At 35.0% G+C, this 72,089-nt stretch overlaps 1 pseudogene; it reads right to left on the reverse strand.

The window, feature by feature from the left end:
• Positions 1-10,536: 10,536 nt before the first annotated feature.
• LOC130848426 (Fanconi anemia core complex-associated protein 24-like) lies at positions 10,537-19,711 on the reverse strand (annotated as a pseudogene).
• Between the last annotated feature and the right edge of the window lie 52,378 nt (positions 19,712-72,089).

Below are 72,089 nucleotides of genomic sequence, written 5' to 3' on the forward strand. Positions count from 1 at the left end.
ATATGTCAATTATATCGGAATAGAAAATCTTCATATGTATTAACAAAGTAGAATTGAAAATAAAGTCTGCTCTTCTTCCTTTGTTTTGTTTGTTTTTCTGAGTGGTCTGAATCTTATAGAACTCCTGTTTTATACAACTAAATTGGAATGGTATGTCATTCATAAGACCAACGAGAGTGAGATTTGATAGTTTTTTGTTTTGTTTTGGAAGGAAGGATCTTTCAGAGATAAATCTGTGAAATGTCCTTAATTGATATGAAAGAATATAAATAGATATAAGTATTGGCTTTAACCATTAAAGTTAAAGCACTGAACATAATTACTTTTAAATACCATGATGATTCCATTTATTCATTAACTTTAAATGTTATGAATTTTGAAGGCTGATAAAATAATAGTTGCCACAAATTAAATAAATGAGCCACTATCTCATTTATAAATAGAACACAAAATATATATCATGCATTTTACACATATTATCTCATTACCAACTCTCAAAATCCACTAATAAGATACTGTATCCCTTATTCATGGATTAAAATACCAAATACACTCATGCAAACCTATACCATCTTGATAAATATGGTCATATAGCTAATGTGATTCTACTACAACTAATGAAAAAAATAATGTCTTGAACAATTAACATATTTTAGGAATTGTGCTAAGCTTTTCTACTCACACCTACCCAACAAATATTAATAAAACATAAAATAACAAAACAGCATTATAAATCCATGGTTTTCTTATTTTAGAGTTCATGACCTCAGCAACTATGCTGCTATATACCAGAGATGGAATTAGGCCCCACTCCTTTGACTGTAAAGCCAATACTTTTTTTCAGAATATGGAATTCTATGAACATCCCTTCCCTGATCTCACACTTATGTGTCATGCATGAAATCTAGAAGGGCAGCTGAGATTATGAATATTTCATGTTCTATACTCATTTATATACAACAATCATTTTTAAAATATCTATATCAAGAGGGTATTCACATTAACAATGATTGAGAACTAGATGTTAACTCTGGTCTAAATAAATTAGATTATCAACTGTATGTTTCTCTTATTTAAAATTTGTTTTGGGGAAAATCATCATGCTTTTTTCCAAAAATACTTATTTTTGAGGTTTTTTGTTCAGGTTGAATAACACTAACGGGATAAAAGTGAACTTTACTAGTGAAAGATTCTATTCTCTTGTTTTACTTTAAATGAAAATTTCACAAACATTTCTGCTTAGGATAATGAAATTAATTACTCCTACACTTATTTGGAAATTTAAGATCATCACAGAAGTGTAAAAATTTTAGAGCTCATGAAAAAGCTTTAAATTTGCTTTAACTTTATTGTTTCTTTAAAAAATCAATTTATTTTCATTGCTATTCAAGTTAACATTATTGTAGGTTTCCTTGACTCACAATGAGATATTTACTTTTTATTCACATTTATCTGCCTCCTTGACTTTTTTTTTTTAACACTTTAACAAGAAAACCTGAAGATATTGCTCAAGTCAACTTCTTTGAAAATTTCTTGAATATTCCTTTGTGTATGAGGATGTGCTCTTTGTAGTTCTTTTATCTATGCCAATTTGTTCTCAGTTTAGAATTTAGACAGCTTTTTGTGGCAAAAAATCATCTGGCAAAATTCAGATTCACCATTTAAAACACAGAAGAACAAAGTTGCATGTTTTCCTTGGAAAAATACAATTTTCACAACTGAAATCAAAACTCAATTCATCTTGGCAATTTGTCCAGTGGTGAGGTCCAATCAAAGATATGAGGAAGGAGGAAGAACACTCAAAGTACTACTTTAACACTGTACATAAATTTGAGGAAAAAGGTACTAGACATATCCATAACTATGGTAAACTGTGGGTTTACCATTTTATTGTAAGAATGCCCTAAAGGCAGCTGGAAGTATGGAAAGAAAATAATACAAGAAAAGACAAAGGAAGCCTGTTTTTCAATTGGAAAATCTGTCTCTCTACAAATATCTATTGAAGTCCTCATAAATGAAAGATACTAAACTAGGCATAAATGCATCCCTGTATATGCCCTGAAATTTAGCCCATGTAGATTTTCACAGTCAAGAATTATGGAGAAAATGCTTAGCTTATTTGCTGATCCCTATTTCTTTTTTCTTTTTTTCTCCATAAACAGTCCTAATGTGAAATAAGCATCCTAGTGAAAAGGGCACTGAGATTGGAGTGTGTGGGCTTGAAATATATTCCTACATATCTGAGATATGACTATATGTACACATAAAAGAGAAATATTAGCCTCTTTGTTTATATTTCCTCATTTCTCTTAAACCACCCTAGTTCCAGGCTTTAGTACAGTTAAAACAACTACAACAACAAAATGAAATGGACATTTTACAAAGTGGTATTGGTATATATAAAAATTTGTTATAATGAAAGAACTTCACCCTGGTTCCTACTGTCTGCTTAGTAGTGACTAACATGGTGGGCTTTGAATATGCCATGCCATTTTACCTTTAGGCATCTCACACTTTCCATTTCTGAAATTAGGAATTTGGAAAAAATTTTGATGCTCAAGCAGCAATGAAAAATCACAAAGTTTTTCAAAATGCTGTCTCCTCCCTTGCCCCTCCATATTTACAGAGGTTATTTTAATTAATTTGGATTGGGTGGGTTTCAGACATATGCACTTGGAAAAATTCCCCCAGGTGATTAAGATATGTCCACTGGGACTGTCAACCTTTGGAAGGCCCATTCCAGTTTCCTATAGTCTATAATGCCATGACATCCAAATAGATTATAGAAAATATAACAACTTCATCCCATAGGAAAGCTCAAGAATATTTATAGGAACACTCAAATATGCACCACACAGCAAGGTAAAATTTACATTGTCTGTTATTCACCCAAACCTTTAGGCATACAAAGAAGCAATAAAATACAAACTATAATGAGGATAAAAAACAGTTGAAACCAACCAACCCAGAAATAGCATAGATGATAGCATTTATAGAATAGACAAGGACACCAAATGACATAGCTATTTCATATGTTTAAGAAACTACAAGAAAGACAAGTATGCTAAGCAAAAACATCAAAGGCATATAAAAGAACAAAAAATCAATTTCTAGAGATATAAACTGTAATTTCTACAATGAAAAAACTGAACGAGATAGACTATTAGATACTGAAAAATAAAAGATTAATAAACTAGAAGACATAGTATGGTAGGTTAATTATGGCCCCAAATATGACAAGAATCTTTCAAAATGTGATTAAGTTAATTAGGGAGTGAGATTATCATGGTTAATCTAGGCACAATCAATGTAATAACAGGAAAGTATAAAAAGATGGCAGGAGGATAAGAGAGTAAGCAGGAAAGAGAGAGAGAAATAGAGAAAGAGAAATTGGAATATGCTATACTGCTGGCTTTGAAGATACAGAATGAGGACAAGAAGTCAAGGGATGCAGGAAGTTTCTAGAAGCTAGAAAAGACAAGGATACAAATTCTGAGCCTCCAGAAGGAATGCAGACCTTCAATTTTAGAACTTTAACAATTTAACAATAATTATTTGGCCAAAAAATTAAATACTTAGGCATAAATTTAACAATATATACAAAATTTATATGAAAAAAACTATATAATTCTGCTGAATGAAATCAAAGAACTAAATAAATGGAAAGAGAGTTCAGTGTTCATGAATAGGAAGATTCAATATTTTCAAGATGTTAGTTCTTCCCAACTTGACTTATAGATCCAATGCAATCCCAAACAAATTCAAAATAGGTTATTTTGTGGACATTAACAAACTGATTCCAAAGTTTATTCAGAGAAAAAAAAAGCCCAGAATAGCCAACAAAACACTGAAGGATAATAATAAAACTGGAGGATTGATGCTATGCAAATTCAAGACCTACTATAAAGCTATAGTAATAAAGATGTGTAGTATTGGCAAAAGAAGAGATAAATAGATCAATGTAACAAAATAGAAAGCCAAGAAATAATATATATAAATACAGTCAATTGATCTTTGACAGAGGAGCAAAGGCAATACAATGGAGCAAAGATAGTCTTTTCAACAAATTGTTCTGATATTACTGGATATACACATGCAAAAACAATGAATTTAGACATAGACCTTACACCCTTCCCAAAAATTAACTCAAGATGGATCACAGACCTAAATGTAAAATGCAAAACTACAAAACTCCTAGAAGACAACATAGGAGAAAACCTAGATGACCATGGATATGGGGGTGATACTTTTAAAATACAACACAAAGGCACAATCCATGAAAGAAATAATAAACTGGACTTTATTAAAATTAAAAGAACTTCTGCTCTGCAAAAGGGAATGTCAAGAAAATTAGAAGACAAGCCAGGGACTGGGAGAAATTATTTGCAAAAGACACATCTCATAAAGAACTGTTATGCATATTTATCATTACTGCATATTTATCTTTACCAATAAGATTTTTCATTTCATAAGTTTTATGTTTGCAGTTGTGGTCTTTTCTTTTTTGCTTAAAGAAGTCCCTTTAACATTTCTTGCAAAGCTGGTTTAGTGGTGCTAAACTCTTTTAGCTTTTGCTCATCTCTCATACTTCTGATCTCTCCATCAAATATGAATGAAAGTCTTGCCAGGTACTATATTCTTGGTTGTATGTTTTCCTTTTCATCACTTTAAATATATTGTGTCATTCCCTGCTGGCCTGCAGAGTTTCTGTTGAAGTCAGCTTATGGCCTTCTACGGGTGTTCTTATACATAATATGTTGCATTTCCCTTGCTACTTTTAATGTTCTTGATCTTTATTTTTGCCATTTTAATTAAAATGTGTCTTGATGTAGTCCTCTTTGGGTTGATCCTGTTTGAGACTCTGTGCTTCCTGAACCTGGATGTCTGTCTCCTTTCCCAAGAGGGAAGATTTCGGCCATTATGTCTTCAAATATGTACTCTGTTCACTTTTCTCCCTCTTCTCCTTATGGGACTCCTATAATGTAAAATTTAATATGCTTGATGTTGTCCCCGAGGTCTCTTATACTGTCCACATTTCTAAATTAATTTTTTCTTTTTTCTGTTCAGCTTCAGTGATTCCTACTCCTCTCTCTTCCAGCTCACTGATCCATCCCTCTGTGTTATTTTATCTACTCTTCATTCCTTTTAGTGTATTTTTCACATGAGTTATTATGTTCTTCATCTCTGTTTGATTGTTCTTTAAATTTTGTAACTCTTTATTAAAAAATTCTTCCTTCTCACTCAGTTCGCCCAATCTTCTCCCAAGTTCTTTGGACATCTTTACTATCATTACCTTGAAGTATTTATCTCATAGATTCCCTATCTCCACTTAGTTCTTCTTCTGTGGTTTTATCTTGTTCCTTTGTTTGGTACATATTCCTTTGTTGACTCTTTTGCCTAATTTGCTGTTTATTTCTATGTATTTGGTAGGTTGGTTACATTTCTTGACCTTGGATAAATGTACTTCTATAGAAGATGTCCTTTGCAACCCAGCAGTGCATTCCCCTCTGGTCACCAGAGCTATATGCTCAAGGGGTACCACCTATGTGGGCTGCATAGGTCCTCCTGTTGTGGCAGTTTGACCACTGTGAGTGGTCTGGTAGGTGTGCCTGGCCCCTAGTCTTGTTAGTTGCCAGGCACTGCCTTCTGCAGAGGATGCCAGCCAGTGGTCAGCAGAGCTGGGTCATGAGGTGGCTGGCTGTGAAGCCCCAGGTGGGTTGCATATCTAGTGCTGGCCCACTGGCAAGTGGAACTGAGTTCTGGGTTAGGTGTCCTGGATCTTCAGTGACCTGCTGGTAGACAGGGATCTTTCCTGACTTGGCTGACTTTGGAGTCCAGGGTGTCTCAAAGCTGATGTAGGCCTGCTGGTGACTATGGCTGGATCCTAGGGCAGCTGGTTGAGGGCTTCAAGGTGTTTCAGATCTCACGTTGGCCTGCTGGTGGGTGTAGTTAGGTACTAGGTGTTCCCAGGGCAAATGCTGTCTCACTAGTGAGCAGAGACTGGTTTGCAGGCCTCTAGCTGTGGGACCCTGGGTGTCCTGGAGTTAGTTTCAGCCTGCTATTGGGTGGGACTGCTTCCTGACAAGGCTAGCTGTGGGTCTGAGGTGTCCTGGAACTGGTGCCAGCCCACTGGTGGGCAGGGCTGAGGCCCAAAGTATCCCTGGGCTAGTGCTGGCTCATTGGTGGGTGAAGCTGGGCAACAATGTCTCTCTGAAGAGCCCAGGGGTAAAGAATACTCCTGTCTCTATGTGAACCAGTTGCTGGGCCAACTATCAGATATAATCGAATTTCAAAGTTAAAAGTTTATTTATGAACCTACCTTCCATGTATATCTATTACCTTTACAAATTCTTGGTTGGCTTTCATTGACAAAGTTGGAAACTTTTTGAAAATGTGTTTAAAATTTTTAATTTATCACATTATCTCCCCTGCAAGTTTATATAATTGAATTATCTTTTTAAAATGCCTTTTAAAAATTAGAAATGTATATATATATATCTCTTAAAGAAAATATAAACTACACACAAAGACATAAAGATATTTTTAAATTTATATTCCATCACCTGGATGGAATCACTGTTAATATGTTAGAAAAACCTATACATAGTAGCATTGACATATATCCACTACCAAATGTAAAATAGATAGCTAGTGAGAAGTTGCTGTATAACATAGGGAGATCAACTCGATGATGGGTGATGACTTAGAGGGCTGGGATAGGCAGGGTGGGAGGGAGTCCTGGGAGGGAGGGGATATGGGGATATATGTATAAATACAGCTCATCTACTTTGGTGTACAGCAAAAACTGGCACAGCAGTGTAAAGCAATTATATTCCAATAAAGAGCTTAAAAAATACAATATTTTCTCACAGAAATAGTATAATATAGACCTTTATATAAACTTCTTCTTTTACATAAAATTGTCTATAAATTTTTATCACTTTGTATAATATACAAAATGCATGTAATATTTAACATTATATACAATATGCAATATACAAAGAACATAAATTTATATATATATATATATATATATAAAATGAGAGCAAGAGAAAGAAATCTATATCATTTACTATTTTCACATCTAGACTCAGGATTTTACAAAGGCTTAATGTTACCAGCTGTATCTCAAGTCCAAATTCCTCCACTTAGCTTTTAAATTCTTCTGTAGTGTGAATTTTTATGTGTTTGTATTATGCCCACTTTATAAGCTACAGCATGTGTCCAAAATTCTTGGTAGTTCCATATATTGAAGAATCCTTGCATCCCTAGGATAAATCCCACTTGATCATGGTGTCTGATCCTTTTAATGTGTTGTTGGATTCTTTTTGCTAGTATCTTGTTGAGGATTTTTGCGTCTATGTTCATCAGGGATACTGGCCTGTAATTTTCTTTTTTGTGGTATGTTTGTCTAGTTTTGATATCAGGATGACAAAGGAGGCAAGAATATACAATGGAGAAACTACAGTCTCTTCAATAAGTGATGCTGGGAAAACTGGACAGCTACATGTAAAAGAATGAAATTAGAATACTCCCTAACACCATACACAAAAATAAACCCCAAATGGATTAAAGGCCTAAATGTAAGGCTGGATACTATAAAACTCTTAGAGGAAAACATACGCAGACACTCTTACATAAATTGCAGCAAGACCTTTTTTGATCCACCTCCTAATGTAATGATAATAAAAACAAAAATAAACAAATATGACCTAATTTAACTTAAAAGCTTTTACACCACAAAAGAAACCATAAACAAAACAAAAAGACAACCCTCAGAATGGGAAGAAATACTTGTAAATGAAGCGACCAACAAGGGATTAATCTCCAAAATATACAAACATCCTATGCAGCTCAATAACAAAAAAAAAACAACCCAATCAGAAAATGGGTAGAAGATCTAAATAGACATTTCTTCAAAGAAGATATACAGATTGCCAACATGAAAAAAAAGAATGCTGAACATCACTATTAGTAGAGAAATGCAAATCAAAACTGCCATGAGGTAACACCTCACACCAGTCAGATTGGCCATCATCAAAAAATCTATGAACAATAAATACTGGAGAAGGTGTGCAGTAAAGGGAACCCTCCTACACTGCTGGTGGGAATGTAAAATGATACAACCACCATGGAGAATAGTATGGTGGTTCCTTCAAGCTACCATATGGTCCAGCAATCCCACTCCTAGGCATATACTTGGAGAAAACCATAATTTAAAAAGATACATGCACCCCAGTGTCCACTGCAGCACTATTTACAGTAGTCAGGAAGTGGAAGCAACCGAAATGTCCATCAACAGAGGAGTGGATAAAAAAGATATGGTACATATATACAATAGAATATTACTTAGCCATAAATAAGAATGAAATAATGCCATTTGCAGCAACATGGATGGATCTAGAGATTGCCATACTGAGTAAGTCACATAGAGGACAGATGATATGGTTTATATGTGGAATCTAAAAAAATGGTACACATTAACTTATCTACAAAGCAGAAATAGAGTCACAGATGTAGAAAACAATCTATGGTTACCAGGGAGGAGAGGGTGTGAGGGGTAAATTGGGAGACTGGCATTGACATATACACACTACTATATATAAAATAGATAACTAATAAGGACCTACTATATAGCACAGGGAACTCTACTCAGTACTCTGTAATGACCTATGTGGGAAAAGAATCTAAAAAAAAATTGATATATGTATATGTATAACTGATTCACATTGCTGTACAGCAGAAAGTAACACAATTGTAAATTAACCATATGCCTATAAAAGTTAAAAAAAAATAAAGTTATAACTTGAGTTACCGAAAACATTCTTGGTAGTTCCAGCTTAGCTGTGGTCACAAGAGATATTTTGTGGATAATTTGGAAGTTTGAAGTAAAGCTGCAAACTTAGATGGGTATTATTACTTATTTACTGCCACCTTGGCTGGTATGGGCAGCAGTTGGGACCATACCTCTTTCTATTTCCCAGGAACTTCTTTCAGCTTCTTTAGCAACTAGGCCATGTGAATATTTAACTCCATAACAAATGGTGCTGGCTTCTCCCACAGAACTGTTCACCATACAAGTTGGAGGCTTGGTTTGAAGGTATTGAAAGATCACCCTCTTGAGTTCAGAGTCAGCCTTGCAGTGTCCAGATTATCCTCACCTTCCCTAATTTCTCTGTATCTTCCTTTCTCAAATGTCTGCTCTGAGGACTAGTATCAGACAGAAACAACAGCTTCACAGAGACTATTTGACCAATATTCAAATTAATTAGGATCAAATCCTAGTGGTTGTGTTTCTCTGATTGAAAGCTGAAAGATATGCAATTATTGCACATCATCCCTTTAGATAAAAGGTCTGCTCCAGTGATAAAGTTATAAAGGATACTCTACATTCATTACATTAAGTTTGCCCTCACAGCACTCACAGGCTGGATTGTTTACAGGGAATCAACTCATTCCCCTTCATATAAAGAAATCCACTTTACCTTTCAAAGAACAATTTAACCCTCTTCCTTGAAACTACATTATAAGAGCAATTGTTTTATTTTTCTATATAATAAACCTGATATTCAGTTTAAACTATATGAGATGATTTAGACACCTTTACATAGTTTATCCTGTTTTCCAAATGTGGTTGAAAGATGGGAAAGAAAAACTTTTCTGCACAAAATGTTTTTATTATATTTAATTTTTTTTAAATTACTAATATTTCACCAAATAGGACCTAAAGAGCTTTCAAGTTATCTTAGTATCCCTGAAAACATATGCCTCTTTAATTTTATTTATTTTTTGAATGAGCAATTGTACATTTTGGTCCCCAGCCCCAGGCTCTCCTCTCTGGATGCGGCTGCCCCTGCCATTTCCCCCCGTCTCTTCCCATTGTTGGGCTATACACCTACAAACACATTCTTTCCCTCCCTCACACATGTTGGTTTTTTATCTTAAAATGGGAACTCCAGACTCCAGGCTTTCTGTGTTCAGAAGACATGCTCAGTGATTATAAACAAACTGTGCAGCTACCAGGAAAGAAAGGATGAAGGGAGGAAAGGAAGGCAGGCAGTACAATTGTTTGTTTACACTGGCAGCCACCCTCAAAGCACAGGAGTGTTAAGACCAGACCTAAAGAACAGTGGCTTTGCCAGCAGGAACAAGGGGCTTATGGTACGCAGTGCTTTACTCACAGTAGGTTTGTTTCCTTTAGACGACCACATCCACCATCTTCTATGATAGATACAGGTCAAGGTCACACAATAAAATCTTCCCAAGCTGGCTCTTTGCTGAATATGAGTCCCTGTTTAAACTGACTCCCTTAGGAAGGTGTCTACCAGCCTCTTCATACTAGCAGGATGAGGGCAGTGCTGTCTGGGACTCACTATCTGAAGTAATTGCCTGAGCCCAGGGAGCAGGGCAGGACAACTGGCAGGTTCCATTCAGGCCTCCCCTCATCTTATGCTAAGTGCTGTGAGACCAGACCTTTTCTTAATGTGAAAAGATCCTGTGGTTAGTGGTGTAAAGGAGACGCTGTGAGATGAGCCGTCACCTGGACTGGGTGAAGAACGCGTAAATGTGCTGGGCCAGTGCTTGTCCAACCACTGTCTCCAGTTCTTGGAGGGAAGCATTACTTAGTTGCAGGATAATTGGAAATGTCTGAAGCAGGAGGAGAGCTTTGACTTTCCCAACTCCTGGGATCTGTTGCACAGTTCAAAGGAGGGCAGGCTCAGAGATCGGAGCCCGTTTCTTCCTGAGAAGAGGGTTCTTTACTGGGCTCTTTGGTTTGCTCTTGAACTAACTGGATAATGAGGCAGGACACTTCCATCTGGTTGACCACTAGAAGCAACACCATCCCAATATCCAGCACAGTAAACTTCTGTATGGCTGGAAAGTACTGTTCACTCATCTGTGTTTTTTCCACTACTACAATCCCGTGAAGTTTAATTTCTAACCCGAACTAGTCTCTGTAGCCATTTCCTGCCACCAACTCAGCTTCGGTGATATAAAGAATGCAGGATCTGCTAGAAAGCAAAAAATCTACTGATGTCAGGCCATCCTCAAAAACGAGTTTAATTTTCCCTTGCATTCCCTGTGCCAGCTGTGACCCGCACCATTTCTCACTGGCCACAATATGCCCAAATGGCATGTTCATGGGGCCTGTGCCATCGGGGGGTTGCCTTCCATCAGCAGCCCAGATCTAATGAGGGGAATGCAAGACGGCACTTGAGCAGGCTCTCCGGCACACGGCCCCACATTCCACTCCAAGCCCGGGCCTCTTGGGCAGGAGCCCATCTGCAGAGTATTCTTTAAAAGACTGGATTATTGGCCAAAGTCTAAGAACCAGGAGATTCCTATCCTGGAAGCCATGTCCCTCATTTCCGTCACTGATCTGGCGCCTGACATAGCCCCTTGGTCTGTGCCATGGCTCGGGCCAAGCCGGCCAGGGCCCCACCTCAGACAAAAAAAAAACTTTTATATTATTTTATTTCTGCAAAACTGCTAGACACATAGTATGTAAGTCAAACTCTTTTGAGGATCAATGCATAAAACATGCATTTCTTGCAACTTAAAAGAAATCCATTTCCTATACCAAAAAAAAAAAAATTGTCTTTAAATATACGTATTCATAAACTTCAATTCTAAAGGTTAATGAAGAAAAATTTAGTATTCCTTAATAGTAGACATCATATTAATTCAATCAGGTCTTCTTTCTTTACAAAAAGATTTATACAAATTTCTACATACTGGTACAATCATGCACTGAGAGCCTGAGAATAAGAAACATGTTCTCAGACAGTCTTATGTATATAATTCATTACACAGTTCTCTGAAAATATCTGACATATTTATTAATTCATTCATCATTAATTTACAAAAAGTAACACAAAATAATGGCTATGCCTTGAGAGTAAAGAAAAAAGAGAAGACATAGAATTCAGTACAGAAAAATAAGAATTCAAAATAGAAATTTAGAGATTATACATGAGCTAAAACACAAAAATAAATGTAATATCACTGGCACTTATCTCTTCTACGCCTGAAATATCTTAACTACCTATATATTTATTTTTCATTTTAGGTGTTGAGTTCAGATTTATGTTATTGGATTGATTGTTAAGCGGAGTCAACATTCTCTTTCAAATCATACAGGTGGCAGAAATTCACCAATAGGTTATACATTAATTAACGTCTTTATTTTAATGTATCCTTCAAAGTCACTTCCCTAGACCAGAGTTAGAAATTACATACTTTTGTCAATTCAAATTGATGACAACATGAAGCTTAAAACAAATTAATAAATGATTGACAAGTTAGTTTTTTATTTTAAGTCAACCTAAGGTAAATACCTAAAAGACTAAATGTGTAAAAGGAGCTAAATTAGAAAAATGAAACAAGGGAATAAAAAGAGCTTTTTAAAATGTGTGTTAAAAGATAAAAATAAACTATAATGATCATAAGATATCACCACATCTTCCCTAGACCATGTCAACCACCTCCTAACTAATCCTCTAAAATCTACTCTTATCTTTAAAAAAAAAAATCAATTCATGCACTAAGTTTTAGTGCAAATTTAATTATATCACTCTCTTGCTTAAAATCATTCAATGGCTTCTCTTTGCTCTTCGGATAAATTCCCAAATACTTAATATGAGTGGTAGGTCCCTGAAGATCTAGGCTCAGTTATTCCTCATCACTCTTCCTTCAGTTACAAACTGTTCTTATGATTATTGAACTTTTCCCTGTCTTAGAGTCTTCACAAAGGATTTCTGCTATAGAATGTTCCCACCACCTTCTATCCTGGCCATGTAGAAAATTTATTCCTTGGCTCTAGCTTAAACCTCACCTCAGAAGCAGCCTCCTCTACTTCTCAGACTTCATTAGAACACTGGTTACATGCCCTCAAGTCATGCTGTTTTTTTTTCCTCTAAAATAATGTTTTGTTTTCCACTATAATTGATATCTATTTTTTTACCATTACATTTCTAATATTTAATATAGAGCATGCAACAGAATATGATCAATAAATATGTATTGAATATATAAATGATATTAGACTATTTGCTACTTGTTATAAAATTTATGTTCTACTTTAAGTTGTGATAAACATTTCTTTACAAATGGCTAGTAAAATACTCTTTATTTGAAGCCCTTATTAATCACAGGTAGATGGCTATATAAAGCTATTGTTTTAGATACAGTCCTTTGTCGGAAACATATAAAGATTACCAACAAACTTATACCTTGAACCAGGACACAATGTATTTCCTCTGTGGCTGACTAGTGTTTTGCATTAATTAGCAGGCAAAATTCTGAAAAAGTTTCTGTTTATAAACTTCTATTAGCCATTGGCAGCTGACTATCTTCCCAAATCTCCAGTTTTTTCTCTAGTAATTCCTCAGTGTCCCATCTAAGGTGATGCACACACACACACACTAGCTTGCTCTCTCTCTCTCCCCCTACCCTCCCTAGCTCCCTCCTTCTCTCTCTGCCTCTTATCTATCAATCTATCATCTATCTACCTCTTCATCATCTATCTGAACCAACCAACCATCAACCAGTAGCTAGCAACCTTCATCAGCTAAGCTTTCTAAATCTGTTTTGTCTTGGCTCTTGCTGCATTCCCTGACAGCCAACTTCTGACCTAAAGGGAGAAATAGACAGCAATATAACAACAGTAAGGGACTTTAATACCCCACTTGCATCAATGGATAGACTGTCCAGGAAGAAAATTAGTAAGGAAACATAGGCTGGCTTTAAATGACACATTAGACCCTATGCATTTAATAGATATATACAAAGTATTCCATCCGAAAACAACAGATATGCATTCTTTACAAGTGCACATGGAACATTCAGCAGGATGTGTTAAGACACAAAATAAGTCTTAATAAATTTAAGATTGAAATAACATCAAGCATCTTTTCCAACCACAATGGTATGAAACTAGAAATCAATTACAGGAAGAAAAACTGGAAAATCCACAAATATGTGGAAATTAAACAACATGCTACTGAACAACAATTGGGTCAAAGAAGAATTATAAGAGAAATCAAAAAATACCCTGAGGCAAGTTAAAATGGAAATACAAAGTATCAAAACTTATAGGATTTAGCAAAAGCAGTTTTAGGAGAGAAGTTCATAACACTTAATGTCTACCTCAAGAAATAAGAAAATCTAAAATAAACTGAACTTTACAATTCAAATAACTAGAAGAACAAATGAAGCCCAGTATTAGTAGAAGGAAGGATATAACAAAGATCAGACTGGAAATAAATGAAATAGAGATGGAAATAATCAATGAAACTAAGAGTTGTCTCTTTGAAACAAAAGTGACAAACATTTAGTCAGATTCACCAAGAAAAAAAGAGAGTACTCAAAATCAGAAGTAAAAGACATGTTACAACAAATGCCATAGAAATACAAAGGATTATAAAAGAATACCATAAACAACTGCATGACAACAAATATGACAACCTAAAAGAAACAAATTCCTAGAAACATATAACCTACCAAGAAATAGAAAATCTGAGCAGACCAATTACTTGTAAGGATACTGATCAGTAGTCAAAAACTTCGAAAAACAAAAGTCCAGGAACAGGTAGCTTTAGGGTAAATTCTACCAAACATTTGAAAGAACTAATACCAATCCTCATACTTTGTCACAACAGAAAAGGAAGGAACACTTGTAAACACATCTTACAAGTCCAGCATTATCCTAATACCAAGACCAGATAAGAAGAAAAATAAAATTACAGGCCAATGTCAATGTTGAACATAGATGCAAATATCTTCATTTAATGTATTAGCAAACAAATTCAACAATACATTAAATGGATCACACAACATGGTCCAGTAGGATTTATTCCATGGATGCAAGAATGGACCAATAGCTGCAAAAAAAAAAAATCAATGAGATACACATTAGCAAAAAAAAGGATAAAAATCAAATGATTATCTCAATAGATGCCGATAAAGCATTTGATACAATTCAACATCCATTCATGATAAAAATTCTCAATAAAGTGGGTATGGAAGGAACATATCTTAACATAATAAAAGGCCATATATGACAAGACCACAGCTAACATCATATTAAATGATGAAAAGCTGAAAGCTTTTCTTCTATGATCTGGAAGAAGACACTCTCACAACTTTTATTCAACATAGCATTGAAATTCCTAGCCAGAGCAATTAAACAAGAAAAATAAATAAAAGGCATCTATATTGGCAAGAAAGAGGTAAAACTGTCACTATCTGCAGATGACATGGTATAATATATAGAAAGCCCTAACGCCACCAAAACAACTGTTAGAACTAATCAATGAAGTCAGCAAAGTTGAAAGATATGGAATTAAGACACAAAAACCTATTGAATATCTATACCTTAATAATGAACTATCAGAAAGAAAAATTAAGAAAACAATCCCATTTACAATTGCTTCAAAAACAATAAAATACCTAGGAATAAATTTAACCAGGGAGGTGAAAGACCTGTATATAGAAAATTACAAGATATTAATGAAAGAAATTGAATACACAAATAAATGGAAGCTATTCCATGTTCATGGATTGGAAGAATCAATATTGTTAAAATGTCCATACTACTGAAAGCAATATATAAGTTCAGTGCAATCCCTATCAAAATTCCAATGGCATTTTTCACAGAAATGCAACAAACAATCATAAAATTTCTATACAATCATAAAAGACCTTGACTAACAAAAGCAATCTTGAGGGAAAAAAAAAAAAAAAAAACATAGCTGGAGACATCATATGCCCTGATTTCAAAGTATATTACAAAACTATAATAATTTTAAAAGTGTGGTATTGGCATAAAAACAGACAAATAGATCAATGGAATAGAATAGAGAACCCAGAAATAAACCGACACATATACAGTCAACTAATTTATGACAAAGGAGATAAAGAATATGCAGTGGAGAAAAAAGAATCTCTTTTATAAATGGTGTTTGGAAACCTGGACAGCCATATGGAAAGTAATGAAATTGGACCATTATCATCCACCATACACAAAAATTAACACATTTTGGGTTAAAGACTTCAATGTAAGACATGAAACCATGAAATTCCTGAAGATAACATAGGCAAAACACTTTTTGACATAAATCATAGCAGTATTTTCTTGGATCTGTTCCTCAAGGCAAAAGAAACAAAAGGAAAATTAAGCCAATGTGACCTAATTAAACTTAAGAGCTTTTGCACAGCAAAGGAAACCATCAACAAAATGAAAAAAACAACCTGTGGAATAGGGGAAAATATTTGCAAATAATGCAATAAGCAAGAGGTTAACAATCAAAATATACAAACAGCTCATACAACTCAATATCAAAAAAAAAAAAAACCCCAAAAAACCAACAACAATCAAAAAATGGGCAGGAGGCTTGAATAGACATTTTTCCAAAGAAACCATACAGATGGCTAACAGGCATATGCTCAGCATCATTAATCATTAGAGAAATGAAAATGAAAACCACAATGAGGTATCACCTCACCCCTGTCATTATAGTTATCATCAAAAAGTCTACAAACGACAAATGTTGGAGAGGATGCAAAAACAGGGAAACCTGGTACACTGTTTATGGGAATGTAAACTGGTTCAGCCAGTATGGACAACAGAAAAAAAAGAGAAAACAACAACATCAACAAACAAACTAGTAATAGAACCACCATACCATCCAGAAATTTCACTCCTATATATCTGGAAAAACAAAAACTCTAGTTCACAAAGAGACATTCACCCCAATGTTCATAACAGCACTATTTACAATAGCCAAAACATGGAAGCAATCCCAGTGCCCATCAACAGATAATTGGATTAAGATGTGGTATATACATACACAGACACACACACAAAATGGAATATCACTCACCCACAAAAAGAATGAAATATTGCCATTTGTAGCAATGTGGATGGACCTAGAGAGTATTTTGTGAAATAAATCAAGTACCATATATCACTTATATGTGGAATCCAAAAAATAATACAAATGTATATACAAAATGTATATACAAAACAGAAACAGACTCACAGAGACAGAAAACAAACTTGTGGTTACCAATAGAAAAAGGGAAGAGGGAAGGTCTAATTAGGGGTAAGGGATTAGAAGATACAACTACTATATATAAAATAGATAAGCAATAAGGCTATACTGTATAGCAGGGGAAGTATGCCCATTATCTTATAATAACCTACAATTGAATATAATCTGAAAAAATACTGAGTCACTATGCTGTATACCTGAACCTAACACAATATTGTTAAGCAACTATACTTCAATTTAAAAAAGAAGTTTAATTAATAGAAACTTCTCTATTTGTACTCCTGTCACTGTTGGGTGCACATCTGAAGATTTTCTTATGCAGCTTAACTGGTAAGTACTCCCTAAATATAATGCTTAGAGGGATGCAGATGTCAACAATAATAGGTACTTTTATTTGTTTGCAAGCAAGAGAATGGTGAAGCTTGGATTAAATTTAATAAAATATATTGATATGTGCCAATTGATAGATCTGTAATAAAGGCAATGTTTTAATACACAATGGATTTTTAAAGAAAATTGAGCATAATGAGTTTGAGGCAAAAATAAATAAGTACAGCTTTCCTTAAAATATATTTTTTTCTCTCATCTTAGCACATCTAGATAAGTCATAGTTTTGCAATTATTTAATACAATAAATGTTGAATGTCATGTTATCTAAAACTCCATTTCTAATAAGCAGCATTTCCATCATATAACGTAAACTTATGACTCTATTTATTTAACACAAATTAAATTTGGTTTCTGTGCATGACATTTAGCATAAATCTTTGTGCCCAGAACTTGATGCTTTTTCCCTAAAATACAAAGCACTGCCAAATATTATCACTTCACTTGCCACAACGGCATAGAACCTTTCTCTTCCACCTTCTACTAAGCAATAATTATCTCAGAGAAACTATAACACTATTTTCACTCTGCCTCTTTTTCCTGTTTATTCTACATCTGATCCAATATATTGCTACTGATACTATTATTTACTTTTCCTAAGATCATGTTACTTAATTCATTGAAATTTAAAAAATAACATTAGTGTATGTAAGATTCAAATTGTAGTATTAGTTTAAAAGCATGGAGGAAGCATTTATGGAACTATGGCAGGAAGGAATGGTTCTTTATCTTTCATGTGGAACTGGTTTCATTTAACTTTTACTTTCAGAAATTTCAGGTAAATTATTTTCTCTGTAAAATAGCTTGGGCCTGAGTCTATTTCCTGAGGATGATATAGTCCATTATACATATTTTGGAGAATGTTCTCATAAGATTTTCCTTTCACTGGCTTCAGGCGGAAGCTATTGCAGTGAGGCATATGCCTGTACTAGATCACAGGACTTTTTTTTTTTTTTTTGGCCTCAGGTAAATATAAGATGGGTTATGCCTGGGAAACCCAGAAGAAGAGCAAAGAAAGGATTCTCTTGCTTATGTATTAGGAGATTATATATATATATATACACATAAACCCACATACACATTATAGTTTTTTTCTCATGTGCTTTCTCTCTCATCTATTTTTGAAACTTTCCAGGAATATAGGAATGAAATAGGCAATTGTGATTTGTTGTGTTTCGTTGAAAGCTTGTCATTCTATTTTCAATCATACAGACTTTCCTTCAACTTCAACATACTCAGAAAGTAAATTCATCTTATAGTCACAGTCTCGGTGAAAAGTAGTCTAACAGTTTAAACGTTTCTCTGGTTTTTGAGTGGTTATTGAAAAGCTAAAATTGTTCTAGTATGTTGCCTTCTATTTTATTGGTTAGCTTTTCCATTTTTAGAACACTCAACACATCAAAGATTGGTTTGACTTTTCCACAACTGTGGATTAATTTACATTTGACTACCTTGGGACTCATATTCTCCTAAAATGTAATGAATCATGTTACTCATTAGCAGATGAAACCAAAAGTATTCGTGCTAAACTTTCATCTTATTGTTGACTCTTTCACTGTGACTATGGCTTTTCAAAAACAGTCATAATAGTTGCTAGTCATTATTTAACCTTATAATCAAATATGCAGTATCTCTCAGAAATCTTTCAGTACTGTAGTGAAATAGGTCAAAGCAATTGCAATCAATTCATTTATTTTCCAAATGATAAAATTGGTTTGAAGAGTTTGGCTCCTGGTTAAAAACCTCTTTGTGGTTTTTCAGATCTGATATAACATGCAATTACAAAGGCTTTATCTGACAGGCCTCATGGAGGGAAAGCTGCCCTTCCCACACTAGACTCAGGCACAGCCAATGCCTTGCAGGCTCTGAGGGCAGTTGCCGTCAAGGTCTCAGGCTCTGCGGGCTGGTCATAAGCTTTGCATTATTTACATTTTCAGCCTGCATACTTTCATTCATAGGTCTCTTTATCTGAGGCCTTTAGCCACATTCTTGTTCAGCTGCCTCTGCCAAGGATTCCTTAAGGAAGGCTTGAGAGTACTCTTCCCCACTCTGACTCAGTACCCAGTACTTTCTCACACCTAACCGTACTCCTTTGCACCCCTGCCCCCACCCCTCCACCCCAGAGTTCAGTACCCCAGAGTCCATAAAACTACCAGACCTTTTGTCAGGGAGACCTCAACAGTGAAACAGCTCACATCTGTGCTGATCCACCAGGCCCTCCACCGATGGGTCTTTCCTTGGGGGAAAATGCATCGAGGAGAGTCAGCCATTCCTCCGGCTTTAGGCGCTAGCTTGTATCACCGCAGTTAAGTGATTAAACGCCTCTTTCGTTTTTGGTTTGTCGCTTTAACTGCTCCTCCCACACCTGGCAACTCAGCTGAGCTCCGGGCACTGGCGTATAAAGATATGAGCTCCAATTTCCTGGGATAGGCCTAAGACTAAAGTAATTTGAACAACTCAGAAATTTCTTAGAGGAGGTGAATTTAACTTCTCTTAACCTTCTTAATTTGGCATTCCTAACAGTAGACCGTCTATAGAGCTTCTACTAACAAAGAGGGTAATACAATTTTCACCTCTAATGCACGATACCTCTTCATCAAAGCACAATAGAGTTAGTCCCCTCAGAATACCAAAAATATAACCAAAAAACCCATAGATTGAGTGACTTAAAAACAAGAGAAATTTATTTCTCACTGTTCTGGAGGATGGGAAGTCCAAAATCGGGGTGCCAGCATGATAGGGTTCTGGTGAGAGCCATCTTCCACTTTCAGGGTTTCAGGCTGCTGACTCCAAGTATACTCACAAGGCGAGAGAGACTGGAAGCAAAGGCTCACCTGACTCTTATAAGGGCATGAATCCCATTCAGGAGGGCTCCACCCCATGACATAATCTAATCCCAATTACCTGCCAAAGACCTCAGCTCCTAACAGCATCACATTTGGGGGCATAATTTTGATTTATGAATTCAGTTCATAACAGAGCCTAATAAAATTCCCTCTAAATAAATTCACTTAGCCTAATGCATCTTCCTTACCCCTACCACTCCCCTACAACACTTATCTTAGTCCCCTATTTTTTAGGAAGGAAGAAAGCAAAGCAAATACTTTGAAGGCCAATTTTATTTGTCTTTCTTAATATTGCACTGCAAAAATATGTACTTTGGCTAAAAGTACATTTTATTCCTCTTTCTTAATGTCTAAATCTTTCTCTTTTCCTCTAGCACAATTTACCAATGAGCACTCATTCGAAATTAGAAACTATAACAACTGATATATGGGTTAGTCTTCTTTCCAGTATGTTCCGCTGACTCCATGACAGATTTTATTATTTAAAACTAAACATCTTTATTGATCTCTGACTCTCCTCAAGAGCCTTAAAAATATTCGGGACCAAACCAAAGGTAGTTTTTTAGTAGAGATAGAAAGATATTCAATTTGTAAAGGCTTAAATTAGGACTCAGAAAGTAACTGCTTATCTAGGTTGGAAGTCCTTTCAAGAATCAGTCATTCATGTATTAATGCTTTGCTTGTATTCATAACATTAAGGGGCTTACTTAAGGCACATTGCAGCTGGAGCTTTCTTGCCTTGGGATGCTCAGATCCTTAATTCAGATCTATGTCTATAAACGTTTTGCAAACTTAAACTTTCCTGAAGCATTGAGGTTGGGAAATGTATTATATCTCATGAATTCAACTTTCTATCATCTCACTTTTGTTCTCCTTTGTCACTATTTTGTTCAATTGTATGAGGAATTTAAAAATATTCAACTTTTGTTTGGTCAAAAGCTGGCCCCACATGCGTACCCCCAGTCCACTCCACATACGTGGAATATTGGAACTAGACCCTTAGAATGGTGTTGTAAAATCTTCCTTCCTTTGAATTATTAGATATTTTCAATGTTACAAATTTCATCTGCTATCAGTGTGGCAACAGAAGTTTGAGGGCAAAAGAAAACATCTCATGTGTGGCTGCTTAAGTTAGGTTACACTCAAGTGATTTAAATGATTTAAATCAGGACGTGCCTGATTCCTGATTGATTCCATGCTTAATGGAATCCAAAGAAGCCTAATATTTTAACTCTTTAAAGAAGGTTTGGGGGAGGGCAAGAGAGGAGAGTAAAGATATCAACAGTGTCACATATCCAGATTGTAGCTAAAATTAGTTTCATTTTATAATCCAATTTATGCTCTGTTTAGGGAATACTAGTTTGCTCTAAGGGCTGGTGAAAAAAGTGAAAACTTTTGTCTTTTGAGTAGAAAAGTTGAATACAACTTAACATGATTTTCAACATTAAAAAATATACAGCTCAATATCTATGGAATGAAAAATCCTTAAACTAAATCCTCTATGGTATCTTTGTTTGATCTAGTGTTTTTCACCTGGTTTGGTGAAATTACTGCATATCCTAAGACATGGTTCATCAGCTTCCACAGGTCTCAAAGTGCTTTTTTAAAAGTTGTTTTGGAAACTATTGTAATTTTACAGAGCCATTTCCTATGGTTGCTTAGCTTGGAAAATCCAGAGGCAGGTGTTTTATTGGATCCATCTTTCAAACATGCATAATACAGTCCATTTTTCTATGACTCATTTTGTATTGCTTTAAGATACTCTTCTTTTTTTTCCTCATTCAACTTAGAGTATGTAATATTTTGTTTATAATTTATACTGCTTATTTTATTTCAATACTGTCTCAGGTCACTGCTTGCATTACTGATCTTTGTGGTTATTTGTATTTAAACATATGTATCTCTTGGGGAGTCAACTCTGTTATTAGCCACTAGAGGAAGAATCAGTCCTGATTCTATTGGTTACTACTATGAGAATCTCACAGTGCTGAGAGATTATGATTGGTAGCTATGTATAAAATTGAAAAATAATATCATTTAATTCTGTTTGGAAATAATTTTTCCAAATAAAGCACTTCATTAGTATAACTTTACGATCAATCTTTTTCCAAGTGTACTAAAAAATGCCATATTCTCTCTATATATGACAAATTGCTTTAACAAAGAAATATTTACCTATATCCCAAAAGAAAAATTGAAGTAGTAAATTCCAGAAAAAATATGATTCCCTTATTTGCACTTGTTGTAGATTACGATCTTTACTTGTGTATTTTGTAAGGAACTAATGTATTTTTTCCAGACCTTACTACTTCTCTTTTTCGTTTTAATGATAGGTAAGCATTGATATATATTTCCATTCTTACATTCCTAACACTCGTATGACAAGAGGTGTTTGACAGTACTTATTCCCACTGCTGTGAATTGAATGTTTGCATCCTCCCAAAATTCATGTTGAGACCTAATAACTGATGCAATCCTATTAGGAAGTGGGGCCATTGGGAAGTGCTAGGTCATGAGGGTGGAGCTCTCCTTAATGATCCCACAGAGCTCCCAGCCTCTTCTGCATGTGAGGTAACAGTAAGAAGAAAGCCAAAATGCAGAAACAGGCTCTTGTAAGACATGGATTCTGCTGCTGCCACAATCTTGGCCTCACCAGACTCCAGAACCGTGAGAAATAAATATTAGCTGTTTGTAAGTCTCCTATAGATGGTATTTTTGTTATAGTAGCTAGAATGAACTGACACTCACATCTTCAAAAACAAGGTACATTGTTATTCATGTAATCTTTGCCAATCTGAAAAATCAAAATATTTCATTGCTATTTAAATTACTTTGATTTCACTGATATTTGAGTTTTTCATATTTTTATATATTTTTTCTTTTCTGAATTTATGCTTTTTATACAATTTTCTGTCAGGGAACTAATCTGAACTGATTTAAAATAAGCTTTAAGCAAATATCGACATTTTTTACCTTGTAAGTAGAAAATTTCCAAACTGTTCATTTCCTTCTATTTTTATGCTTTATTTTCATATGCTGTTTATTATTTAATGTTATACTTTAAGATTTATAGCTTTGGGATTGTGTTTGAAATCTCAGAGTTCCATTATAATCTTACTCTATTCCAAAATTGTACAAAGTTCACTTAAAATTGAATAGTACATTAACCATCCATTTCATTTTCATTCTTAAATCTCTCTCCAGTTCTTTGGAGTTACAATTTATCTCATCCCTGCACCTCATCCTGCCTCTTTCATTATTTTTAATACATCTCAATCTGTTTATAGTCTATACCAATAACTATTTTTTCCTATTAGAGAATGCCAATCTATCCTTTTTTAAATCCATTCTTCTCTTAGTTTCTTGCCTAATATTTTTAATGAAACAATTGTATTAATTTCCAGTTGCTGAAACAGTTTAAGGAAAAGTAAAATACTCACTGTGTATCAGGTCCTATAATAGTTGAGCACATAGTGAGTGGTAAGCTTAGGAAACATTCCTGGGCCATGCAGTGCCTCTTTGACACTGTTCCTCATTTTATCAATTTCACAAATCTAATATATATACATATATCTCTTCCCCAGCGTATGTTCCATGCTGAATTTATTAAAAGAGATAATTTAGTTACCTCAGATTGCTTTTTAATGTAACATAAAAATGCAATCCATAAAAGTGTTTAATATCTTTTAAAATCATTAAGGGCATACAAAGACTGAGCTTATTGTTAAATATGGCAAAATAAAATGTATTATGTACACTATCAATGCATATATGGGAAAATGTAACTCAATATTTATATTGGAAAGTATTGCCACCTTTTATATTTTAGGAGTTAGCATAGAAATATTATTGTATATTTGGATCTTTTTATTCTTACTAGATTTTTTTCTCCACTTATTTCACCTTCAGTCACTGAGAGAAGGATTTGAAATCTCTAACTATAATTGTGGATTTGCTATTTCTCCCTACAATTTGTCAGGTTTTTTTTTTTGCTTCTTGTATTTTGATTTTCTGTTAATGAGTACATACCCACAACGTTCATATGTCTTCTTGATGAATGTTTCCTTTATCATCATAAAATTATCTCTCTGTTCATACTCTTTTCCCTTAGCTCAACTGTGTCTAATATCAATATATACACTCTTTCTCATGATTAGTGTTTGTATGGCATAACTTTTCAATTTTTTGAAAAACTCTTTGCAACTTTGTATGTTATGTGCATGTTTTGTAAATAACAGGTACTTGGGTCTTACTTTTTAATCCAGTATGATAATTATTACTTTTAAGAAGAATATTTATTCCTTTTACATTTATAGTCATTATTTATACAGATAGAATTAATTTTACCATCATAATCTTTGTTTTATTATTTCCCTATTCTGTTCTTTCCCCTCTCCTTTCTGTTTCATTTGGATCAGTTGTTTACATTTTAGTATTCCACTATATCTCCTCTATTGTTAGCAACTATATATTTTTTGTAAATGTATATATGGCAACTCTAGAGTTTATAAAATCTTTAGCTTATCATTATTTACCTTCAGAAGGTATTATCACACTTCACATATAATCTAAGAAACTGACAAAAGAGAATTAAATGAATCAATGAAGGTCTCTCCAGTAGCTTGGAGGGCGATGAAGACTAAATCTCCAGATTTATGACCTCCTCCTTAGTCTAACAACATGCCATTACCTAGGCTGCATCTAGACGAACAAAACAAAGCACTTACTGGTCACTAGGTCTCTATTATATAGATGATCGACCTGCCTAGGCTAAGAAACATGCAAAGTATTTGGGGAACATTCTTTGTTTTAAGACAGGCCTGGTTTCAAAACTTGCCTATGATAATTGCTTGTTATTAGTAATTAACTTGCAAAGTTTATCTCTGACTTTCATTTTTCCCACCAAGAATCAGAGACAAGAGAACCCATTTCATGTAAAATTATAGAAGAAATATAAGGAACAATATATAGGTACATAATAAATATTCATTCCATTCCTGGACTTGTGATTCTTTTCTGCCAGAGGATTTAAAATAGAAAAGAAGGAAAAGCAATTTTGCAAGTTTTTTTCCCATATTTACTTGTAACTTGTTTTGGGGAAGATTTTATAAAAACAATGCTTAAATCTCCTTCCTGAAAGGTGGAAATTAACTTGTATATGCATTATAATTATATTTTTGCATGATAAATAGTTAAAAATTGACTATTGTTAGAAGTAGGTATCTAATCTGGGTTGATTTATATTTAGCATTATCATATTAAGATAAACAGGTATTGAATTAGAATGCCTCTATCCCACTGAAATGTTTGTGAATATTTTAAAATAGCAGGGAATCCAATAACAAATCCATATTTTTTTTAGTCAGAAACTTTGCAATATCATAAACAACTAACACCAGCTATATGTCACTTTTTTTTTGCAAGTAATTTTATATTTTCTCTTTAAATTTCATTAGACCAAAGCCTTCTCAAAGAACTTAAGCTCTAGCCAGTCCCTTAGTTAATTGTTTATCAGCTCCATCCATCTTTTGAACATCCACATTCTTCACCTGAATTAAAAGTAGAGGTTCTTCAAATCATTTATGGATTTTCTGGCAATGAGCTAACAGAGGATATACTGACTAATTGACTCTGCTTAATATTACTTTGTGCATACTGTTGTCTGCTTTTCATTCCAAATGGATAATTTTCTCACCAGACAGGGTCCAGTCCATGGATAGAGCCAATCATCTAGCACTCAACCTTAGAAATATGTGTCTGGAGAGGATGTGGAGAAAAGGGAACCCTCCTACACTGTTGTTGGGAATGTAAATTGCTGCAGCCACTGTAGAAAACAGTATGGAGGTTCCTCAGAAAACTAAAAATAGAACTACCATATGATCCAGCAATCCCACTCCTAGGTATATATCCAGACAAAACTAATTCAAAAAGATACACTCACCCCTATGTCCATAGTGCACTATTCACAATAACCAAGACATGGAAGCAACCTAAACGTCCATCAACAGATGAATGGATAAAGATGTGGTACATATACACAATGGAATACTACTCAGCCATTAAAAAGAATGAAATAATGCCATTTGCAGAAACATGGATACAATTATAGATTATCATACAGTAAATAAGAAAGAGAAAGACAAATACCATATGATGTTATTTATATGTGGAATCTAAAATGTGACACACATGAACCTATCTATGAAACAGAAACAGAATCATGAAAATAGAGAACAGGCTGGTGGTTGCCAAGGGGGAGAGGGTTGTGGAGGGATGGAGTGGGAGGTTGGAGTTAGCAGATGTAAGGTTTTATATATAAAATGAATAAACAACAAGTCCTACTTTATAATACAGAGAACTATATTCAATATCCTATGATAAACCATAATGGAAAAGAATATAAATAAGAGCATGTATATATTTGTATAACTGAATCATTTTGCTGTACAGCAGCAATTAACACAACATTGTAAATCAACTATACATCAATAAAAGTACTAAAAAAAAAGAAAATGTTAATGGTTTAGTATGTAATTTTAATTCTATCAGAAGCTTTATTAGAATGCTATAGAAATGTTAGAGGATTACAGATAACTTTTCAAATTGTTTCTCAAACATTTTGTGATACATTTTTACTTGAATTACTAAACAATCTGCTCATTTGCTGAATAGTTTAAAAGTAGTTCTTTTAGTTATAAATATAAAATTCAATACTTAAAAGAAGCATGTGCATCTACGAGCATCTTATATGGAAACCAAGTTATTGGAAGTGTCTCTTCTTAATTCACCTTAGCTCATTAAGGCCACCAGGTCAGCAGTGACGTGCTCTGTATACTACTCCAGGTATATGTGATATAAAGAAAATTTTACAAAACAAATTGACTGCATTTCAAGGAACTGAAGTTTTACCCTCGTCTATTCTCCCAAGTCTCTACCCACAATTAGACCAATTCAGGAAGAAAGGGAAAGTTGCAAGGAGCAGCTTTACTGCAGAATACTGTTTGCAGTGAATTGCTGCAGTGATACTTCCATTTTTCACTCATAAAACAAACAAATGAAGTATTTGCACATAATGATACCCCAGGGATCAGGGTTAAAGCATGCATCCTAGGCAGTCAGTCATTCAATGCCATTGATTCCACAAAAATAAATCAAGTTCCCCGGTTAAAAGGGAGAGTCAAGTGTGATGTTGGATGAAGAGAATGATTCTCTAGGGAAAAAGTGAGAAATTAATTTCCCTCAAATATAAGAGGCAGAGACAAAGTAAATGAGATCAATTAATATGGAGGCAAATAAATTACTTCAGAAGAAAAACTAAATCTAAAGATGGAAGAAGTAGCTCTTTACATGAAATATTTATTGAATACAAAGAGATAGAGATAAAACTGTAGAATGACAGATTTTACTTTCATTTTATAATAGGTTTACTTTTGCTTGTATTTTGAAATCTGTTTTATTTTGCATTTTTAATATTTAGGCACACATTAATAAACCCTACACTATTATAAAATGTAAAATGGATAATATGGAAATATACCGAACAAGCTTCTTGGTATACAGGCATTTGGTTAAGATGAGAATTTGGCCAGGTTCTTCTTTAGGGTGAATTAAAGCTGAATTTTTATCTTAAATACTTATAACTCATACCTCTTCTCTTAGTACTTTATGTCATTTTAATAAATATATTAATAGCTTTGTTATTTTCTTTTTATTTACCAGGACTTCATGTAATTTTAAATGTATTACTATATGCTTATAGTTTCTAAGAACCTCCAGACTTACAAAAATTTCTCTATGAAAATATCTATAACATGGAAATGAAAGGAGCGAGAAACACATGAACATACTTTTTAAATTTTTTATTTCACCACCTGAGGACTCATAAAGATAATATTTTCTAACATTTCATACATGCGTTCCTCTAATTTTCTTGATTTCATTGTCTGGTTCCAAAAAAAAAAAAAAGGCTATAATGTTACTTGATTACATAAAGACACCACATAGCGCATGAAAATCTGGATCAAAAGAACAAGATCAGTGTCATTTTTCACAAGACTGCTGTAACTATTGTTAGAGTAATTGTTGAAAACATTATGATTTATTTTATTTGATAGAAGTATGTTTCTACTTCACTATGACATTTTCATTTTGGCAGCTATCAAAAATTTAGATGAAATGGATATATGTTTTCAATGTAAGTATACAAATTACATTAACCTGATAAGTTTTAAAGAAGATCTTAAAAAAAAAAATCCTGACATTAAATATGATTATAGATTTAGAGCACAGAAGATGGAAGCATTCGTATTTCAGGGAGTGTATTCAAATTTAAGGTTCAAGTTGGAACTTGTAGCTTCTAGACTTACTCTTTTTTCTTTTTTTTTTCCACAACTAAATATTGAATACTGGGAAATCATGCCAGCCAGCACTAAAACTTCTGTAATATGTCTGAAAATAAAATGAAATCTATCTTCTCAATATGTGAGGATGAATATATATGAAGTATGGATGAATATGAAGCTAATGATTAAATCTTTGCCTTTGCATGTTTGGCTCTGTGCCACATGGAGCCAATTTAGGCTGTTTTTGTAAATAAAGTTTTATTGAAAGACAGCCATGTTCATTTGTTGACATACTGTCAATAGCTTTTTTTTTTTTTTTTTTTTTTACTATTAACAGCAGAGTTTAGTACTTATTCTATGTAGTTACAGATTTTATGGCCTGCAAAGACAAATTTACTATCTGTCTTTTAAGAGAAAGTTTGTAGACTGAATAGGTCTTGAATTGTTTGGTCTTGTTTTAAACTTAAGTAATTGACTCCATGTTTAGTACTAGTATAATAAATAAATAAGTATAATAATAAAATACAATGGGGGCCAAATGTAGATTAAAAAGCATATACATTCATCAGAGATTTTTCAGATGAAGAAAACCCAACTGTTTTTATGAGTTCATGCTTAACTAGTATTGCATTAAAAATGAGTACTTCATTGATTACATTGGGTTGGCTGTTTGAAAAGAATTATTAGACTCCATGGTATACATCCACATGTGTCTTTAATAAAGTTAAGAGATGCAGTAAGGGAAAGAAAGCCCAGGCAGCCGTGGGAACCCACCAGACATCTAGGCGAGTTCCTTAGGATCTTTGCTTGATTACCCAGCATGTGCTTGTTGGAAAGAATTTGATAATTTAGACAAGCAACTTAATGCTTTCTCTCAGATGAACGAAAGATAAAGTTACAACTTCTTTCAAACACCTACAGAAAGTACATTTGTAAGAGATTTTCATTATAAAATAATTTAAAGCTCCAGAGATCAAAACCCATAGCTGCAAGTTCACTATGTGGCACAAGAGACTTTCAATTCTAAGTAAATAAATAAATAAATAAATAATTCAGGGCAATATAAGACTCTTGGCTGTTTAATCTTGGTGAAAATCCAACAGCAATTCAAGCAGTGATAGTAATACGTAGAGTTGTGACCTAGAGGAATGAATTAATTTAAATCATCTAAGAATTTCATAATCTCTATGAAAGCCTTAAGAGTGCTTCTGGTTTTCGAAGTTAGTTTGATCTTTAAAAAAAATTACTCATTTTTAGGTGTGTGTGTGTGTTTACAGAAGCATTATTGTGTTTTTAAATGCACATCTGTGAGGGGTATCCATTAGTTGCTACCTTGGTGCTTTATTGTTGCTAGTCCTTGATGATAATTAAAATTTGAGTCCTTTTATGGAAACAATATCTATGACAGGTCTCTCAAAAACACATTACAGAAACAATATATTACTGTTTTGGGACACTGTATTAGGTGTAAAAGACTACTGGCTTTCTGCTCTGACCAGTAAGTGTTTCCTCCTATGAATGTTTTAAAAGTCTAACTAGATCAATTCAGCTGTATCAGGGGAATTAAAAACACAAATCCAGGAATAGTTCTTTTTTTTCTCCTTCACCTTACTATTAGCATCATTTTTGTTGGTATTATCTCACGGGAACAATCATTTCCAAATACATGGAGTAGCATGTTTGCTTTCTTTGAAACATGAATCAGAGATATCTGAGTTCCTTATTTTTTTTTATGCTTTACCACATCACTTCTCTAAATCCAAGAAGCATCTCTGACAACTTACAGAGATGAAAGATTCACACATTTGTGAGAACTCTGTTTATTAAGCATATCCCTATTTCTTGTTTTCCGATATGATGGGAAAAATACAACACTACATTGCAAAAATATTTAATTTTTCTCTGTTTATAGATATTATTTTAATGGCTAACTCTCCAGGCCAAATCAATTGTTTCATAATACCAGATATCTTTCCATTTAGTGGGTACTTTCAAAATGATTACCTTGTTCCCATATCTTCGACTTAAAATTTACTAAGTATCTGAGTATGACAAATCTTTAATAGCCATTCGTTTGATCTCCTTGATTTGAAAAATAAATATACTTTGCTATATAAAGCTAATATATTTTTTAAGCTCTTTATTGGAAAATAATTGCTTTACATTCTTGTACCAGCTTTTGAGGTACACCAAAGTGAATCAGCTGTATTTATACATATATCATATCCCCAGATCCACTCCCTCCCGCATCTCCCTCCCACCCTCCCTGACCTGGCCCTCTGAAGCATCACCCATCATCGAGTTGATCTCCCTTTGTTATACAGCAACTTCCCACTAGCTATTTTACAGTTGGTAGTGTATCTATGTCTATGCTACTCTCTCACTTTGTCCCAGCTTTTCCTTCACCACCCACCCCCCCACCCCAGCCCTGTGTCCTCAAGTCCATTCTCTACATCTGCATCTCCACTCTTGCCCTGTCACTGGGTTCATCACTGCCATTTCTTCAGATTCCATATACATGAGTTAGCATACGGTATTTGTTTTTCTCTTTCTGGCTTACTTCGCTCTGTATGACAGACTCTAGGTCTATCAAACTCATTACATATAGTTCAACTTCATTCCTTTTTATGGCTGAGTAATATTCCATTGTATATATGTGCCACATCTTCTTTATCCATTCATCTGTTGTTGAGCATTTAGGTTGCTTCCATGTCCTGGCTATTGTAAATAGTGCTGCAATGAACATTATGGTACATCTTTCTTTTTGGATTATGGCTTTCTCTGGGTATATGCCCAGTACTGGGATTACTAGGTCATATAGTAGTTCCATTTCTAGTTTTTTAAGGAACCTCCAAACTGTTTTCCATAGTGGCTGTACCAGCTTACATTCTCACCAACAGTGCAAGAGGGTTCCCTTCTCTCCACACCCTCTCCAACATTTATTTTTTCTAGATTTTTTGATGATGGCTATTCTGACCAGTATGAGGTGATACCTCATTGTGGCTTTGCCTTGCATTTCTCTAATGATTAGTGATGTTGAGCATCTTCTCATATGTTTGTTAGTCATCTGCATGTCTTCTTTGCAGAAATGTCTATTTAGGTCTTCCACCCATTTGTGGATTGGGTTATTTGCTTTTTTGGTATTAAGCTGCATGAGCTGCCTGTATATTGTGGAGATTAATCCTTTGTCAATTGCTTCATTGGCAAGTATTTTCTCCCATTCTGAGGGTTGTCTTCTTGTCTTGTTTGTGGTTTCTTTCAATGTGCAAAAGCTTTTAAGTTTTATGAGGTTCCATTTGTTTATTCTTGATTTTATTTCCATGATTCTAGGAGGTGGGTCAAAGGATCTTGCTTTGATGTATGTCATAGATTATTCTGCCTATGTTTTCCTCTAGGAGTTTTATAGTGTCTGGCCTTACATGTAGGTCTTTAATCCATTTGGAGTTTATTTTTGTGTATGGTGTTAGGATGTGTTCTAATTTCATTCTTTTACATGTTGCTGTCCAATTTTCCCAGCACCACTTATTAAAGAGGCTGTCTTTTTTCCATTGTATATTCTTGCCTCCCTTGTGAAAGATAAGGTGCCCATATGTGCATGGGTTTACCTCTGGGTTCTCTATTCTGTTCCATTGATCTACCTTTCTATTTTTGTGCCAGTACCATACTTTCTTGACTGTGGTCTTGTAGTATAGTTTGAAGTCAGGAAGCCTAATTCCACCAACTCTGTCTTTCCTTCACAAGATTGCTTTGGCTATTCATGGTCTTTTGCATTTCCATACAAATCGTAAGATTTCTTGTTCTAGTTCTGTGAAAAATGCCATTAGTAATTTGATAGGGATTGCACTGAATCTGTAAATTGCTTTGGGTAAGATAGTCATTTTCACAATGTTGATTCTTCCAATCCATCCATATGTCCCTCCAACTGCTTGTATCATCATTGATTTCTTTCATCAGTGTCTTATAGTTTTCTGTATACAGGTCTTTTGCCTCCTTAGGCAGGTTTATTCCTAAGTATTTTATTCTTTTTGTTGCAAAGGTAAATGGGAGAGTTTCCTTAATTTCTCTTTCTGCTCTTTCATTGTTAGTATATAGGATTGCAAGAGATTTCTGTGCATTAATTTTATATCCTGCTACTTTACTAAATTCATCAATTAGTGCTAGCAGTTTTCTGGTAGAGTCTTTCAGGTTTTCTATGTATAATATTATGTCATCTGCAAAGAGTGACAATTTTAATTCTTCTTTTCCAGTTTGGATTCCTTTTATTTCATTTTCTTCTCTGATTGCTGTGGCTAAAGCTTCCAAAACTATGTTGAATAATAATGGTGAGAGTGGGCACCCTTGTCTTGTTCCTGTTCTTAGAGGGAATGCTTTCAGTTTTTCACCATTTAGAACAATGTTGGCTTTTGGTTTCTTATATATGGCTTTTATTATGTTGAGGTAATTTCCTTCTATGCCCATTTTCTGGAGAGGTATTATCATAATGGATGTTGAACTTTGTCAAAAGCTTTTTCTGCATCTATTGAGATGATCATATGGTTTTTATACTTCAGTTTGTTAATATGATGTATCACATTGATTGATTTGAGTATAATGAAGAATCCTTGCATCCCAGGGATAAACCCCACTCGATTATGGTGTATGACCTTTTTAATGTGCTGTTGGATTCTGTTAGCTGGTATTTTGTTGAGGATTTTTGCATCTATATTCATCAGGGATATTGGCCTGTGATGTTCTTTTTTTGTGACATCTTTGCCTGGTTTTGGTATCAGGGTGATGGTGGCCTTATAGAATGAGTTTGGGAGTTAGGAAATGGGCAGAGCCTAGGCTTAGAAAAGGCCCTGGGGGTGGTGGGAATGGGGCTTAGGCCCAGTGAGGCAGAGAGGCCCAGGAACGCCTCTGGTCCTTGGGACAAAGGACCAGGTTGAGAGTCCTCCCATCAGGAAGTATCCACAAACCTCCTAGATAGCTTCCTCCACAAGAGGGCAGACAGCAGGATCAAGCAGTATCAGCAGTATTTTGTCTTGTGGAACTGAAAACCACAGCCACAGAAAGATAGAGAAAATGAAAAAGCAAAGGACTTTGTACCAGAGGAAGGGACTGGATAAAACACCAGAAAAACAACTAAATGATAAGAAGATAGGCACCCTTCCAGAAAAAGAATTCAGAATAATGATGGTGAAGATGACCCAGGACTTTGAAAAAAGACTGGGTGCAAAGATCAAAAAGTTTACCAAAGACCTAGAAGAATTAAAGAGCAAACAAACAGACATATGCAACACAATAACTGAAATGAAAAATGCACCAGAAGGAACTAATAGCAGATTAACTGAGGCAAAAGGGTGAATAAGTGACCTGGAAGACAGAGTGGTGATAATCACTGATGTGGAAAAGAATAAAGAAAAAAGAAAGAAAAGAACTGAAGACAGTCCTCTGGGACAATGTTAAATGTGCCAACATTCGCATTATAGGGGTTCCAGAAGGAGAAGAGAGAGAGAGAAAGGACCTGAGAAAATATTGGAAGAGATTATAGTTGAAAAGTTCCCTAACATGGGAAAGGAAATAGCTACCCAAGTCCTGGAAGCACAGAGAGTCCCAGGCAGGATAAACCCAAGGAGAAACACGCCAAGACACATAGTAGTCAAATTGACAAAAATTAAAGACAGAGAAATGTTATTAAAAGCAACAAGGGAAAAACAACAAATAACATACAAGGAAACTCCCATAAGGTTAACAGCTGATTTCTCAGCAGAAACTCTGCAAGCCAGAAGGGAGTGGCAGGACATATTTCAAGGGATGAAAGGGAAGAATCTACAACCAAAAATACTCTACCCAGCAAGGATCTCATTCAGATCTGATGGAAAAATCAAAAGCTTTACAGACAAGCAACAGCTAAGAGAATTCAGCATCACCAAACCAGCCCTACAACAAATGCTAAAGGAACTTCTCTAGGCGGGAAACATAAAAGAAGAAAAGGACCTACAAAAACAAAAAGAAAACAATTAAGAAAATGGTAATAGGAACATACATATCCATAATTACCTTGAATATAAATGGACTAAATGCACCAACCAGAAGACACAGACTGGCTGAATGGATACAAAAACAAGACCCATATATATGCTGTCTAGAAGAGACCCACTTCAGACCTAGGGACACATACAGACGGAAGGTGAGGGGATGGAGAAAGATATTCCATGCAAATGAAAATCAAAAGAAAGCTGGAGTAGCAATAGTCACATCAGATAAAATAGACTTTAAAATAAAAAATGTTACAGGAGACAAGAAAGGATATTACATAAAGATCAAGGGATCCATCCAAGAAGAGGAGGTAACAATTGTAAATATATATGCACCCAATATAGGAGCACCTGAATACACAAGGCAAATTCTAACAACTATGAAGGAGGAAATGCAAGGCAGAAATAGAGACATAGATGTAGAGAACAAACACATGGACACCAAGTGGGGTAAGTGGGGAGGGTTCGGGGGGGATGAATTGGGAGATTGGGATACCAAATTGTACACTCTAAATATATGCTGTTTATTGCCTGTTAACTGTATCTCAATAAAAGTTCTTAAAAAAAAAAAGTAAGCTAAGTTTGAGAGAGTTGCCTACAGACATCATAATGCTCATCAGTGGAAGAGTCAGAACTTGAACCCAAGGGTAGTCCAACTCCAAAACTCATTTCTTTCTATTAAACCAATGCCATCTCCTCTCCAATGTAACAATGGCATTATTATGATAATGACAGAGGAAAAAAACAGTTTTAACAGCCTTGTCCTTAGTAACTTCCTGCTTTCCTGCCTTCCTCTATCTCTCATCTCTTCCTCCCTCCCTCTCTTTCCCTGTTGTCACCCCCTTCCTCCCACTACTTGCTCCTTCTTTCTCTCTGAAACAACTTTTCCTTTCTTTTCTTCATTCCACCTATTTTTCCACTCCTCTTTTCCATTTTTTACTACCTAAGCTGAGTCCTGCCAATGCCCTTGGAGAATCTTGCTATGTGATAATATGGCTATTGGAGAAATACAAAGGCAACAGCTGAAGAAGCAAACTGAGCCCAAAGTTTCCTTAGATTTAATGATAATTCTTCCACTAAATACCACAAATACTCCACTAGCTTAGAATCCTAGGATGGTAGAGCTGGAAGGGAACTTTATGCTTATCTAGCCTGATACTCTCATTGCATGCCAGAGGGAACACCAGCCAAGGGCATCTAAGAGGTTGCCCATGGTGACCAAGGTTGATGGGAAAGCCAGAACTGGGATTTTGGAATTCTTATTTTAGTTTCTAGGAAGGTGATTGGAAAATTAAGCAGGAATGTGAAAATGCAAGCCTATTAACTCACACTGAGTGAGGCCAGAAAAGGTGAAATTCATTTCCTTTCATAAAGTTGTTGAGAAGATAAATGAGATAATGCCTGTAAAAGTGCTTAGAGCTCTTAAAGAGAGAGGACTGATTTAAATGTGAGACAATATTTATTGCTTGAATATTAAAGAACCACCTTAAAAAAAAAAAAAAAAAAGGACCAGGTCGAGGTACCCAGCAGGCTCCCTGGGCCCGAGTTTGTGGGAGAAATGCTAGGCACCTCCCCTAGTCCTCCAGTCTCAGAAGGTCACTCCCCCTTGGGTTCTCTTCTTCCTCACCTGCCTTTACCTATTCCCCTAGGACCCTCACAGCTGCAGGGGGCACTGGAAGGCAGGAGACCAGACTCTGACACCCAACAGGCTTCCCAGGGCCAACTGGGCTAGGGTAACGCCTGCGGCACTTCCCCAGATCTCCCAGTCTCATAGGGTCCCTGTCTGCCTCTCTTCCTCTCCCTGCTCCCCCATTCTCCTAGGTCCCAAGCAGCTGGAAGGGGCCTGGAGTGTAAAAGACCAGGTCCGTGAGCCAAGCAGGCTTCCCAGAGCTAGTGGGCAGGGGAAATACCTTCTCAGCCTCCCTTGATCCTCCAATCCCAGAAGGCCCCCTCCTCTGCCCACCTCTCCTCTTCTCCCCTGCTTTCCTTCTACACATCTAGGACCAGTGAGACCTAGAGGGGCCCCTGGAGGACCGAAGACCAGGCCTGGGGGCACAAAGGCCTCCCGGTACCAAGTGGGTAGGGAGATTTCTCACAGCATCTCCCCTGATCCTCCAGTCCTGCATGGTCCCCTCCACCACTGTCTGCCTCTCTTCCTCTTCTCCTCTCCTCCCTCCCTCCCATGCCTGTATGACCCACTCAGCCGGAGAGACCGAGGGACCAGACTCGGGAGCCCAGCAGGCCCACCGGGCCCAAGTGGGCAGGGGACAGGTCCTCCGCACCTCCCCTGGTCCTCTGCTCCTGGAACGTCCCACCACCGATCTGCCTCTCTTCCTCTTCCCCTGCCACTCTCCAACATCCCCAGGACCAGCGCATCTGGGAGGGGACCCTGGAGAGTTGGAGACTGGGCCCGGGAGCCCAGCAGGCTTCCCAGGCCAGTGGGCAGTGGAAATGCCTTCCGCTCCTCCCCCGTTCCTCTGATCCCAGTGGGTCCCTCCCCCCTTTCGCCTCTCTTCTTTTCCCCCACCGCTTCCCTCCTGTACTTCCAGGACCAATGGCCGGGAGGAGCCTTGGAAGGTGGAGGGCCCACCCAGAAGAAATACCCACTGGTGCCTCCCCTATTCTTCTGACCTGGAGAGATCCCTTCCCACCCCCACTGTCTGCCTCTCTCCCACCCCCATCCCCCCGTCCCCCTCCCCACACACCCCTAGGATCCTCATGCCAGAGGGGAGCCTGGAGAGTGAAGGACCAGGCCCAGGAGTCCAGTCGGCCTCCCTGGCCAAGAGGGCAGGTGATACGCCCTCTCGCCTCCCCGTCCTCCAATCTCAAAGCCCCAACCCCCATCTGTCTGCCTCTCCACCTCCTCACCCCTCCTCCCTCCTTCCCACACCCCCAGGACCCAGGCAGCCGGAAGGGGTCTTGGAGGGTGGAGGACCCCACTGGGGAGCCCAGCAGGCCCCCAAGCCAGGATGCTCAGCAGGCCTCCTGGCCTCCTGGGTGGGAGAAACCCAGTTGCGGTTTCGTATCTCCCCAACCCCCAATGGTCCTTCCAGGTGGGAACCTCCCCCCTCACCCAGCCACCCCCAGGGGTACTGGTCTTGTCCGGTTTCCCCTTCCCCACCCCCCTGACTTCCCCCAGGTCCTACCCAGTTGCTCCGGGATTCCTGGGATCTGCTTGGGCCTCAGGTCTCCCGCCGGCCTCTGGCAACCTATCTATTTGTGGGGAGGCACAATCTCTGTGTCTTCCCATGCTGCCATCTTGACTCTGCCCCTCAAGCTAATATAATTTTTAAAAGTCCCCCTGCTCTCTTTTGATATGATTATGAAGTTCTACAGGGAAACAAATTAATTTTATATGTCTTTTATAATTTAACATTTATTTCACATTATTACATTTTTTATATTGCCTAAGCAAAAGTACTGACTTAGTAAATAGACACTGTATGTTAAGGTAAGAATAGAAGAATGGTCATGAATATTTCTGCCTTGAGGAATATTTCCTATTTTCATATGGGAGAGTTTTTTAAATGATCTTGCAAGCTACTTTTAAATATGGTTCATAGTTAAAGAATCAAATTTATTATGTGAAAATATTTATGAAAGTTATTGCAATGCAAATAGTAAAGCACATTATTATGCATGAATATCATTTTATTATTTCTTTTGTCAAGAATCATCTATGTAAATTCTTTAAGCAGTTTGTTTCTATATAACTCTTTTATTATCATTTCTATTATTATTTTTTCTCTGTAAGAATTGCTGTTTGAACTGCATTATCTGAAGTCTGATACTTAAAAATAAGGATTAGGATACTATAAGATTCTGCTTACTTTAAGAAGGCCATGAATGTAAGTTTGTTTTTAAGACTCTGTACAGAGATTCCTTTCATGTTCTTCCATTATCAGTTTGAAAAATTTTACTCTCAGTAACATGTCCTAGAAGCTCTAGGTAAAATTTATGCATTTCTGCCAGTTGAATGTTTACTGAATAACCCTCTTCTTATAATGAATAGTTCATAGTATTTTTAAAATATGATGAAACAACATAAGACCCAATTTCTCTTTGTTCCTCTCTACTCTACCATTTTGGAGAATTCTGAAGAACTCGTAAAGGAACATCTTTTAAGGAGAAGAACAATGCAGAGCTTGATATCATAAGAGAAAATGACAATATTAATTCAAATAAGAAATGAATATTTACTTCCTCACACATACATACTTTTGCTTTATCAAAAAATTATATTTGATTTAGCTTACTTTGCCAGGAAATTGTGATAATTTCACAGTAGTGTTTCCCTGATAGCTTTGGCTTTATTTACATATTGAAATGATTTCAAGATTGACTCAAAACATAGTTTAGAAACAAGTTATTTCATGTTATAACTGCCTTCATAAGTTTAATCTTATGATTTTTAACAGATGAACATGTGATCAATATGACTGTGTATCTGTGACTACGTTTCTTGGCAAAATTGAAACATTTTATTATGTTATATATAGTGTAAACTATATATTGTAAAACATAGTTTATAACATATATAATAAAGTGTTTCAATTCTGCCAAGTAACATAGTTATATATAGTTATGTATACTTTACATATAACACATACAGTACACTTAGGAAGAGTATATATCCCTAAAACTACTTGTGCACTGATTGGATGGATCATATTTAAGATTGTTGTCGTTGTTTCCTCCAAACTAGCACTCCTCCAATTGAAAATAACAACAACCACATCAACAACAATCCTGACTCAAATTGGCACATGATGAAGGGCAAACATCATTACATAAATCTTGCATAATAGGACCTCCAAAGCTAGGTCAGATTTGAGGGCTGGTTGATTTAGTGGTTCGATGATAATAACATCAACCACAAGCTTCCTTCTATCTCTTCTGTCTGGTATCCTAAATGAGTTACATTGACCTCAGCCTAGATCCTCTCAAGTCTTTTATGATGGCTGAGGTGGAATCTGTTCACACACAAGTATGTCAGTGGCAGAAAAAGAGTAGAAAATCATAAACACACATTCCACCCACCTGCCAAAAGCAAGCCAAATACCCACATATTTAATAAATCAGAGTCGGGTCAGCTCCTTCTTAACTAGTTATAAGTGAGGCAAATAAAACCACATATAACTGGATTTTACCTAGTAAACATGACTTGTCGAACTTGGGAGGTGGTCTCATGATCTAGAGGTATATAGGATAGAGGTGGACATCACAATGAAATCAGCACTCTATGTCTAAACTAAGGAAGTAGAGGAGAATGAATGCTAAGTAAAACACATCATTTTCTTTAACAGTTTGCAATAATATTTCACATTAAAAGCATAAGCATGCCTAAGATTTACTCAATATAGATGATCAATGTATTAGTTGTCTACCAAATTAAAGGTACCACAAATTTAGGAAATACTATCTAAAGAAATCCAAAGTAAAGGATTGGGCAAAATCTCATTTTATGTCTTCTAATCTGATATGATCCATGATAACTTTAATCCCTTGTCTATAATTTAGCACTACAAAATTCTGTGAGGGCTTAACATATCTCTATCAATCTTGTCTATTTGGGGCCAAACATGTCTCCTTTGAAAATCTTCAGTTCATTGTATTTATAGATCCTCTTGTCCTTCTGGTTATTATCTTACAATTACACTTAGAAACAGACACAGTGCTCCATTTTCCAGCTGAGTATATCCTCCAGTAGAAATATATTCTCCCTTATCTGAAAAGATAACTAATAACTGGCTTAAATTTACATTAGTTTCTTTTTTTTTTTTAGCACTCATGTAACATTCATCTTTCAGATCAAATATGTACCAAATAAATTCAAGTCATTTTATATATACACAAAAATGAAATTATTTTAGACTATTTTTCTTATAGCTCAGTTTGTTAATTTACTTTATTGACCTAAATAAAATTTCTTAGTAAATGATACATTTTACTAGGAAATTTAACCATTATTAACACTGCCCATGGGGTACACAGTCTTAACAATAACTCTGAAGATTTATTTTTATATCTAATTCACAGAAGAGGAAAATGAATTTCAGAGATATTAAGTACCTTGCCCAAATTTACATAGCTAGCAACTGATGTATCTAGACTTCCAAGCTACAACTATTCGACATCAAAGCCCATGCTGTTTCAAGTGGGAGGGGAAATTAATAAAAATCCAATAGCTAAGTAAGTGGTGAAACAGCATAAAGTGTCTCATGGTATATTCCTCAGGGTATTAATAGCTGCTAACATGATGATAAGATGGTTCAGTGATCAAATTATTTGGGAATAGTGGGCTGCAGTATGTTAAATTATGTTATGTCAGAATTTGTCAGAATCTTTGATATATTTATGTGTATTATAGCTTTTGAACCTCCAAGACAAGAATATGGAATTACAGTTAGCAAGATGATTTCATCATAGAATTGTTGGATATCCATTTCTTTTTTGTTTCTTGTCCAATTCAATCCCTTAAGAAATAGAATGTATGTAATATCACCTGCCAAACTTTTAAAAAACTATATATTATAGAGAAGTTGAAACCCATACAATTGTTGATAAAATTGTTTCTTTAATCTGTGTCTATCCAGCATTAAGAATTATTAATTCATGATAGACCCCCAAATTCTCCCTCAACTCATTTTTGTAGAAAATACCAAAATTATATTATTTCTTCCATAATTATTTTAGGATAAATTTTGAAAAAATGAAATATTTTATAACAATCATAATATAATTCTCAAATTAAATAATCTCTGGTAATTGATATCTAGTCAATTAGTATTTATTCAGTTTACAAATTTCTAATTTTCTCATAAATGTCATGTTTTAACCACATCAATTCTAAAACCAATTGAATAGACATTAAATGTAAGAATCTTCCAAAGTCTCCTATATACTCTGTATGTGTTAATATTAGTAGCATAAAAATAACAAGCATTTACTAGATGTATTAGCCATCTACCAGTTGCAGACAATAAAAGAAACATGAAACTTGCCTTTCCTTTAAGGAATATTAGAGAGAGTATCAAATGTTTGGTAATGCAGTGGGCATTCAGAAGTTGAAATAAGAGCTACAGCACCCAGCAACTAGCACTAGCTAGCATACTTAGTAAACTTTCTTGGTGAAAGTAGACCTTATTTGGATTATGTAACAAAAAATTCTCACTGATGTCTGTGTCCAAAGCATACTGCTTTTAACTCCAAAATATAATAAACCTGTGCAATTTTATCTTGCCCATGTTACTACTATTTTTTGCCTCCAATAGGTAATAATATCCTTTAATAACTCTCTGACAATGGTCATACTAAAGTCAAATAAATATTTTTAAAAGGCGAATTTCAGCATGTCACTCTCCTACATAAATATTCTATTATTATTTAAAGAACTTTAAAACATAATTTTAAAAAATTCTTCCCTTTGTTCTTCATTATGCAATGTAGGACCAGATTTTGATATAGTATTGTTTCCCTTCTGCATGAAGAATTCTTTTGAGATTATTTGAAGTAAAGATCTGTTGGTGATGAATTCCTTCAGCTTTAGTATGTCTGCAAAAGTTTTTCCTTCACTTTAGTTTTTCAGTCTTTTTTTTTTTCTTCTGAATATTTCATTTTGGATAGGTTCTATTGTTATATCTTCAAACTCATTAATCTTCACTTCTGCAATAACCAAACTTCTCTTAATCACATCCAGTGGATTTTTCATTTTAGACATTTAGATGTATTTATGATATTTAATCTGGCTATTTTTTCATCTTTCTTCCTCTACTTTGCATGATCAATCTTTCCTCCAGCATCTTGAGCATATAAATATGGTTATGATACCTATTTTAATACCATTTTCTAATAATTCTATTATTTAGGTTATCCCTGTGTCAATTTTGATTGATTTTCTGCTCATCATGGGCTCTATTTCCCTCTATCTTTACATGCCTGAATATTTTTTAATAAATGCCAGATGTGAATTTTCCCTTGTTGTAGACTGAATATTTTTTTTTTATTCCTATGAATATTCTTGGGCTTGTTTTTAAGCGCAGTTAAGTTACTTGGAAATTGTATGATTCTTTTAGTTTTACTTTTCAGCTTTGTTACATAAAGCCCAAGCTGTGTTTTGTCCAGGAATAATTTGTTCCTCATTATTCAGGCAGTACCCTTCTGGGCATCCTAATTCTCCGTTAGTTATGAGTTTTTTCCACTTGATGGGAAAAGACCTATTCCTCGCCCTGTGACACTCTTAAGGTTGTTCCTTCTGCTTCTTTTTGTGCTTTATCTTGGCCACTTGTGGTTTCCTGACAGGTATGCCCCCTGCTGAAGACTTGAGGGGAACCCTCTACAGATCCCACAGGTTCTCATTCTGTGTAGCTCTCATCTCTCCTGTTCTCTGTCTTTCCTCCAGATCCCCAGCTCCATCCCCTCAAATCAATGAGAACACCTGTTCTCCCTGAGTTTCTTTTCCCTGTTTGTTGACCAGAAGGTCTCTCCAGGAATTGAAATAGGAAAATCACAGGTCCTACATTATTCCTACCTTATTTAAGTACTTAAAATACATGTCTTATGTATTTTCTTTAGTGTTTTAATTATTTCAGGCAGGGCATCAAATTTAGTCCTGCTTATTGCATCTTTACTGAAAGAATACATAGATACATCATTCTACTTGTGCCGCAAAGATAACTGTAGACATTCTGCAAGTAGATTAGCAAGACCTTGAAGGTGTTAATAACATTTGCACAATAATCCTTCTAATTACCTATTGTGAAGTCAAAGATAAAATCATTGATGAGTGAAAGGTGTAAACTGAAGAATGCTCTTTAAGATAGTATTTATAAAATGAATATTATAAGATAATTTAATGTCACACAAATATGTTTCATTTTATAAATAACAGGCAATCAATTGCAAAGCATGTTTTTTAAAATGTTAATTATTTGAGAATATTCAGAAAAAGTGTATTAATTTAAAAGAAAAATTTGAAAAGTTACCAAAATAGAATATACATGTACATGCAGCTATCACTCTTTCTCCCATTTCTCTCCCTTCCTCCCTCCTTCTCTCTCTGTGTCTTACTCCCTCTGCAGCCCTCTCCCCTGCACCTCACTGCACACACACACACACACACACACACACACACAATATGCACATTTTCATAGACTGAAATGAAATAAAATATACCAAAACATTAACTGTTTTTATTTTCAGAGAGTGAATTAAGGGTGATTTTTATTTTCTATATTATCAGCAAAATAATATTACTTGTAAAAAAGACTCATTCTGTTGATGCAAATTCACTACCATAATTTTTTTAAGTGAGGTAGCAACTTAATAGGAGGGTAAAAGGAAGTAGGTACTTGCTGGATTCATGCCTTTCTGGCTGAGACATCATAGTTCATCACATCAAATACCCTTGCTGTGATGGCCTCAATCCCCTTGCCTCTTATATCTCTGGCACACATGCTTCTGCAAAACTCTCTCTAGATTCTTCAAACATCTCACTTATCCCTAACCCTTGACCACTGAATAACATTGGAGAAAATCATAATCTTGATCTATTTGTTGGCCCTGTATGTTTTTTATCCAAACATAGACCAGAATCAATATGCAGTAACCAATAAACACCTTTTTCTACCTATGAATACTGATATCCCCAACCTTTACTAATCTCAGTAATCCTCTTTAGCCCCAGCTTTTCTCCTCAGTTTAAACAGATGTCCTCATTTCTCAATGGAGAAACCTCAAATTATCTTCAGGAAAACTGTTACTTACAGAACCACAGGAAATCTAATTTCTTGATAAATGAATTTTGCAGCCATAGCAATAGCCATGAGTTTTCCTAAAATACCCTATGATTCTTAGATAATTTCAGTATGAAAGCTGAACAAAAGTTTGATTATAATTTTGTCTCTAGGATGGATTCTCTAAAACAAAAGTAAACCTTTTTCTATCAAATCAAAAACAAATATATATAAACACATAAATCAAACATCCAGTTTCTCTCTTAATTATAGAATATAGGATGAGTATATTTAATAATTCAAGTAAGCACCTGCAGCATTAACAACTGCAAAAAAAGTGGAAACAATAGAAACATTCATCAATTGATGAAAGGATAAACAAACTGTGGTATACCTGTACAATGTAATATTTTTCAAGCAGTGAAAATGAGTGAAATACCGTCATATGCTCTACCACTCACAGATATGAAAAGCATGTCTAGTGAAAGAATCCAGACACACAGGTCACATATTGTGTGATTCCATTTACATGGAATGTCTAGAACAGGCAATTCTATAGAGACAAAAATTAGATTAGTGGTTGCCAGGAAATCAGGGAAGGGGGAAAATTAAAGTAACTGCTTATAGGTACCAATTTCTTTTGGGGATGATAAGAATTTTCTGAAATCAGTGGTGATGTTTGCACAACCTCATAAATAATGAAAAGCACTGAATTTTACACTTTGAAATGGTTTTATGGTATATGAATTATATGTCAAATTTTTAAATTGGAAAACAAAGAAAACACCTGTTTTTAATAAACATGCATTTGCTTATCTAGATCTTTTTAAAACTCCCTTAAAGTGTATGATATTATATAGTTTTTCATGCATAATTCCCTGAAGTCAAATGTTACCAAAGAAATAAAAATTATAAACATAGAATGACATCCTATCTCTCTATCTATCATCTATCTACCTGTCCATCCAACTACCATCTAATCTGCTTGCCTATCAATATATCATCTATCTATATCTATATATATCTATCACCTATCATGTATCATCCATCTATCTATCATCTATCATCTATCTATCAACACCTATTGTGAATAAAATATGAGAAAACACAATCATGCTCTCAGTAACTTTGAGAATCCATGATCTAGGTATTTTCACATTTATACTCCACTTGACAACTTTACTTGTAAATGTGCTTTAGTTTTCTGTTTTGTTCATCTTTAGCTACTCCTTGTTTCCACATTTTAGAATTGTGCAGTCTGCAAAGATTTGATGTCCTATTATCTTGTCAGTAGTAAAAGAAGTTTTGTGCAGATGAAAGTTCATGGGATTTGTCTTTAGGGATCCATTTCTGTAAATTATATAAAATATAGACTTCAGGTAAAATGGCATTTAGAAATACTCATGCGGATATCTATTTCAACTAATAAGTCAAGTTTTACTTATGTAATATATTCCAATCACATAGAAGTCATAAGAGTGTGATCTCAGAAATGAGTGCTATTACAACAAAATATTCTGCAATAAAACAATACACAGCAAAAATATAAAAGCAGGATTGTGCTCTTGATGCCTAATTTACCGACATTTCAGGTCAGCAAAATTTTTGAAGATTCATTCTTCTTTTAAATCTTCTTTTTAACAAATACTACTTAGAATACATTTGACCAAAATGATATACTTTTCCCTGTATGGTCATAGATTGAGTCAAATAGAGGAAAGGATACATTGAAAAATGAATAAATGATCTGCAACACAGTGTAACAGGAACTTATATATGTGTTTTTACTGCAAAGATACTTTAGCACCCATAGTCATGCTCCCTTTCTCAGATAAGTTACCTTGTGGAATATTCTCTTTTATAAATTTTTTCTTATATAATCTGAAAATATAAAAGAGGAAAATACAGTTGAACTACCAGGCCTGTGATCCATTTGTTCTCTAGGTCAGGGGGACATTCCAGGCAAAAAGAAAGAAGGCAAGGCATGAGATTTAATTTTCCTGTCTATGTGGTAAGTGGACATCTGACTAGCCTATTTTCAGCTAGAAAGAGGGTATTATTAATTGAATATTCATAACAGGACTGTCCTTGCTAAGAACTGCTTGTAGAAAATAAAGCCCGAAGCTAATAATTTATGGGCATGGTTCTTTGTGAAATGTCATGTAAGTTGAAGTATAAACAGACAGGTTTCATAAGCTAAATGTTCCCTGATATCTGGGGCACTAACCCATGTGCCACTCATAGAGACCTCTTTTATTCTGGGGCAGAGTTTATGTCCAAGGCAGGAAAGAAGGATATGGAAAGCTGCCCTAAATGTCCAGGTCTCTTTTTGCCCGTAACCTTGAAGTTATTAATTGCCTGTACCACTGAAGTTATTAATATATTCTGATACTACCTGAGATCTCTGAGTTGTATGAGTCTGAACTGACAACCTAATCCTTAGGGTAAACTCAATATGAAATACGTATAATTAGGGTTGAGGGCAAACACTCCCTACTAGTTAGTCAGTTCCATAAGGACAGGCTCAAGTTTAGACTTGTTCAAATATTGTCATCCTTTATAAAATACCAATAATAAAAACCCAACAACCACTTAAGCTAATGAATAAAACAGACATACATAAAATATATTAAAAATACAACAAAGTATCATTGCCAACTCTGCAAATGTGTTACACAGCAAGAGTAAATTAGCCAGAAAAAAATTCCTTACATTTTGTAATTTTTTTCAATTGTCTTGTTTTGTTTTGATTATCATTCTAAGCTTATAAAAAAGTAGCACATAATGACTCTCCAATGTATAGTTTCCCTAAAGTCAAGCCTAATGCATGATAGATGTTTCTAATTGAAGTAGAGTTAATTCACAATACTAAATTAGTTTTAAGTGTAAAACATAGTGATTCAATAATTTTACAGATTATACTCCATTTAAAATTACCATAAAATATTGACTATATTCCCTATGCTGTACAATATGTCCTCTGGCTTATTTATTTTATACATAGTAGTTTGTACCTCTTAATTCCCTACCCCTTCTCACTTGCTCTTCCCACTGGTAATGACTAGTTTGTTCTCTCTGAGACTGTTTCTGTTTTTTTATATTCATTCCTTTGTTTTATTTTTTAGATTCCACATATAAGTCATAACATAGAGCATTTGTCTTTCTCTAACATACCTTAAACATGCTCAGAACACTTACATTATCCTACAGCTGGGCAAAATCATCTAACACAGAGTCTATTTTATAATAAAGTATTGAATATGTCATGTAATTCATTGAATACTGTACTGAAAGTGAAAACCAAACTGGTTGTATGGGTACAGAACCAGTACGTGTACCAGTTGTTTACCCTTGTGATCACATGACTGGGAGCTGTGGCTGCTGCTATGGAGCATCTGGAGAGAGTATTGTACCACATATAGCTAACCCAGGGAAAGAGCAAAACTCACAATTGGAAGAATGCTTTATACTGAATGAGTATTGTTTCATACCATTGTAATGTTGAAAACTCTTAGGTCAAACCATCCAATTTCAGGGACCATCTATATATCATTTACAAGTATTTTGTTCCAGTCTGGGAGTCGTCTTTTTCTTAAAAATATCCTTTAAAGCACACAAGTTTTAATTTTGCTAAAAACAACTTTTTTTCTGTTGTCAATTGTATTTTTAGGTTCTATCTAAGAAACCATCCCCAATTTCAAGGTAATAAAAATTTGCTCTTACAATGTCTTATAAGAATTTTGTAGATTTAGCTCTTACATTTATGTCTATTATACACTTTGAATTAATTTTTGTATGTATTTTAAGATATGGATCCAAATTCATTCTTTCGCATGTGAATATCCAGTTGTCAATGACCATTTGTTGAGAAGATTATTTTTTCCCCATTATGTATATTGTTTTGGCACCTTTGCCAGAAATCAACTGACCATAAATATAAAGGTTTTTGTTTCTGGATTTTAAATTTCATTGCATTGATTTATCTTTCTGTCCTTGTGCCAACACCATACATTCCTGATTACTGTAACTGTGCAGTAATTTTGAAATAAAAAAAAAGTGGGCCCTCAAATTTTGTTCTTGTTCCAGATTCTTTTGGCTAATCTGGGCCCCTTACATTTTCATATGAATTGTAGTGCCAGCTTGTCAGTTTCTGAGAATAGGGTGCTGAAATTTTGATAGGGATAGTGTTGACTCTAGGTAAATATGAGAAGGACTACCATCTTAATTTTAAGTCTTTTTTTGCATGAACATGAAATGTTATTGCATTTATTTAGATCTTTAAATTCTTTCAATGATGTTTTGTAGTGTTCAGTGTATGTTTTTCACCTTTATTGAATTATTCTATTGATGCTATTGTAAATGGAGTTGTTTTCTGCATTTCATTTTCATATTGTTCACTGGAATTGTAAAGATATAAATTGATTTAGTTTATTTAACTTGTACCTTGCATCTTGCAAAACTGCTAACCTAGTTTGTTAGTTCTAATACTGTTTCTGTAGATACCTTAAAATATTCTATATATAAAATAATGTTATCTGCAAATAGAAATATTTTACCTTTTCCTTTCCAATCTAGAATCATGCTTACTTGCTCTACCTAGAATTTCCAGTACAGTGCTGAATTAAAGTGGCAAGAGCAACCATCTTTATCTTTTTTTATAATAATAAGGAATAAGCGATCAGTTTTTCACCATTAAGAATGATGGTAGCTGTGGGATTTTCATAGATGCTTTTCATCAATTTAAACAAGTTCCCTTGTGTTGCTAATTTGTCATGTGTTTTTATTGTAAAATGGTATTATACTTTGTCAAATGGACTTTCCATGTCTACTGAGATTGCTGTATGGTTTCTGTCAGATGTTAAATCAACTTTGCATTCCTAGGGTGTATCACACTTGGTCATGGTGTGTAGTCCTTTTATATACATTGCTGGATTTGGTTGGCTGGTATTCAATTGAGGACACTTTGTATCTATATTCTTAAGACCTATTGGTATATGTTTTTCTCTTCTTTCGGTGAATCTGTGTTATACTGGCAAGAGTCATTTAGGAAGTATTGATATTTCCTCTTTTTCTATATTTTTGGAGAATTTGTGAAGAATTGGTATTAATTCCTCTTTAAACATTTGGTAGAATTTACCATGGAAGTCATCTGGTCATGGACTTTCCTTCATGGTAAAGTTTTTTGATGGCTAACTCAACTTCTTTATCTGTTATAGGTTTTATTTTTTCTTTTTCTTCTGCAGTGAGTTCCTGTAATTGGTGTTTTTCTAGGAATTTACTCATTCAATCTATCTAGTTTCAGCACAAAATTGTTTGTGGTATTCCCTTATATGGTAAGTTGAATAATGACCCCCAAAGATATCTATTTCCTAATTCCTGAAACCTGTGAATATTAAGGTTTTATTGGTCTCCTCTTTACCCCATTGACGAGGAAGAGATTCCCACCCTAATGATATGGGGCAGGCAGAAAAAACAACACCTGGCATTGGTCAAGTGAGACCAACAGCAGTTATATATATTAGTCATATATATGCCCAGCCTGGAGGAGGAGGACACTGCTGCACACAGAGCCCACAGAGGAGCTAGACTTAGAAACCAACTGAACAAGCAGGGGATGTGGGAGGCAGGCTTTGTAGTAATAAGAGAATAAGGGAACTCCTGGTTCCTTTGGGAGAATGTAATTGACTTGTTTGAATAATTCCACAGGCTGGCAGAAAACTGTGTACATATATAGTTTGCCTATTGTTCTGTCCAAGTTTTTTATTTTCTTGTTGATCTTCCTAGATATTCTATCCATTATGGAAAACAGGGTATTGTATCTCTAAATATTATCGAATTATCTATTTCTCTCACTAATTGTGACCCTTTTCCCCTATATTTTGGGGTTCTGTTATTAGATATAGACATTTCATAGTTATATCTTTCTGATGAATTAAAACATTTATCTGTATAAAATGTCCTACTCTTTCTCTGTAAACAATTTTTAAAATCTACTTTTACATATATTTTCAAAGATGCTCTATCTTTTGGTTAATGCTTGTGTTGTATGGTAGGTAGAATAATACCTGTCCTCGCTCCAAGGCTGTAATCCCTGGAACTTGTAAATAATACCTCACAAGGAAAAGGAGTCCTTGAAGATGTGGTTAAGGATCTTGAGATGGAGAGGTTATCCTGGATTATCTGGATGAGCTATAAATGCATTCACAAGTGTTCTTAAAAGAGAAAGGCAGATAACATTTTCTTATACACACAGAAGAGAATGTGTGTATAAGAAACACTTTTGAATAAGCTTGTCTTGAAGATTGTAGTAATGCAGTCACAAGCCAAGGAATCCCAGCAGCCAACGGAAACTGGAAGAAAGGCAATGAGTACACTTACCATTAGAGCATCTGGAGGAAGTGCAGCCCTGCAGACACCTTGATTTCATCCACTAATAAAGATTATAGACTTCTGGGCTCCAGAATTGTGAGCGTGTGAATTTCTGCTGTTTTAAGTCATCAAGTTTATGGTGATTTCTTATAGAGGATATAGGAAACTACTACATGTGCTATATAGTTTTCATTGTTTTACTTTCAGCTTATTTTTGTCTTTGAATCTAAAGTGTTTCTGCTGTGAATATTGTGATTTGGATTATGCTTTTATCCATCTTTTCAATCACTGCATTTGAATGGAATTTTTAATGTATTTACATTTAATGTAATTATTAGTAAGGCAGGATTTATATCTCCCACATTGCTTTTTTTTTTTTTTTTTTTTTTTTTTTTTGGCTGCATTGGGTCTTTGTTGCTGCACCTGGGCTTTCCCTAGTTGTGGAAGTGGGGGCTACTCTTTGTTGCAGTGCACAGGCTTCTCAGTTCAGTGGATTCTCTTGTTGTGGAACACAGACTCTAGGTGTGTGGGCTTCAGTAGTTGCAGCATGCGGGCTCAGTAGTTGTGGCTCATGGGCCCTAGAGCACGCAGTCTTCATTAGTTGCAGCACATTGGCTCAGTATCTGTGGGGCATGGGCTCAGTAGCTGTGTGGCTCACGGGCTCTAGAGCACAGGCTCAGTAGTTGTGGCACATGAGCTTAGTTGCTCTGAAGCATGTGGGATATTCCTGGGCCAGGGATCAAACTCATGTCCCCTGCATTGGCAGATGGATTCTTAACCACTACACCACCAGGGAAGTTCCTCCTTTTTTTTTTTTTTTTTAACATCATATAGGTTTTGCTCTGCATTCTTCAATTAATGACTTCTTTTGTGTTAAGTAGATATTTTGTAGTATACCTTTTTAATTCCAGTATTTACTGTATATTTTGGGGGTTATTTATTTTGGGTTACTCTTATGGAATGAATGCTTGCATCTCCCTCCCCCCTCCAATTCATGTGTTGAAACCTAATGTGATGGTATTTGGAGGTGGAGTTTTTGGGAAGTGCATGGGTCATGAAGGTGGAGCACTCATCAGTGGGATATAAAGAGCTCTTTATAAAAGAGGACTCACTTAAACCATGTGAGGATACAGCAAGAAGACATCCATCTATGAACCCAGAAGGAGGCTCTCACCAGACATTAAATCTTCTGGAAACTTGATCTTGGACTTCCCATCCTCAGAACTATAAGAAATAAATGTCTGTTGTTTGTGAGCCACCCTGTCTATATGGTATTTTTGTCATAGAAGCTGAGGCCCACTAAGACAGTTACCCTAAAGATTACAATTAGCATATAAAATTGAATCAGTTTAGTTTATAATACTAACCAAATCTCAGTGGTGTACCAAGCCTTTGTTCCAATATACCTTTGCTCTCTCCTGCTATCTTCTATTATTGTCTTACAAATTACATCTTCTTATGTTATCAACATGATTTTATAATTATTGCTTTAAGTAGCTGCATTTCAAATCAGATAGAAGCCCAGACTAACAAACAAAAATATGTGTATACTGTCCATAATATTTACCTATGTAACTACCTTTACTGGTATTCTGATCTTTATTTCTTCGCTTGGATGCTAGTTACTGTGGATGTTGTAATCTTGTTAGCAGATTGCTATCGTTTTTGGCAACACCTTGGAATAGAGCTTTCTTTTTCACTGAACTGATCACTGAATCAAATCAAATAGCCACAACACCATGGGAATGGAGATTTTTCAGGTTGTTGCTAGTTTGGACAAAATATTCACTGTAATCGGGACACAGGGGTTTTAATGGAGCTCTGAAAGAGATGAATACTTTGGCTATGAATCTGCTGCTTTTCATGGCTACTGTGACAAAGACCTAAAGAGGGAGGGTACAGGGAGTTGGCACACAAGTTGGAAGTCCATAGACACTGCTATCCTATTGAGGTTCAGTAGTTTCTCTTTGATGAATATCTATCAGTTTATTCTGTGGAGTTGCTTAATTTCCAGAGTTCTGAAATGGTTGATAGTATCTATTTTGCCAGTAATTTTGTTGCTTTTTTGGGGGCAGTAGTTCACCAAGAGCTTCACTTGGCCATTCTGGAAGTCAGCTTTGATGTATAGATATTTACATTTTTTATTCAAGAAACTACTAATGTTGTCTCTTTTTGTAATTTTAGGAAACATTGATCTATTAATTCACTAGAGGTTGAAAATGATACTATTTTAATTATCTCATTCCTTCATCAATTACAAGCTGGGACACAGAGACAGAGATAGAAATAAAATATACAGTTGACCCTTAACCATTAACAGTGTGGCGATTGGGGTGCCCGCATTCCACATAGTTGAAAATCCTTGTCTAACTTATGGTCAGTCCTCTGTATCCATGGTTTCACATCTACAGATGCAACCAATCACGGACCGTGTAGTATTGTAGTATTGAAAAAAATCCATAGATAAGTGGACCTGCACAGCTCAAACTCTTATTGTTCAAGGGTCAACTGTATATACATATATCTATTGTTATTTGCCAGTTTCTAAAATAATGAGCTGTTTTCTTAGCACTCACCAAATATGACCAATGAGGGGTTTTATATTTTTCATTTTGTTTTGTTTGCTTTCTGTGTTTTTGTTTTTTAGTACATTATGGATCTTGAATTAAACATATTTGTTATGTTTTAACCAAATATCCTTAAATGCTTAAATTGTTTCATCATTAACAGTGTGGAGGGGGACCATCAAATTGGTTCCTGAGACATCTTGACATGATCACAGTGTCACTGCTAGCTAACTTTGTGTGTGTGTGTGGTACTTGCCTTGGTATATGCCACTTCTCCAGGGGTCTCCTTTTTTTTTATGAAATTTATATTTAGAGACTACAATTTGCATATTAGGATTACTTATTGCTACTAAAAGACATTGTTTCCAAGTATTTTAGAGAGAGGAAATAAAAATGTTTGAAATGAATGTGTGTGTGTGTGTGTGTGGCCAAAGAAAAGTTCTAAAAGTTAAGCAGGCAAGAAAGACTTTACTGAGAACTATTGCAATAAGGGAAAGAGATTGTACACAATTCCCCTGAAACAAAAGACAAGAGTATTTTTAATTGCTGGGGTGAGCTGGTGGAAAGGAGCGGGGGGACATTGCCAAGGTTGGTCAATGTCACTAGGACATCTGTGTTTGCTCATTGGTGCTTATCAAAGTCATGCCCCTCCCCTCTCCAGAGACTGAGAGTTAGAGGCTTTTTCCCCAGGATTACATTTCAAATAGATGGCTCCTAGGCCCTTGAGAAAGACACCTCTGGGTTGTAAAACGGGCTAGAGGCTGGGAGATTTACATCTTGAAGGGGCAGACAAAGAATTTACAAAGGAAAGTTTTCTAATGTAAATGCTCTAAGAAAAGGGAGGTCTGGGCATACAGTTAGGAAGAAACTTGTTTAAGCACAGTCAAGCTGAAGGAGCATTAAGGCTGTCTTGATCAATATGCGTACACATGCAAGTATATATATACATGATAATATATGTGTGTGATGTAGTACAAAAGACAAAATATGTCAAGAGTACATCTTAATATTTTCAGGGCAAGTTCAGGACGAGAGATTTTACATAGTCTCATTGATCTCATAACTGTTATTTCTTTTTTCCTTCAATAAAAATCATAGTTTACAATAATATCACCATAACTAACCACTTATTTTTCTCAAATGCACATACAGCTGTCTCAGAATAATAATTACAAAACTATCACTAAACAAAATTAATTCTGAAGACATATAAAGTTGTGCTTGCAATCCTTTTTGTTCTTAATTTATATACAGTTAAATTATGGTATTTCAAAGAGACTTGAAAGAAGTTTTCTCTGTGGTGTACCAATTCAACATAAAGTTGATTTGTTTTAGCTTACTTTTTATTTTTGAAATAACCTCTTAATGCAAAGTCTCTTGGTTCCAAAATCAAAACTATAAAAATAGTATATTCAGAAAAGTCTAGTTTCTATCCCTGTTCCTCTCCACATTATTCTCTCCCTTTTTGTAGATATCCACTCCTTCCTATGTTACAATTTATTGTCCCATTATTTCTTTTTTAATCATACAAGTGAATATGCATAACATGTTTTTACATATACATGTATATATGTATCTATATGTATCTATTATATATGTATCTATATGTATCTATTTTATATTTGTAGTTTCCTTCCTACTACAGACTCAATATTTGTGTATTCTCAGAATTCATCACTAATGTAATGATATCAGAAGGTAGATCTCTTGGGAGGTACTTAGCTCACTAGAGTAGAGCCTTCCTGAATGGGATTAGTGCTTTTTTAAGGGATCCCACAGAGATCCCTCTTCCTTCTGGCATGTGAGATTAGAGGGAGAAGACAGCTATCAGTGAGGAAGCAGGCTCTCAACAGACACCAAATCTGCAGGCATCATGATCTTAGATTTCCCTGTCTCCAGAACTGTGAGAAATAAATGTTTGCTGTTCACAAACCACCTGGCCTATAGTATTTTTGTTATAGCAGACCAAATGAACTAAGACATGTCCCATTCTTACATTATGTTAGCTATGCACACACTTCTCCACATTGATTTTAAAATAATAATAAACCTTGGAGTTCACTTGATGGTCGTATATAAAGATAGCCTTTATCCTTTTTGGTTTTTTGTTAGTTGAATAGTATTTACATAGTACTCCACTATGTGAATAGAATAAAGTGTATTCAGTCAATCCCTGTGCTGATTGCTAATGAATATTTGGGCATTTTTATGTGAGACTGCATTTTTCTTACAATATTCTTGAATCTGTATGTTTTCTTGAACATGGAGAAGAGGAATATGGGCCAGACTTTCATTATCTGGTAGTATTATTCCTGTTGTTTTGCCAAGTGTTCAAAATGTTAGTTTCTTCCCCTCTCCAAGCTGCATGTAGCCTCTCTTTTATTTTGCCCCTATTATACCTGTTCTCTTCAATCTAGCTTTTACCTCCAGTATTCCTCCTCACTTTAGGGCTTTGTACTTTCTGAACAAAGGAAATTTCAGTTGATTCATTTCAAAAGTTCTCAGAACACCACACACTTTCTACCCTGGTCCTGTTGCACCCTGGAAAAGTCCCTCTCCATTTTATGTGCTGTTCTTAAATTGGCTTGTTGAGATTTCCACTGAGTAGCTTATGGCATTTGGGATTTCTCTGGACATTTTAATAGTCATTTTCCTTTCCTCTGATTTCTTTTTAATGATTGTAAGACTTACAAAGTTAAATTTCCATTATATACATGTAATATTTCTGTGGCTATGAGAATAACTTCATTGGTATAACATTTAGTATTTATAAAATATTTTATCTCATTTCATTTTTACAATCTGAATGGCCCTAAGTGTATAGTCAAATAGTTGAAAATATCCACCATTGATATCAAAAGGAGTTTATATATAGTAGAGCCAGAAGTGAACACAGCTTCTAGCTTGAAGCTAAAAGCATGCTCCACATCATCATGGCTAAAGTTCTGGTAGGGTGAGTACAAAGTATTCTATCAATCTGACATAGTTTCCCCATGTGTTAGAGGCTTAAGAAAATAGCCCATGACTATCCTAAATCAGTAATATTCATTGTCTCAAATTACAGCTCCAAGAAACTCAAGAGTATGTGAGTGACAGAGCAAGTCACTATCACAATTGAGAAGAGATGATGGACTAAGTCTCCTGTCTCCCAATTTGTAACCGATACACTAATTAAATGGAAAACATTCCCTGAAGGAAACACACAGGAGTTCTTTGCTCTTACACCTAACTTATTAAAACACTGCTTTTTTAAAATGAAAAAGCCAGTTGCCTTTAGGAAAGATTGCTTTCTGAATTTCAAAATACCCTTTCCATCACCTTTTACTATCTGACATAATATATTGAGAATAAAAATACATGACGCTCACTTGCTCATTTATTAGTGTGCAGCAATACTTAAGGAAAAGTAATTACCCTACTTCTTGGCAGGTTCTGAGTAAGATGGTCATCCAAATTCTTTCACTGCTGGAAAACTGTGAATTGTTACAAGACCCTTTCATTATTCTGATGTTTTATCTTTTAACCTCTGATCCTAGATCACTGAATTGTGAGCCAGAAGGCAGCATTTTCAACAGTGAGAAAAACAATTGCACATAAAATAAAAATAAAGGTTATATAACTATAATTTGGTAAAATTTTGGGTTATGTGTATATCAACAAACCTGTTATACTGAAAGACCATGTGCTTGGTGACACCGCATAACTCCTAAAATATATTCCCATATCACCAGCAATTGCAACTGTAGCAGTCTTGGTCCAGTGGAGAGATAGAAATCACATAGGAGGTTAAACAGTAAATGTTTAAAATAAGAATTAACTAAAATAAAAGAATAAGTATGATATAAGGAAACTTTGTATCGTACCTAAGATTAACAGAGAGTACTCAAGGAAGATAAGCTTATGGGTTCTGACCTTGTTGAGGAAGATGTGGTACACTTGGAGCTGAGAAGTGAGAAATATAATTTGATGACTAACACAATAACTACGTCAATCGCCAGATCACATAAATAACAAATGACAAGCCATAACGGGATGGTAAAATCTTTTAAATAGGTTAATGACAATCATTGTGTCTTTGTGGTCCTTTTCTTATGTAATATGCAAATTTCTTAATGCATTATTCAAAGTTTCTCATATTCTAAATTATTTTCCACCATGGCCTAGCCATTTTCACCAATACTAAATGTTATATGGGTAATTAAATAATGAATAATTAATGACTAATAATGATAAAGGAAATTAAATTCAGATAAGATATTAACAGACGTATACTCAGATATAGGACACATTTAATTAAGTTTATCTGGGGTAAAAGTACATATTAGTTAAGAGTTAGGCTCTGAAATCATACTTTCTAAGTAAAATTCCTAAATTTTGTTTTGGTCAAGTTAACTAAGTTCTTTATTTCTCAGTTTATTAACTTAAAATGGGAATAATAATAATAATACCCATCTTACAGGATGAGGCATAACCAATTTAATTGACTATAAGTACATAGAACAAAGCCAGGAAAATAATAAACACTCAACAAACATGTCTATGGTCACAACTATCAGTATGATAGATTGATCAGGGGAACTTTCTGATCTTATACTGTATTGATGAAAAGAGTGAGGAATAGTCTTGTAACAGGAAGTAACATGTAACCTTTAGATTTTTCTTAATATCAGATATTAAAATTTAGCTGCCCTGACAAGATAAAGCATTTTAACTAATAATGTTGGATCACATTCTTTTTTTTCTGGATGACATTGAGGAGAATGTAAATCTCTAGATAGAATCATGAATGGGGAGCCAGTCCTGAGGACAAGAGGATATACCATATGGTAAAGCCCTAAGCCCTTGACATGGAATGGGCCATTGTAGTATATATTCATCAAAATCAGATGATGCTTTAATAGGCAATTTGGTTATTGAGTTAAACAAAAGACACAGAGTACACAAAAACAAATTCAAATAATATTCAATATAATAATATATGCCACAATAAGATATCACTTCACATCTCTTAGAATGGTTTTATAAAAATGAAATGAAGTGAAATGAAATAAAAGTGTGGGCAAGAAAGTGGAGAAATTGGAACTCTCGTGCATTGCTGGTAGGAATATAAAATCGTATAACTACTGTTTAAAAATGTATGCTGTTTCCTCACAAAATTAAACATAGAATCATCATAAGGCCCAGCAATTCCATGTTTAGGTATATACACAGAAGTTTTAAAAGTGGGAGCTTGCAAAGTATGTGCACACCAACATTCACAGCAGCATTATTTACAGCAGCCAAAAGGTAGAAACACCTCAAATGTCCATAGAAAGATGGATAAACAAAACACATTATGTTTGTTCTAATTCAATTGATCCACAATTTACCTTGATCCTACCTTTCTCATCGCTGCCTATTGCAAAAGGAAACAGCTTCCAATCCAAATGTAAATGTCTGACATCTATACTAAGGGTAAGAAACAGTCTATGAAACATAGAAAGAGAAAAGAGGAAAATAAGAGGCATTAATAATGTCTTAATATTTCTATCTGGAAATTTTCCAAGCATACATAAGGAACAAGATTGTGAACAACCACAATGGCTGTGTATTAGTCTTTTAAATGAACAAGGTTTATTAGAATTCCATTATTTCTCATTATGGCTAATATTGTATTCCCCAGCTGGAACGTTCCCAAGAGGTTTGGGATTTACTAAAAATTAGTCATGAGAAAATTGTCAGAAGAGCCATAATTGAAATATAAAGCACTCTTCTGGGTAAGTACACTTTGTCTTCTTAGAGAGACGTGGTACCTCACGGTACTGTAAGTTAGTCACAGGAGAAATGGGAAAGTTTCTCTGTACAGTCTGATACTGTGCATAAGAGAAAAGGAGTTGCTAAAGATTTTATGATGAGTATTCAACATATCAAATGGACTAGCTCTTCTAAAAAATAAAATAATCATCTGTGGACAGAAATGGACAGAAAAGAAAGAAGTGGTGAAAGCTAAAAAGGCGGACATACTAGATACCAAAACCTCAAACACATGATGGGAACTTAGATAAGGGGCCAGTCTCTCTATTCTTGTTAGAGAAATCAAGTCAGAAAATTATCATGAAACATAGCACTAACTTTTCCTGCCCCTAGCACCCATTATGTTTTTATTTTCTTTTATTGAAGTACAGTTGCCTTACAATATTATATTAGTTTCAGGTGTACAACATAGTAATTTGATATTTTTATAGATTGTACTCCATAAAAAGTTATTATAAAATATTGGTTATATTCCCTGTGCTGCACATTACATCTTAGAACCTTATGTATTTTATACCTATTAGCTTATACCTCTTAATCCCCTTCACCTATATTGCCCCATCCCCTCTGGTAACCACTAGTTTGTTCTTTGTATCTTTGACTCTGTTTCTGTTTATATATATATGTTTTTTAGATTCCACATATAAATGAAAAAATATACTTGTATTTGTCTTTCTCTGTCTGACTTGTTTCACTTAGCATAACATCCTCCAGGTCCACCCACATTGTCACAAATGGCACAATTTTATTCTTTTTTATGACTGAGTAATATTCCATTGCATATATATATATATATATATATATATATATATATATATATATATATATATCATATCCACAAAGACAATCTTTTAAAAAGAGAGGGAAAAGTTATGGCTAAAAATATCAATACTATTTGAGGCAGTAGTATAGTACCTACCTGTTTTTTGAAGTAGCAATAGAGAAGGACATAGTCCCAGAAATAAGAAATATAGAATGTTTGGAATAAGACCTCGAGCAATAACTCTAATACTTGCACTGGAGACTCAGGTAAGGGTGATAAAGGTAAATCCACGGAATGGATAACCTTAGAAAAGGAAAAATTGAATACTACACACACACCATTTACAAAGAAAAGTAATATTTTAAAAGTTAGTTAACAAAGGATAGCATATACTGAATCATATTTAAATCAATATCATCTCCCACTGAGCAATACTGACTCTTGGAAATACTCTAGCTAAGCCAAATCAAATCTCAAAATGGCAACTTCCTCCCAGCCTTACAGAATGATAGAGGAAACATCTCTGACACACTGTTAAGAATCAGAATTATGATAATATATGTGCTCTTTTCAATTGGGTGCCCACTTCGCAAATTATTTAACTACTCAAATCTACTGTCACCCCCCCCCTTAGGTTAATTGTTATAATTGATTTAGATCAGTGCTAACAGAAATACAATGCATACCTCAAATATGAGCCACTATACGTTTCAGCTTTTTCCCAGCAATATTAAACAAATTAAAATTGATTATATATTGTTTTAAATCTACCTGAAATATTATCACTTCAACATGTAATCACTATGAAACTTATTAATGAAATATTACATATTTCTTTGATAGTACTAAGTCTTTGAGTATGTATTTTACACTTTAGCATATCTCAAAATGGACTAGACATCTGTCCAGTGCTCAGAAGACACAGGTGGCTACTGGCCATGGAAAGTGATGATTTAGATTCTGTTTTTAATGCTGATATACTTGTGCCATTGTTTAGCCATGGGGAAAAAAGAGACATTTACCAAAAATGGGTTTTCATCGCTCTTGAGATAAATCCTGTATTGTTAATATGCTTGTCCAGACACTCATGATCTAGCTCCCTTACACTTTCTTACTCACTCTCCATCTTTTTCCTTATCTTTAAGACACACTGATCTTCTTACAGGTTTTGGAATGCACCATTTCTCCCACCTCAGGGCCAGTCACGGAACCTGCTGCTTACTTTCCTTGAGATACTATTTTCTCATCTTCTTTTTCTGCTTCCTACTCATCTCTAAATTTCCAACTTAACATACACATCTTCAGGAAAGCTCTCTGAACCCAAGATAATATTAAGGCTCTCATTTTATATTTTAAAACAACTTACAAGTTCTCTTTATAATATTCAGAAACACTAGCGATATTTTCAAAAATTAATGATTATGCCACCCATAATCATTAAAGCCTACGGTGACCTCCCATCATTTTCAGGATAAAATCCAAATGCCTTACCTTGTCTCCAAGATTTTATAATCTGTTATCCATCTAATTCTCAAAACTCAATCTCTTTGCACTTGCTTCCTTCATTTCAGCTACCTTGATGTTCTTTCTACTGTATAAATATGATAGGCCTATTGCAGTAGCTTTGTGTTGCTGTTCTTCATGCCCTAAATGTTCTTGCTCTAGACCTGGTTACACAGGTCACATTTCAAATGCTCAGTTGCCACATGTGGCTACATCTAACAAGACAGTGTAGAAAGTGTATCTCTCATCCTTGGTTCATTGGACAGCAGTGTTCCAGACCAGGATGGTCAGACTTTCCCTGTATAAAGGCAGAGGGTAATATTTTGCAGTATGTGAGCCATATGGTCCCTGTCATAATTTTTTAGCTCTTCAGTTGTAGCAGTAAAGCAGCTATGGACAGAGTAAACAAGTGGGCAAAGCTGTGTTTCAGCAAAACTTTGTTTATGGAGAAAGGAGACAAGTTGGATCTGACCCACGGGCTATCGTTGGCATGTCTCTGTTCTATACATTTCTGTGGCTAGCTCCTTAACCTTATACCCTTTGTAGTCAAAATGCATCTCACTATTGAAACCTTTACAGAGCATGCACTCCAACCTTCAACTTCCCCTCAGTTACTCTTTCCCATCTCATTCTATTTGATATTCTTCATAACCCATGTCATTACCTTAATTATTTAAAAATTGTTTATTTGTCTCCTTTGATAGATAATAGCTCTATCAGAGAGTGGGCAGAGTCTGTTGTTTTTAGCATTCTGTCCCTAGGACTTAGAATACTTGGCATGTTGTGGATAATCAATTTTTTGAAGAATAGATACTTAATACAATTATGCTTAATTTTATATTGTTATATTTAGATTGTTGCCTAATGGCTTTTTCCTCCATAAGACTGCAAGTATAACAAAGATAGATTAAAATTTTGCATTTACCACAGAGGCCCAGATTTTAACAAAGGGCTTCATACAAATACCAGATTTCTTCAATTATAAAACAATGAAATATGATGTACCATCAGTTAATTACACCTAATAAAACTAGAACACTAGTATGTTAAATGTACACATCATTAGAAGATGCATTATCTTTCAGCAACATTAAATGTGAAAAATATGAGTCAAAGTAGAGTAAAAAAGTAAAGCGTATTATCTGCTATGTATGTAGTAGGTAATATTATTCAAGATATTTGACCATTTTCTGTTTACAAGCATCCTGTTGTTTGTCTCTTTAATAGTGTTACATGGCATAGGTATATTGTGTTTAATTTCACATAGCTGACCTGAATGAATACGCATGGAAACTCCTGGTTTCATTTAAAATTCCCTGCTGTTTACATCCATAAACATAATAGAAAGGACAAAAGAAGATTGTCCCAGTCTTTATAGAAACTACATTCTTTTAACAGATTCTTCCTCTTCTAGTTTTTAATGGCAATTACAATGGTGTTTTGTTTTTTTTTTTTTGGCTGCCTTGGGTCTTCATTTCTATGCACAGGTTTTCTCTAGTTGCAGCGAGTCGGGGTTACTCTTGGTTGTAATGCAAAGGCCTCTCTTGTTGCAGAGCACAGGCTCAAGGTGCGTGGGCTTCAGTAGTTGCAGCATGCGGGCTCAGTAGTTGCAGCACGCAGGCTCAGTAGTTGTAGCTTATGGGCTCTAGAGAGCAGGCTCAGTAGCTGTGGCTCGTGAGCTTAGTTGCTCTGTGGCATGTGGGATCTTCCCAGACCAGGGATAGAACCCATGTCCCCTGCATTGACAGGCAGATTCTTAACCACTGCACCACCAGAAAAGTCCTACAATTGCTTTTATGAAACATACTTTCCTTTTATTTAGTCTGTCACCGATCAGATGAAATAAGTAAAGGAAGAAAGAGACACCAATCTCTTCTATTTCTACCTGATCAAATGGTTAAGCATATATCCTGCCATCAGTTTGATAGATCAGATCTCAGGTTATTCTTCTATTTTCAAGCAGATGTTGGGGATCCCGTCTGATATAACACAGAGAAGATACCATCTTTGAGTGAAACAGAATTTGAGCGATATTTCAATTTTTAATGTTCTATTTCTCTACTTTTTCAAGCTTATGCCAAATAATTCTTCCTGCTCTGGTAATTAATTATGCTTTGTGGGTTTTTTCCTTCTAACCTGTAAATAGGGGTCACTTAGGATTCTTTTCTTACCTTTTAGTCTGGCCACACTGTATTTATTTAAATTCCTCAAAAGCATTTGCAATACTCTTTTCTGTTCTTGACTCCTGGCATATTTTAACTTAGTGTTTAGGCTCAACTTGATTATTGTATTCTCTGGAAATCTTCTCTGTCCTTCTTCTGTTTACTCTCTTCTTTCACTATTGACTTTATGTTGACTAACTTATGTTGGAGAGAAAGAATTTTCCTCTACTCTTCTATTTTTGTCTGGCTGTTCTAAGAATTAAATTGACATGAGAAAGATTAACAGGAGAAAATCAAATTTAATTTCATAAGTAAAGGAACCCCACATACATGAGAAGTTCAAAGACTGAAAGGTAAAATGAGGTATATGTGACATCCTGAGCTAAGGAACGAGGTCGAGGCCTGGGACTTCCAAGGACAGGAGGGTCATCCACAGAACAATAAGAAGAGCAGAAGTTTGCCCTGCCATATAGAAGGAGCCACTTAGACAAAATTTATCTTTGGTAATACCTCTTTTTCTGGGAAGTATCTCCAATTTAAATTCTTCTAGGTAGTTAGTGGAGGGGCAGTAGTTTCTCTTGAGCCTGTAGGGTCTCCATTGACTTTAGCTTAAAACAATCACATGCCAAGATCACACATCTTGGGGAGATCTGTTCTGAATACCTACATTTATTGTCAGACTTCTATAGGGAAAAAAGTATGTAAAAATCACATTCTTTGGCTAAAACTATTGAGTGAAAAAAAAAATTGCACCATGTGAGAATTGTGAGTTAAGTTTTATTTGGAGCCAAATGAGAACTATAGTCCAGATGACAACCTCTCAGCTCTGTGCAACTGCTCCAAAGAGGGGCTGGGGGAGGTCGGTACATATGTGATTTTAGTAAAGGCAGGTACTTGCACTCAAGCACACATTTTGGCAGAAGATTGCTGTTAGTCATAAGGCATGGATGTCTCCACTGGCGATGTTAGTGCTTTTCTTAATATGAGAAGATGCAAAAAACTGGCCTCATAAAATCTGAAGTAAATGCCCTAAGAAAAGGGAATTCAGGGGCCTATCATCAGGAAGACACCTATCTAAAGTTTAACTAGGCTGAGCAGAATGTGAAGGCATTGGTCGCCCTTTTGTAACCAACCTGCCCCTTCATTCCAGGCCCTTGGAAATGATTCAGTTGTTTTCCGCCTTGATAGGTTTGCAGTTGCAAGAATGTCATACAATGAAATCACATAGTCTAAACTCTTCTGAGTCTTGCTTATTTAGCTCTGTATACTGCATTTTAAACTTGTCAATGCTACAAGAACAAGGACACAGATGCAGAGAATGGACTGGAGAACTCGAGGTTTGGGGGGGCAGGGGGTGAAGGGGAAGCTGAGACAAAGTGAGAGAGTAGCATAGACATATATATACTACCAGTTGTAAAATAGATAGCCAGTGGGAAGTTGCTGTATAAACAGGGGAGTTCAACTCGAGGATGGATGATGCCTTAGAGGACTGGGACGGGGAGGGTGGGGGGGGGTTGAGGGAGGGAGGGAATATGGGAATATGTGTATAAATATAGATGATTGAACTTGGTGTACCTCAAAAAAAATAATAAGTAAATAAATAAATAAAGAGTACCTGGTGAGGGCCTTTCCAAAAAAAAAAAAAACTTCTCCATGCTATTGCGGCTATTAGTTCACTCCTTTATATTCTTGGGTAGATGCTTGGGTTTACTGCAGTGTGTTTTGCTATTCCCCATTTGAGGAATATTTGGGTTGTTTCCAAATGTGCGCAATTATAAATGAAGCTGCTTTAAGTAGTCATGTACATGTTTGTATGAGAACATATGTTTTCATTTTAATTGGGTAAATATCTAGTAGTGGGATTGCTAGATCATATGTTTAGTTTATGTTTAACTTTATAAGAAACAATCATACTGTTTTCCAGAATGTGTTTTGTATTCACACCAGCAATCTCTCAGAGTTTGAGTTACTATACATACTTGCTAAAACACTGTATTGTCAGCTTTTTAGTTTATTTATTTAATTAGTTAATTTATTTGTCATTTAAATTAGTAATATAATAAGTCATTGTGGTATAAATTTGCAATTCTCTAATGACTAATGATACTCAGTATCTTTTTATTTGTTTAATAACCACCTGTACATCTTCTTTTGTGAAGTATTTTGTGCAATATTTTGTCAATTTGTTTACTGGTTTGTTTACTTACTATTGATTTTTGAGAATATTTTATATAATACAGAGAAAATTCTTTAGCAGATATATGATTTGAAAATATCTTCTCTCAGATTATTACCTGTCTTTTCATTTTCTTAAGAATGCCTTTCAATGACTAGAGTCTTTTATTTAGCTGAACTTTTCTTACTGGTGTTTGATATCTGCCATAATTAAACAAATGCTCACTTCCTTGGAGGTGTCTGTCTTTGTTTAGACTTGTGTTAGTTGGTTGTTTTGAAATTATCTGACGGATTAGAATGAATTTGTATGTTGTCAAAGTACTCAGGGATTTTGTTGTTGTTACTGGTATAAATGTGAGAGGATGCTTTGTCCAGGCTTGGACACTGTTAGCAGAATCTGGAGTCTCATGATCACAGTTTTTTGAGTCAAACACCTCAAGATGATTTCATTATATTATCAGCTATATTTCTTTTTTTTTTTTTTTCTTGGACAAGCCCTATTTAATTTTCTGTGTTGATTTCTTCAGTGAGCAAACAAAAAGAACTGTGTTCAAATATTATATTTATATGTCATTTGATATAAAGATGGAGCCAGGGATATGGGATCAGAGTTTTAATCTGGATCTGCCACTCTTTTTTCCCACTATGTTTTCTAAGAATCTCTTCCCTTATCTGCAAAATGAGAACATTCAACTAAATTATATTCATGCTGCTTCTCTACCATGATCTGAAACAATGATAAGTCATAGTTTCATCGTAGAACACACAATATTTTTATTCACTAAATTGTACTAATCTATCTCCTGCAGATACTGTGTTTGTGTGTGCATGGATGTGATTGTGTGAACTACTGCTGATGTTTAAATGTTAATATTTGAACCATTCAATAATCTAGTTCTACAGTTTATGAACTAGGTTTCTTCTTTTAATGATATGTCATAACTTCTCATTCTGAAGAATACTGTGTTGTTATCTAGAGTTAAAATGAGAATGCAAAGTCTGAACAACTTTTTGAAAGATAGTGAATATGTGTTTATTAATAAAATTATATAAAAATTTATATTTATTGGGGCACCAGTAAACTCTTTTAATGCAAAATATATTTCTTAAAATAAGTTGTTAGTTCATCTCAGCAATAGTTAGTCAAATAATTTGTATAATCTGCCACTTGTTCTTTCCATACAGTATGCATGGATGTCTCGTGTCCAATGAGCATGGTCTCCCACTCACTGAGAAGACAAAGTTTCTGAAATTCCTGTCATTTTACAAAAGAATAATAGAGATCAACTTTTAAGGAAGCATTTATATTAAGCAGGATAATTTTTAAGATGTTATCTTTCTCACTAGGTAATAATGTAAAAAGGAAATTAAGAATCCATTATTGACTTTCAGAAACAGGAGGAAAAAACAACTTGAAATGAAAACAATAAAAACTATTAACTCATGACATTTCTTTTATCTGCTAAAATGTCATTGCACACTTCAAAACTCAATCTGTCTTTGTCTTGTGGATCACTCAGATATCTCATTATAAAGCCTTATCCCATTTTTATAATCACCTAGAAATTGTTTAGAAAAGCACAAAAAATACTTAAAAGTAGAATAGCTGGTATGAGGGCATTCCATTGGCAGTGCTTTTCTGTCCTTCTGGGTTATATTTTGCAAAAATTTAAAACATGAATAAATGTAAGGCCAGACACTATAGAACTCCTAGAGGGAAACATAGGCAGAATAATCTATGACATCCATCAAAGCAAGATCCTTTTTGACCCACCTCCTAGAATCATGGAAATAAAATCAAGAATAAACAAATGGGACCTCATGAAACTTAAAAGCTTTTGCACATTGAAAGAAACCACAAACAAGACAAGAAGACAACCCTCAGAATGGGAGAAAATACTTGCCAATGAAGCAATTGACAAAGGATTAATCTCCACAATATACAAGCAGCTCATGCAGCTTAATACCAAAAAAGCAAATAACCCAATCCACAAATGGGTGGAAGACCTAAATAGACATTTCTGCAAAGAAGACATGCAGATGACTAACAAACACATGAGAAGATGCTCAACATCACTAATCATTAGAGAAATGCAAGGCAAAGCCACAATGAGGTATCACCTCATACTGGTCAGAATAGCCATCATCGAAAAATCTAGAAAAAATAAATGTTGGAGAGGGTGTGGAGAGAAGGGAACCCTCTTGCACTGTTGGTGAGAATGTAAGCTGGTACAGCCACTATGGAAAACAGTTTGGAGGTTCCTTAAAAAACTAAAAATGGAACTACTATATGACCTAGTAATCCCAGTACTGGGCATATACCCAGAGAAAGCCATAATCCAAAAAGAAAGATGTACCATAATGTTCATTGCAGCACTATTTACAATAGCCAGGACATGGAAGCAACCTAAATGCTCAACAACAGATGAATGGATAAAGAAGATGTGGCACATATATACAATGGAATATTACTCAGCCATAAAAAGGAATGAAGTTGAACTATATGTAATGAGTTTGATAGACCTAGAGTCTGTCATGCAGAGCGAAGTAAGCCAGAAAGAGAAAAACAAATACCGTATGCTAACTCATGTATATGGAATCTGAAGAAATGGCAGTGATGAACCCAGTGACAGGGCAAGAGTGGAGATGCAGATGTAGAGAATGGACTTGAGGACACAGGGCTGGGGTGGGGGGTGGGTGGTGAAGGAAAAGCTGGGACAAAGTGAGAGAGTAGCATAGACATAGATACACTACCAACTGTAAAATAGCTAGTGGGAAGTTGCTATATAACAAAGGGAGATCAACTTGATGATGGGTGATGCCTTAGAGGGCCAGGACAGGGAGTGTGGGAGGGAGTTGCAGGAGGGAGGGGATATGGGGATATATGTATAAATACAGCTGATTCACTTTGGTGTAGCTCAAAAGCTGGTACAAGAGTGTAAAGCAATTATATTCCAATAAAGAGCTTAAAACACACACACACACAAACTGAAGATATTTATAAAATTAAAATACAGCTGACTCCAGCAGGTTTGAGACCTGAAGGCTTAATATATTTGTTAAAAGCAGTACATCATTTGACATTGCAGAAAATCCCACAGATAGTCCCCAGTTCCTCTCTCCAATGAAGCAGGAGGCATAATCTGGACATGAAAAAGAATAAAGACAGCTACTGCTGATCAGCCCAGTCTTATAATACAGGAAAATGCACTTTTTCCAAGATTAAACATCCACTGGTGTGGCCCAGTGATTATATTTCAGCAAGAATATATTTCCTTTTGGGAGAACATATAAAGTTCCTGACTAGAGATACTTAAGTGATCTGCAATTTCAAGATTCAGCAGTGACCAGGGTATGCTACATCAAACAAATGCAAAAGTAAAAATTTCAAAGTTTTAAAACCAACACTTTATTCATTGATCAGCAATTGGAATTCTTTATGAAGTAACAAATTACTTAGGCTATGTTTAACATATGACAATTTGAGTCAATTTTCCAGTCACTCCTTAATAACAAAATCTTAATTGTTTATTTCTTATTGGTTTCATGAGATCATTTGAATTATTGATTCTTCCCTTTAATATTGAACTGCCATGTGCTTAAGATGTGTAAAGAATATGGGAAAATATGGAATAAGTGCAAACAAGTGTTAATTTAAAATATAAATTCTCTTTTGATTTTCACATTAGCCATCTAATTACAATTTTGGACGCAGGGCTGAAGAGGAAGAGGAAAGAATACTTGCTACTTACTGCCTTAAGCAAAGTCCTGTCTTAAATGTTTATATGTCTTCACATAAAGTGATCATGGCAAAGATAATATTCAAGTAAATCATTCCAGATTGTATAGCAGAGTTTGGACCATCAGCTCTAGATAACTGTGGTGGACTATTTGCAATAATTTTATAAAAATCTGATTCTTTTCAAAAGGTTTTAGGCAAATGTCTAAAGACATTTCTAGATAATGCCTAAGCTAAGCAATATGAATTAATACATTAATTCAGAAACTTATGATTACATTTGCTGTGGCAGTGCTAATGATTTACTTTAAATCTGCCTTCATTAGGCACATTTGTGATTATTAGTAAGAGATAACGCACTAGAATTTTACAGACATATGAATTCGTATGTCTGTAAAATCATTTCATACTAAAATTCTAGGCATTTAAATTCTTTCATACATTGATATTTAAACATATATGCATATGTGTGTGTGTGTGTATACCTATCACTACTTAAATATAAATGGCTATTTTTCACTATAAATAGGATACAGTCATTTAAACTATAGAATATTCTTCTTAAGTGTAAAGGTTCACCTGTTTGTGAACATTGAACAGAAAAAAAGGCCAGTATTAAATTATGAATATACAGCAACAGCTACATTTAATAAAAACACTTCTGAACAAGGCCCTAGCCCAATCTGACTCCTAAAACTGAACTATAAACTCCCTCATAACAGTGTTCTATTTATTAACTATAAGAGAAGAAACAGTGGAATATTTTTCCCATTTAAAAAACACATTAATGAGGGACATTCCCTCCAGGCTCTTTCTTTATCTAGTGTGAGAGAGAAGAAAGGAATGGCCACCAATCCAGTTAGTTTAGCCATTGGAAAATTAGATTTGCACCTCCTCTTTATAATCCCCACAGGATCTGTTATAAACTTGGTTTAGATGCCCAAAAGCTTAACTAAATTTGAGTTAGCATTGTGACATCTTCATTTGTCACATTAATGGACCACCAACTCAGCAATCAGGAGATGGCCTGAGAGAAAGAGAGCCCAGAAGAAACAAATTTTCCTTAGTGGTAAGGAATGGAAATTCTGAAACAAGAAGACAGTTCTGGTTTTGGAAGAACATCAGAGTAATGGTGCCTAAGAAGTCAGTAGTAAGGTGACTTTTCTATGTGGGAGGAAAGTACCATGACAGAAATAGACTCCATGATGAGTACATTTTGTCTTGGACCATGTCTAATACCTAATTTGATAGGAACTGTTTATTCTGCTTCTCCCAGAGGCCTTCAGTAACCTCTACCACTCACCTAATCCACACCCATCTAAATCCCTTTAGAACCAATTACGTGGTTGTATCACAGAATGAGCTAAAAAATTACACTCAGTCTTACTCTCAGGAAACTTGAAAATGCACATGTGATGACAACATTTTCCCAGTCTAAGTATCCCCTTCATGCTCTAGAGTGCTGAACTTTGGAGTTTTAATCTTGAGCAGTCTCAGAATCATTTTCCTTTGGTAAATCCTAATCTCGCCTTCAGAATTTCTGCTCTCTGCTTTGTGTAGTAAAGAAACCTAGCTCCCAATTATGACAAGAATGTAAGTCATACCCTGCAAATGATTTGCAAATTTAATTTTTAATCAAAACAGTCTAATATGGGACACATATAAAACAGATGAAAAGTGATTAAGTGTATATATGTTAGTCATATTTTTTTAAATGAGTAAATTAAAAGTAAACTTCTGGCAGAAGTTTCAGGCAGAACTCAGGTTCTTTCCATTCAGTTTGTCCCAGCCACAGCCCCACACATTTCAGTAGGTCTTCTCTCAAATGGTGACATTATACCTGGGAACGATAATCTTGAATCATCACCTATTTAACTTCAGCCAAACATTTAGTTGAAACATTTGTTATTTCAAAGGGCTACCTGAGGTATTGGTCAACCTTTCACTCTTTCATATCCTCAGGATAAACGATGTAATTAGCCTTCTTTATAGGGTCATCCAACTATCTGAGTGTGCTCTAGGACAGACCTATCAACCAGTACACATGGCACACTAAGGGAACTCCATGGGTTTAAGGTAGGATAAGCAAAAATTTATAGTTCAATCTGGGACTTATTCAAGAATGAAAAGAATACTAAAATTATTGAAATGTATCACTTTTGAAATACAGATTGACACAAGGTTTGTTTTATTGGATGTAGATTTTCAAAATAAAATTAAAAAAATAAAAGTATGTTGCTATGCATATTAAACCAAGAAAATATTTTTGTATTGATTATTGGAACACTAAAAATAATGATTCTAGGTACATATTCATGTATTTTAGTTAATTGCTAGGTCATATATATTTTTAATAACATTTTTATGGTATTTTTCTAAAAACATTTTTCCATATGGTATCAGTATTTTATTTTTTACTTACCTGTAATATTTATTAGAGTAGCATTTGCTGGTGTGTGTGTGTATGTGTGTGTATATATATATATATATATATATATATGTGTGTGTATATATATATATATGTATAAAACCACTTCCAGAATTTTTTTCACTAGTGTACAATACTTTTATTTGAAAAACAAAACACTAAATATTCCTTTTACTAGTTCTAATATATCTTGTAAGCTTAGATAAAACT

This window comes from Hippopotamus amphibius, chromosome 3, assembly GCF_030028045.1.
Source record: "Hippopotamus amphibius kiboko isolate mHipAmp2 chromosome 3, mHipAmp2.hap2, whole genome shotgun sequence".
NCBI classification, from domain to species: domain Eukaryota; kingdom Metazoa; phylum Chordata; class Mammalia; order Artiodactyla; family Hippopotamidae; genus Hippopotamus; species Hippopotamus amphibius.